The sequence below is a fragment of the Peromyscus eremicus genome, chromosome 2 (genome assembly GCF_949786415.1).
Source record: "Peromyscus eremicus chromosome 2, PerEre_H2_v1, whole genome shotgun sequence".
Classification (NCBI taxonomy): Eukaryota; Metazoa; Chordata; class Mammalia; order Rodentia; family Cricetidae; genus Peromyscus; species Peromyscus eremicus.
In genome coordinates, this window is record NC_081417.1 from 144,892,414 (window position 1) to 144,962,957 (window position 70,544).

The window sequence follows — 70,544 nt, forward strand, 5'->3', positions numbered from 1 at the left end:
GTATGTTTATTGACAGTATGTTTGGGCTAGGCGGTGGTGGCGCACGCCTTTAAACCCTGCACTCTGGGAGGTGGAGGCAGAGGCAGGCGGATCTTTATGAGTTCGAGGCCAGACTGGGCTACAGAATGAGATCCAGGAAAGGCGCAAAGCTACACAGAGAAACCCTGTCTCGAAAAATCCAAAAACAAAAACAAAAAACCCAGTATGTTTATAATCAGTATGGTAAATTTAAACTATGGTTTCTCATCTTAGTTTCTTCATTCAGAAAGTTCAACACACTTAGCACCCACTGCCTCAAAATACCCATCCCGAAGCTTCAAGAGCTAAACTGTCAACTTGATCTTTTGACAAGAGGAAGAGAATGAGGCAATTTCTGTAGTCTCCCAACTTATTTCCCTCAAATATAAGCCACATGAATTCTGTGAAACAAGTTCAAATCGAAGCCACAAATCCATCAGGTCTGTATTTCTATACCTTTCGACCAGCAAAAGTCTCTACTAACATTGTTGCAGGTCAGTAGTGGTAGACCATATTGATCTACATGGTCAAACACAGGAGCATTGCCCCAAGAGACAGTCAGCAGATTGTCTGTTAATGTTAATCAGCGGGGTGTCCCGCTGTTGGTAACCAAACCTTTGACTTGCCAACCTTTGCGCATACTGTAAGGATCGCCAAACACTTCAAGAACCATTTCCCTGCACCCACTCTCCTCAGTCTACTTCTGGGACACACACCCACCTCCACTCACAACTGTGTTTGGGAGACTGACTGGATCTAAGACCATTCAATCAAACCAAGAGAGCTGGAAACCAGGTTCCCCAATGCTGGAAAAAGATCAGAGGCAGCATTCCAAGCCAAACTGTATCCAGCTTTATTAAAGATACTTTCCATAAACAATCATGGTTTTTCAGGCAGGACATGGGCAGACAGTCATTAACAGTATACAAGAACTTCCAAACTCCCTTCTTGTATAGACTACCAAAATCAGAAAGCCACTATAAAACCCAATGAGTCTTCATTCGATGCTTTGAAAAGGGGGAGAGCTTAGAGTGAGGGCTGACAGTTCACATTGAGGATGTTGTTTAACAACTTTTCACAAGCCGACCCTGACTTTCAGGAAACCAAACGAACACGGCAGAATTATCAATCTGAAGATCCACAATCTTTTATAAAAGGAACTGCTGCTCTTTTGAGGACACAATGATACAACTGCAAAGTCCAGATTGCCTGATAGACCGGCAAAACCAATTTTGGGGGTCAGGTTCCAAAAGGTCTCTGGTTTGAAGGGAGTTAAGTCTATGTTGATGGTACAGGGGAGGAGGACACAGAAATGAATTTAGAGTTTCCCACACAAGGTATTTTGTGCCATGGTGGCCCATATGTCAACACCAGGACGTCTCTCCTGAGAGCCAAGAGGAGTCTTTCAAAATTAGCAGGGAAAGATGTTTTCCAACATCAACCATCACCAATCCACCTTGGAGACATTTTGTTAGTGACACATGTTCCTTCCCCCCTCAAAACAATGAAGTGTTCTGTGTGCTAACAACATAGCTTAAAAAAAAAAAGTAAAACAAAATTCTGCATTTTTATAAAACTTGATAAAAAATAGTATTTCAAACTGTACAGTCACCAGAAGTACACAGTTATCAAAAATGCACACATTTCACTTGGCATCTCCAGCACCTTCAGCTTTTTGTGCCTAAAAGAAAGAGAGATAAAGTCAACACATAAATTAAAATTTATCTTTGCTTATAGTCTATACATGGTATCACTGTTTCCATGATAAAATCTGGGTTTCTGGGTACTTAAAAACACCAAGACTGCACTTCAAGAATGGCACTCATCAACTTTACTCAATCACTCCCTCCACTGACCAACTAGGGAAGATCGGAAACCCCAAGGTCACTTCCAGTTTTAAAATTTCACACTGCAGCATGAGGGACACTTTGGGACAGGCCAACACAGCAGTGCCTTTGAGACTGTAATACAGTTTTAGAACTGAGGATTCAGACAGGAGGAAAGTCACACCCTACCGGAGTGATCCAGATATAAGGGGTAATAAACAATTTTGTAATCAGTGACTCATTCGACTGCATACCCAGTGGAGAGCAAGGCTGCAACTGTACCTGGTCTGTTTTGGCGTCTCCGTTTTCTGCAGGATTATTCGCATCCTTCCCGGCATCGGCCTTCCCCTTCTTCCCCTTGGGGACCTTCTCTCCCTTCTAAAACCAAGGGAGGGCGGAGAGAACAGTTCTTCATTTTGTACACCAGGATGTAACCTACCAAGTCCTGCAAAGCAGGCCTGCCTATGAAGATACACCCCTCCACTAGGCTAAATTACAACTTACGTTGCTCAGCATACAACGTTCTTTAAATGTAAGTTACAGAACACAATAGCTAAAAATACTCTAACAGTCAAGTGTAGTTTTCTGGAATTCGTGCCAAGGATGCCAACATGACAAATATCAGGAATAAGGCTATCAAAAGAACTTACAACATCCACTGATGGAGTCACCATTATGTTGAATTAGGTTAAGGTGGTGAAGGACAGTTCTCTTTCTGCGAAAATTACCAATCTAGTATTAGCACCACGGTCTCTGAGTCCCGCTTACCTTTGCTGGGGCCTTTTTAGGCTTGGGCTCTGGCTTTGGAGGAGCAGGTTTCTTATTTTGGTAGGCAGAGGGGAAGAGGAAACTGTTAGTACGATGGACCAGAAGAAACAACCCCCAAACCACAGCTGGGAAAGGCCCCCTCACTGGGACTGCCTTTCTTTTACAATCTAGAAGTGAGCTTCCGCTTCGGTCACAACCATCACAACTCAAGACAACGGTAAACTCCAGATGTGCAACACCACAATTTACTCAAAACCAGCCACAAACTATAATTCAGTGAAACCAAAGGGACCCCCAAAATGTTTCCCAACCTCAGGGTAAGCAGGGAGACTTCAAAGTATTCACTTACAGCAGACAACCTTGCAGATCTTCTCTGTGGCTATTAAAATAAAAACAAAGTCAGAAACATAAGCACGAGTTTCACACCGGTTTTTTACGCATTAAAGTGAACAAACAAAACAACTTCAGGGCAACTTCCAGACCAGGGGCTGCGGTCCAATACCAAATACTACCAAAGGAGCCCCGTGGCGTTAAGACTCACCTCGTCCTTCACCTTGGCTTTATCTCCTTTAGTATCCCCTTCAGCCTACAAAAAAAAAAAAAAGACCGAAATTTGTAACCTCGGAAGTAAATCTCAGTCATCGAGAACTTAACAGAAAGTGACACCACGTTTCGAAGACGTATCCATTCAGTTTCTCTTAAAAGCAGCTTCAGTGGGGATGGAGCCCAACTCCAGCCGGAGGCGCGCACGGAGGACTCCCGCAGGTCCGCCGTGCAGCGCGGGAGATGCTGGAGCGGGGCCGGGGAGCCGGCGGCCGGCGCCACCAGCCAGGCAGGAGCAACAGCTGCAGATTGTGCAAACAAACCCCTCCGGAGGCGGAGCCCGGCGCCGTTGCTATGGCAGCCGTCGAGGGCGGGAGCTCGGGGAACTCGTGGGCGGCGACGCGCGGCCCCTGCGCCGGGAACGTGGGCGGCCGGGGGCGGAGCCACGCCGCGGCCCCGCCCCTCGCGGCGTCAGTTTTTTGGCGGCAGAGCGCCTCCCCGCCCGCCCAGCCGAGCGCCGCCTTCCCGCCCTTTCGGGTTTGAATCGCCCGCTCGCTCGCCCGCCCGGAGGAGGGGAGGGGGCCGCCGGTGGGGGAGGGGGCGCGGGCGGCCGAGAGGAGCGGGATAAACAGCTGCCAACATGGCTCCTCCCGCCGCCGCCGCCGCCGCCGCCGCCGCCGCTCCTCCAATATGGCTTCTGGCGCCCGCGGGCAGCGCGCCGCGCAGGGTTCGCCCGCGGCCCGACTCGGGCTGGAACCCCGCGCCGCGCCTGCTCTCCCCGCCGAGTTGGGCGCTCGAGGCGAGCGGTGGCAGTGGCGGCGCCTGGGCGCCCGCGCGCCCGCGCCACGTACCTTTCTTTTGGGCATGGCGGCGGCGGGGGACGTCGGCGCTGGACGCGGGGATGCAGCGGTGCGCGGGTTTGGTCCGTCCGGGGGTCGTTCTCGCTGCTTCTTCACACTGCTCGGGCTCCGGGGGGTTTATAAAGTTTTTATAGCGCTGGGAGCCCCGGACCGGTTAGAACCGGATTTCACCTCCCGCCGCCGCTCATTGGCCCAGTTGGGGTCACGTGGGCGGGGTTTAAACTCACCTCCTCTGGAGTGAGGAGGGGGTGTAGGGGGAGGGGGAGCGAGACGGCGGCGCGCCTTGGGGGAGGGGGCGCGGTGAGGGAAGGCGCGCGTCGGAGGCGATCGATGAGGGCGGGCGAGGCGGCGGGCTCGGGGTTCCGCTCCCGCCCGAGCTGGCTTTTGCAAACTACCAAGTTCCTTCCACCTTATGCAACCCTGCTGCCCACTTCTCCCAGCCGTGCGACACTGGGCACATCTCGGCCGCTTCCCTTCCTGCTCCCGCTGGGGCCCCGAAGAGGGGTTTGCGAGGCCTGCCCGCGCCGCCCAGCTCCATCGGCGGCGGGAGGCGCGCCGCTTCGGGCGCGGGCGGCAGCCCCGGGGGCCCCGGGCTCCGGTGGGATGAGCGCGAGGAGGCTGGCTTGGCGCAGTCGGACGTGCATCCTTCCGAGCTGCCACCTTGGGGAACCCCTCCGTGCGCCTCACCTGGAAAGCAGTCCCCTGGAGGTGGGGGCACGGGCTTGAAGTGGAGACTCTCCTCCACACAGGGGAGCCTTTCGGGTACGGCGGGGCAGGTAGGAGCTGTCCTTTCAGCACCTACTGCTCAATCGCCTCCCCAAACGCTAAACAGCCCCCCAACATCGGTTGGGTGGCTTCCTTAAGTCCCTGCACGTCCGGCCCCCTGGACCCGTCACAGAATGGTGGAGAAAAGCCGCCAACACGGTCTGCGAGCACTCCCCTCCCCCTAAGCCCTCTGGGTCTCGGATAAAGCTAGCCCAGCTGCCCCCACTCGACAGAGGCCACCAAACCTGGGCTTTGCAGATGCCACAGCTGGCGAAATCCCTCCCAGTACACTATCATGCCGGCTTGCTTTCGCTTGCGTGAGGAAAAAGCCGTTGAAGGAAAGCGCCGGAAGATTAGGAAACAAGTAGACGAACAGGTGTGATGGCCAAGGGGCCCTTCCAGTGCACCCCAGCCCAAAGCCCAGCGTTCTGGAGCTAGCCAAGCGCCCCGGAGGGAGGCTGCTAATCGCAGAAGCAAAGCAAGGCGTTCTCTCGTTAGTTACTAAACAAATCTTACATCTAAGAATTAAAAAAAATTCTATTTGACACCCAGAACACAACCGGCTAAACATCTGCAACAGGGTGTTTGGCGCTTAAGTGCAAAACACACAAACAGGTCCCACCTTATTTTTTGAGGCAAGGGTTGAAGCTAATTTGCAAACCTCCAAATCAAGCATTCTGCAGCCTTTGCTTCTGGGCAGCAATGGATCTGCCTCTTCTTTCCACTCCCACAGTGCCTCCTGAGGCAGCCCCCACCCCCACCCACCCCACCCTGTGCACCTTTCCCAGAATACAGGTCCCCAGGCTGGAAGATACCTTCCCCATTAATCACCTGTACTGTACTCCAATCGCAAGAGAAAGTCAGCCAGGACTCAACAGCCATGCTTGCGGGGCAGATTCCGTTTGCTGCCTCCAGCCTCTCATTCCCGCCTTAATTGTAGGGCTCTGCATTATAGCCACATAATTCATGCCTCCCTAATTAAAGCTGTCAACAGCCTCATTGTAAAGCTGGAAAATGTACAGCACCTGCTCTGGGGAACTCTGTGCCAGGGACTGGTTTTGGGGAGTGCCAGGTGTATAGGGGGCCTTGCCAAAGGGTGCACTGATTGGCTTTTGGGTGCACTGTCAGGCTTTCATACTTGATTCTGGGAGGAACAATGACGGCCGAAAGGTCACCAATGACAGGTATCTAGGCACAAAACTGGGTGTGTGTGTGTGGGGGGGGCAAGGCAAAGAAAGTTAGAAATCTCAGAGTACATTTAATGTGCCTTCTAACAGCCCACCCCTTTCTGGGAGAGAGGTGCTGGGGACAAGGTTTGCAGACAGAATGAGAAACCCAGAGTGGCATTTGGTCAGAGTTCCTGGCTAGTATTTACTGCTCTGGAGGCATCTGAAGCAGAATAGCTCTGCAGACCTTTCTTCAAAGGTAGGTAGTTACCTCTCCTCAACCCTGTGGGGTGGCAGGGAATCTTGCCTCTTCCTGTAAGTAGGTGTGGGCCCTCACAGGCTGAGGGCCTGCAGTAAGCTCTGCCATGATGAGAGTAAATTGTCTCAGGACCCACTTGGGGAGTCAAGCCAGAGAGCTGTGAGGAGGAGCCTTGAAGCTTGGGAGCAGGAATCAGTTTGAGTTGGCAAGGGAAGGACAGTCAATCAGGAAATGCTAGGTTCTGTTCAGTCCTGATGTGTTACAAGTTGGCCTGTGTTGGATTAGACTTTCGGACCTCTACAGGCCCTTCTGCTACCCTGTAGCCATGGAGGGGGTTGGGTCTCACTGGGGAGTGGAGCCTGGCCCCATGCCCTGCAAGGGGGAGTAAAGCTTGTGTGGGCTGAGTCGACAATAGGTAATTGGATTGTAATCACCCGCCTGGCTTCCATGAGCCATTGGGGGCGCTGAGCCTTTCAGTGAGCAATCAGTACTGGTGGTGGGAGGGATGGAGATTCAATAGCAAATCCCAGGTGGAGAGCCAAGGGGAGGAGCAGCAGATGGGCAAATTTTCTTCCTGTCCTTCCCACCCCTTTCTTTCCTGCCCAGTGATGCTGGCTGCCTATCAGTTATTTACCAGTAGATTCAAATCTTTTGTAAAAGCTTAGGCAGGATGGGTAAAGGCCTAGGTTTTGGGAAGACCTCTTCTGCATGTTGGAAGGATATGCTAGTGGAAAAAGAACATGCATCCAAAGACGGGGACAGGAAACGCAGGTGATGAGTTAGGGTCCCCTGGTCTCCAGATTATCAGTGACTGGTCTATTAGTGTAAGCCTGGGAGACCCTCCCTCAAACTCTAGTGGGGGTCACTGTCACAGGTAACCCAAAGGTGTCTGTCTACAGGTAGTAGGCTTTGCTTTTGGGGCTCCCTGAAAAGCAAAGGGAGCACAATTCATCAAAAACAGAAAGGTGCCTTTCACAAAGAAAAGAAAAGGAAGTTGGGGCCCAAGAGGCACAGGGCAGGGCAAAGTGGCCAGTAGCCAGCCTCACTTAGGCAGATGCAGTGCCCAAAAGTGCCAGCCAGTCAGCCCGTTTAAGTTCCAAGGCCTTCAGGAAGCCTTGGACTCGCTCTTCCCGTTTGGCGGAGAGTTTGTGCAAGCGTGTCCGTCGGAGTTGGGCATCCCCACTGGCCTGGGGTCCCTCTTGAAGCAGCTGCTCGGTCACTGCAGCCTGGTCCCTCTCCAGCTGGTGTCTCTTCCGCTCCTCAGCATACATGTCTCGGGCCTTCTGCTAGAAAAAAGTCGGGTGTGGGGTAGGGAGATAATTTTAGGTGTGGGTAGAGATGGGATGGAGAAAGGGGGAAGAGGGTATGGAGTGGCCAAGTAGACAAGCTTCGGAGCGTTTCCACCAGTGTGGAAAGGCACCCCTGTTACACAGACAAGCCAGCAGAAGTCCATCTTGGCTTGTTTTATGTGGAAATATCTGTATTTCTTAAATTCTTTCAAGCTTACACTTGTTTGGAAACAGGTCAACAGTCTGACTTCTGATTCTTTGTAGCTGCAGGAAGATCCTCCCCAACAGTTTTTGTTTTTTTTTTATTCATCTGTAAAGTGGGGGCTGTGCCTACCTTGAAGAGAAGTTTAAGGGATTAGGGGTAATAAATGCAAAACCCACTCTAACATGCTAGCAGGCAGAGAAACGGTGATTTTATATGTTGTTGTTGTCTACTGTCTGAGACGATATTCTCTGGGTCTTCTTATGGTTCCTGGGTCAGTGTGAGGTGCTGTTCTCCAGCTCCCTAGTCTATTTCAGGGTCCAGCTCTAGACTTGCCTCCTATAATGAAGACAGGCTTGACTCTCTGAGCAAACAGCCCTCCTAAGAACACTGAGAAGCAAATTCAACTCTTAAGCCACTTACTGCTGCCTAGACTGGGTATTAGTCTCCTCATGTCTGCTTTCTGTTGGAGAAGAATCCCTCCACGGCTCCAGAAGCAGCAGGGCCCCAGGAATCAATTCTGACAGCTGGTGGTGATCAGAGTCTCTGCAGCACCTCTGAGACCATGCATATATATGCCTTCAGACAACAAACTCTTCAAGAGGGCAGAGATGACTTTCCTCTCTGGCACCTGGAGCACTCTGCATATGAAGTGTTCACTCACTTGACCATATGATCACAAGAGGACAGGAAGGGTGCTTGTGGCAAAAGTGGGAACTCCCTTTAGAACAGAAGAGGCCGGCTTGTCTCATGGACTGTCCCTGCCAATCTATCTGGCCTACAGAGTCTTGGCAGCAGAGCTCCTCACGCTGAACCTGTCCTGTCCTAATCAATCTGTAAGTCCTAACTGCTATGTCTCCACTCTTTTTTCTACATGTTATGCTCACAAACACTTCATCCATTGTCTCACTGACCTTCAAAATAGAGCTGTGAGCAGACCAGGTGGTGGCATACGCCTTTGATCCCAGCACCTAAGAGGCAGAGGCAGGTGGATCTCTGTGTTGTAGGCTACCCTAGTTTACACATAGCAACCAGGACAGCCAGAGCTACATAACTTGGAGACCCTGTCTCAAAACACCAAAAACAACCCCAAGAAACAAACAAACAAATTACTTGTGTATGTGGGAACAGCTCAAGTTGGATCCCCAGAAACCAAAGGTGGCAGATTGTGCCTGTAACCCAGGCACTGGTAGGGAGAGAGGACATTCCTGAAACTTACTGGCCTTCTAGCCTAGCAGAATAGATGAACTTCACCTTTACAGAGATCCTGTCTCAAAACATAAAGGTGGGGGGCTGGCAAAATGCATCGGTAAGGAAAGGTGCTATTTCATCCTGACAACGTGAATTCAATTCCTGGAACCCATGAAAAAGTAGAAGATCTGGTCATGGTAGTCCACACTTTTAATCCCAACATTCAGGAAGCAGAGGCAGGCAGATTGCTTAAGTTTAAGGCTAGCATGGTCTACAGAGGGAGTGGCAGGCTAGCCCAACCTACATTTTGAGTTCCAGGCTGGCCAGAGGTACATAGAGAGACCCTGTCTCAAAAACAATAAAGAAAGTGGAAAGTGAAAACCAACTCCACAAAGTTGTACTATGACCTCCACATACATACTGTGGGACACTGTGTTTCTACCCACATTACACTTAAACATATACACTAATAAAAAAAATAAGCCGGGCGGTGGTGGCTCACGCCTTTAATCCCAGCACTGGGGAGGCAGAGCCAGGCGGATCTCTGTGAGTTCGAGGCCAGCCTGGGCTACCAAGTGAGTTCCAGGAGAGGCGCAAAGCTACACAGAGAAACCCTGTCTCGAAAAACCAAAAAAAAAAATAAATAAATAAATAAATAAAAAATAAAATAAAATAAAAATAAATAAAATAAAAAAAAATAGGATGAGAAAGATCAAGGAAAGACACCTGATGTACGCTTACATATACACACACAAATAAGTACATGTATCATATACATACATTAACCACACTAAACATAAAAAAAGTAGCATGAATTTTCTCAGGTCAGAATGAATTTGCTTGAAGCCCTGAAATTTGAGAAATTCCTGTCCAAAAGATTCTCACTTTTCTAAGACTATATTTCTTCTTCTTCTAAAAAAAAAAAAAGATATTTATTTTTCTAATTAAGTGTGTGTATGTGTGTGTGTGTGTGAACAGGAGTCATGAATATAGGTGCCCACAGAGACTAGAAACATTGGCTTTCCCTCGGAGCAGGAGTTACAGGTGGTCATGAGCCCTTGAGTGCTGGAAACTGATCTTCCTTTGGAAGAGCAGAAAACCCACCTAACGGCTGAGTCATTTCTCCTGCCTTCCTTTCTTTTTCAAGTAAACTTTTTTATTTCTAGGAAAAACCATAAATCACTCATATCACATACAAGAAATTTTCTTTAAGAATAATCCTAGCCAGGTGGTGGTGGCACACGCTTTCAATCCCAGCATTCAGAAGCCAGAGGCAGGTGGATCTCTGTGAGTTCAAAGCCAGTGTGGTCTTGGTCTATAAAGTGAGTTTCAGCACAGTAAGGACTACACAGAGAAACCATGTCTCAAAAACCAAAAGCAATCCTGAGCAATTACACTTTTCATTTTATAGACCAGATATTGAGATTTGGTAATATAACAAAAATCTCTAGTCAAATATTTACATTAGCTATTGAATATCTTTTTTTTTTTTGAAAATTTGTTTATTATGTATAAAGTGTTCTGCCTGCATGTATCCCTGCAGGCCAGAAGAGGGCACCAGATCTCATTACAGATGGTTGTGAGCCACCATGTGGTAGCTGGGAATTGAACTCAGGACCTCTGGAAGAGCAGCCAGTGCTCTTAACTTCTGAGCCATCTCTCCAGCCTGCTATTGAATATCTTACACAAAACTTTTCAATCAGTTAAAATAAACCCGCTATAAAATTAGTATAATTTATTTTATTTTTGGTTTATAGCATAATTTTAAAAATTACATATTTATTTAAAGACAGGGTCTTGCTATGTGTCCTGGTTGGCCTGAACCTCCTAATAGAACCAGACTGGGCTCAGAGCTGTGACGAGCCTCCTACCTCTGGTGCCTGTGCTGGGGCCACAGTCATGTGTCGCTAGGCCAGCTCCAAGGCTCGCTCTCCTTCTTAATTTTGTACATTAATTAATTTTATGAGTACGAATGTTTTGCCTGCATATATATGTATATGCACCTGTATATGCCTGGAGAGGTCAGAAGCGGGCACTGAACTCCATCATATAGATGTCTAAAACTGAACCAGGATCTTCTACAAGAGAAATGAGTATTCCTAACCACTGAGCCATCTCTCTAGCCACCTAAGGCTTTTTCTTTTTTCTTTTTCCTTTTTTTTTTTTTTTTGGTTTTTGGAGACAGGGTTTCTCTGTGTAACAACTCTGGCTGTCCTGGAACTCACTTTGTAGACCAGGCTGGCCTTTAAACTCACAGAGATCCTCCTTTCTGTGTAGCCCTGGCTGTCCTGGAACTCTACAGACCAGGCTGGCCTCGAACTCAGATCCTCTGCCTTCCAGTGCTGGAATTAAAGGTGTGGACCACCATACCACACCCAGCTTAATTTTTTTTTATTTTTTAAAGAAACAAGTTCAGATAAGGAAGAAAGGTTTTTTGAAGACTTACTTATCCTATGTGTGTGAGTGTTTGCTTCCATGGATGTGTGTGCACCTTGTGCATGCCTGGTGCCCCCGGTGGTCTGAAGAGGGCACTGCATTCCCTGGAACTGGGGTTAAGGATGGTTGTGAGTCACTATGTGGGTATTCTGCAACAAGTGCCCTAAACTTCCAAAGCATTTCTCCAGTCCATAAATAAAATCTAAAAAAAAAAAAAAAAAGGAAAGGAAAGGAAAGGAGGGATGGCTCAGTGGTTAAGAGCACATGCTGCTCTTCTTGAGTGTGGTTCCCAGCACTCACATGGCCGGCAGCTCACAGTCACTGGTAACTCCAGCTCCCGAGGATGACACCTCTGGCCTCTGTGGGTAGCTGCACTCATGTGTATATAACACCCCCCATTACTAAAACTAACAATAAATGAAAACAACAAAAAGCAGGTTTAGGGCTGGAGAAGCAGCTCAGTTGGTCCAGTGCTTGCCTAGTTACATGAAGTCCTGGATTTACTCTCCAGCACCAAAAGGGTTTAGTCTCTCAGCTCTGCCTCTGGCCCCTTAAAGTCTACATGATTTTTCTCTTTATCAAATGCCCTATTAGATTCTGTCCATCCCTAAGTCCTCTGCTTGTGTTACTTCCACCTGCCAAGCTTTGCATGACTAAGAGGCTTGCCTATGTGCCTGTGGCCTACATGCCTGTGGCGTATTTCCCAGGCCTTCCCTTAGTATTCCCTCAGGTAGGTGCTGCCCTCTCTCACTGCGTTCTATTGTCACACTGGGTGTTCTACATTGCCTTACTACAGCTGAGAATTCCCTGCCCTGTTTGCTTGTTTACTGTCTATCCAACTGAAAATACAAGCCCCATGAGGGCAGAGGCCTTGTCTGGGGGTAACTGCTGGTCCTCCTGTGTCTGACAACATGCCTGATTCGGACTAGGGAGTCAGTAAACATTTATGAAGCGACAGAGCCTGTGACAACCCCTCTACAAACCATATACAAAGCCCGGAGAAACCTGAGCTAATAAAAGGCTTCTGGGCATTCCAATGAGAGGTCTACACACACAAGACTACCAATGCCCCAAAGCTTCACACACCAGGCTCTCTGGGCTTCCTGCAGAGCCAATTTACTCTCACTTTACATACACAACTACTGTGCTTAATTACCTGCTTTCTTTGCCTATAGTTGATTTAAAACAGTAAACAGGAAGGAAAGGGAAGAGGGGGAATGCTGTCAAAATCAGCCACCGACACAGCAGGAGACAAAAGAGGAAGGACTCAGAAAAGTGTACAAGAAGTCTCAAAGCCAGGTATTCCGGGCCACCTCGCTTCACATCAACAGTCCTGCTCTCCAAGGCATCACTGGACAATGAGGTGCTTGAGACTGTGGTTACCACTATCACCATCATTAGAAAGTGATTATTCTAATCATCATCACCATTAGCAACTGCTAGGTACATTGTAGGTGTCAATGAATTACAAGACCTACTTCAGAATGTTTTTCAGCAAGAATGTTTTCGTTTCAGAGGGAGCTTCAGTCAGGTGGGAAAATCCTTATTGGCAGCAGGTAACGGAAGCTTTGCTAGTTCTCTTTTCGCTTGATCTAAGCCGCCTTGTTCACATCACTCGTATTTTGAGACTCAATGATAAAACCCTCATAATTCAAGTGACTAATGCCAGGAGTTCAGAACGGGGGTTCCTGGACAGGTTTCAGGGATTCTGTGAACCCCAAAAGTATTCTATGTAGCTGAATATAAGTACAATCCTATGGAAAGTAGACCTGGTTTTCATTGGACATGTTCTATGGTTTTCATTAGTTTCCCAAAAAGGGCCCTAAGACCAACAAGCCTGCTGGCTTACATCATTCCTTCTTCCTGGCCATTATTTCTCCAGACTTAAGAAACAGCTGATTTCAAAATTCAAGTTCCTGGCTCTGTGGCCTTGGCACAGTTTGTCTCTCTGTCCCTGTTTTCCTATCGCAAAAATGAGGACACACAGTCTGTTATATTTAGGGAAGGTTAAATGGATAACTGTACGAGGACCAGCAGAGCCCCTCGATGTCAGCAGCCCTGCCCACATTAGCAGTGGTAATCCCCTACAGAGACTGCCCGCAGCAGGAAGACAGTGCTGCTCATGAGTTCTGCAGACTTCTACTGTCACACATTTATTAATGGCCTTGAGAAATCCTCCTGCCTCAGCATCCCACTAGTAGTACAGGTGGGTGTCAGCAGCTATGACTTTATCTAGGCTAACATCTTCAGGAAATAATGGACAATCTGAGAAGCTTTCTCCTGTCTCTTTAGGACACCTTATTCTTATATCACATTGGTTCCTAAACAATGTTTCGGTTTTTTTTCCCTTTTTTTTTGAGACCAGGCCCTGGCTGGCCTGAAATTTAATATGTAGACCAGGCTAGCCATGAACTCAGAGATCTACCTGTCCCTGCCTCCCAAATACTGGGGTTAAAAGCCTATAGTACCATGTCCCATCATTTTTCCTCTATTTACTCATTTGTATACTAGAGACTAAGAAGATCTACCTGACTGAGTTCTTGGGAGCAGTAAGAAGTGAGGTGCTGCATGTGAACTATTCAGCGTCTGCCACACAATAAATGATCAGTGGGTGGTAGGTATTATGATTATAATGATCATCATTAGGTTTGTCAAGAAATGTTTGGTGGGCTAGAAAGATGGCTCAGTGGGTAAAGGCACTTGTCACCAAGCCTGACAATCCGAGTTCAATCCTTGAGACCCACATGACGGAGAGAACAACTTCCAAAGGCTGTCCTCTACATATACACTATGACACATACATGCATTAATTATGGCATGTCTATGCACACAGACACATATACAAATAAATAAATGTAATAAAAGATTTTTTTAAAGTACACAGCAAGGTACAGCACAAGGTAGGTCTGTCAGTGCCAACCTCTTCCCATCCTCTCCTGCCCAGCTCGTACCTGAAGTGCACTATGGTTCATCTGAAACTGCAGGACTGCCTCACAGAGGTTCCAAAATGTATATTCTGGCCACAGAACAGGCTGGAACACCAGGCAGGAATGGGAGGTCTGGTAAAAATAAGGAAGAGAGAATGAGTTAGTCACACCCATGGAGCTTCACTGCTGGTCAGTCCTCCAATGGTGGGGGGGGGGCAAGCTGAGGGGAAAGGCCTAGAAACAAGACGGCACAGGTTCCCAGAGCTCGGGATGTTTCTGCAGCCAGCCCATTTCCCTCATTGTTAGAAGACAGAGCACGGGGCAATTAGATCACCTGCCTGCGGCAAAGCAGGGCTAGACTAGATAAATGTTTACACCAGTCTTTTCCCTGTTTTTCTTTTTTATTTGAGAGACAGTCTCACTGTTTAGCAATGGCTGGAAAGGAATTCATTATGTAGAATTCAGGCTGTCCTGAAATTCACATTTATCTGCCTGCCTCCTGAGATCTAAGATCAAAGGTGTGTGCCACCACACCCAGCTCCACCACACCTCTAAAGCCAATTTTAGGACTATGAAATAACATCTGGATTATGTTATTGGCTCTAGGAGGTCATCTGAGATGCACACAGTCTGATAAAGTCAGCCAGAACAAATGGTAGCTGCTCTTGTTATTTTAAGTAGCAACAGTGTGACATTAGGTTTCAGCCCATGGGTTCTGGAGTCAAGCTGCCTGGGTCTATCATTACCATTGAACTGGCTGAGTTACTTAACCTCTCTGGGCCTCAGCCTCCTCAAGTCTAAAGTAGAAAACACTGAGAGTCTGGTTTTATTAACAATGAAGATTGAATGTATGAAGGAAAGTACAGAACAGCGTGGACATGAACTATCATTACTACCACTGAGCTACCCCCGAGCCCCAAGTAGTCCTGAAAGCCAAGGCTTACCGTCTGCTGCATTAAACAACCAAATGCCTCACATGGGACAACTTGTTTGCTATTCTAGACCAATGTCACCTTCCCCACAGCTGTTACCAAGATACCAAGTATTTTCTCTGGGACAGGAGGAAGTACCCCCACAACAGGGTTTCTCTGTGTAGCCTTGGCTATCCTGGAACTCACTCTGTAGACCAGGCTAGACTCAAACTCATAGAGATCTGCCTGACTCTGCCTCCTGAGTGCTGGGATTGAAGGTGTCCGCTGCCACCACCTGACTGAGAAAGTGCTTTTTATTTTGCTTTGTTTTTAAATTGTGAGACAGTCTCACTCTGGAGCCTGGCTGGCCTGGAATTTGCTGTATAGAGCAGAATGGCCTCAAGCTTCTTCTTCCCAAGGCTGTATGACTTGCTGAGAGTCTGGACTCACCGAGCAGTTTCCCATTTACAGAGAGTAGGAGTCAGGTCTGAGTTGGTCACTGCAACACGTCCAGCACAAGGAGGAACTCAAGCGTTTTTTTCTGAGGAAACTGTGGTGACATACTGTGTACCCTAATAAACTTTGCCTGAAGATCAGAGACCAGAACAAGCCACTAGATTAAACATAGAGGCCAGGCAGTGGTGGCACACACCTTTAATCCTAGTACTCAGGAGGCAGAGATCCATCTGGATCTCGTGAGTTCAAAGCCACCCTGGACTACATGAGATTGACTCAGTCTAGGAGAGAAACAGAGCCAGGCAGTGGTGGCACACACCTTTACTCCCAGTACTTGGGAATCACACACACACCTTTAATCCCAGGAAGTGATGGCTGGGCGGAGAAAGGTGTATAAGGCTGAGGAGACAGGAACTGAAGGGGTGTTTTTTTGACAGAAGCATTCCATTCAGCTAGAGGCTTTTCGGCTGGAGGCTTTTGGGTGAGGACTCAGAGGATTTCAGTCAGAGGATTCATGGAGTTGGTGAGGTGAGACATGGCAGTGGCTTGTTCCTTTGTCTCTCTGATCTTTCAGCATTTACCCCAATATCCGGCTCTGACTTTTTTATTGAAGACCTTTTTAATATTCGTGTTAGAGCAAACAGTCAGCTTCTGTGGATGACTCTCCTCTGCTAAGACTCCTTTTTAAAGACATGGGATTCCTTCACCTGTACGGTGACCCTTTGGTCCTTTACCAGTATGTTTCTCTGTCTTTCTCTTTCTTCCCACCTTTCCTCTCTCCTCCCTTTCTGTCTTCCCCAAAAAGTTCCAGGGATCAAACCAGGGCATTGAGCATGCTCAGCAAGCAGGGTAACATTGAGCTACACATCCAGCCCCACAACTGTGGTTTCCTAAATCTCAGCTCAATGTAAACTTTAAAAATGTGATCTGAGCAGCAGAATAGCCACAGAATCATTAAATATATACTGTATTTCCTTGAAGATACACAAAGACTAAGGAAAAGCATTCTCAGTAGCTAGCTGTTAGTTCCCTGGGCTCTTTCTCTGGGACTGGGGCTTGCAGATCAGGCAAGCCTGGCTGGCCAGAGCTCCAGAGATCCTCCTGTTGGCACTTTGCGAGCATTGGGATTTGGGGTGTGCACCATCACAGCAGGCTTTTTATATGGGTGCCTAGGCTCAAATTCAGCTTGTCATGCTTATGCACCAAGCCTTACCAAATGCCCTATCTTCTTAGCCCCTCACTTTTAAGACCGATCCATTAAAATTCCTGGTCTTTGACACATGAGATATTTCCAATTGAGTCTCCCTTAACCTTTCCTTTTTTTTTTTGGTTTTTTGACTCTGTGTAGTCCTGGCTGTCCTGAAACTCCCTCTATAAACCAGGCCGGTCCCAAATTCAGAGATCCACCTGCCTCTGCCTTCCTAGTGGTGGGATTAAAGGTATGCACCATAATGCAGAGTTGTTTTTTGTTGTTGTTGTTGTTTCCGAGACAGGGTTTCTCTATGTAGCTTTGGTGCCTGTCCTGGAACTCACTCTGTAGCCCAGGCTGGCCTCGAACTCACAGAGAGTTCTCACCTACCTCTGTTTCCCGAGTGCTGGGATTAAAGGCGTGCGCCACCACCGCCCGTCTAATGCAGAGATTTTTCAACAATCAATAGTCCTAATTGAATGTGAACTTTTAGGGACTACCTATGCTGGGATAACTGAGCAAAAAGGCACCAGTAAGCCTGAGAGTTTGGATACAAGCTAAGTCTCTCATGAAATATGCCTGCAGAGATGTAGCCCATGTTCTAAAGAGGACACTACTAATAGAAGATAAGGTTCTTGGTGCTAGAGTGACTGCCAGGTTAACCAAGGTTTCAAGGGCCCATTCTCTGAAAAGGGGCATTTGGGCAGTTTTCATTAGGGTAGGATGCTTTGCTTTCCCTTAGGACGAAAGCCCTGTACTTCAGATCGCAAGAACCACATTATACGCGCAGGGTCAGGTGAGGAACGAAAAGTAAATGTTAGCAGGTACAGCCTACAGGTATTGCTCTGGATGTTAGCCCTCGCTCCTACTCATGCAATGGTGCAGAATGGGAATGAATCACTCTCATTCAGGGTTTAGGTACAGTTCTACGATTCAGCCCAACCCCAAAATAACATGCTCCAAAACGACCTACCTGCCAGAGCAAGAAGTCACTGAGCCGAACTTCTCCCGAGGTCCGTATCAAGATGTCAGGATGAGGAGAGTGGTTGCTATAGAGGCACTTATCCAGCAGGGACTCAGAGACATCACTAAGGCCATCGGGAAACAGAAGCACACATCTCTTTGTAGTACCCTCTTGGTGAACTTCCATGCGCAGCTTCCCAGTTCATAGGCCATTATCAAACACATTTGCCAGTGGATCACCAACCCCAAGAATGACTTTAAATCTGCACAACCACATACAATACTTTTTTGGGGGTGTGGGAACATTACTAGGGTTGAACCTAGGGCCTTGGTACATGCCAGGCAAGTACTCTAACACTATATCATCCTAAGCCCTACGAAGGGTATTCATAACTCAGTTTTATAGCTACAGAGATGAAGAGTTTGCCCAGACACATTTCCCTCTAGGCCTAAACCAGACGTGTCCACTGTGCTGTTGCTATTCATTTGAAGTGTTGCTTTTAAAAGGCACCCGATGACCTAGCAATGTGAAGAAACAGAAAATTTAGGGCCAGAAGGTGGTGGCACATGCCTTTACCAGCGCTCAGGGGGCAGAGGTAGGTGTATCTCTGTGAGTTCAAGGCCACCTGGACTACAGAGTGAGTTCCAAGAAAAGTGCCAAAACTACACAGAGAAAGCCTGTCTCGGATAACCAAAAAAAAAAAAAAAAAAAAAAAAAAAGAAAAAGAAAATTGAGGGATGGAGATGTGGTTCAGTGGTAGTGTACCTGCCTCAAATGCATAAAGCTCTGAGTTTAATCCCCAGTACTGCTAAAAGAAACCTGAAAACAACAAGGTAAGTCTGAATACACTGATTAGGAGACTTTCTAAGACCCAATGTTACATGAGAAAAGCAAATTCAGCAAACGTATTGTGAAAAACATACACAAGTCTATTGTTACACATTATAAATGTGAAAGGAATATGGGAATATGATAATCACTATACTATGGAAACCTATTATATATGTGTGTGGGGGCGCGTGCGCGCACATAAAGAATGACATCAGGAAAGCCTCACATCTTAGTAACAGTGAGTTGGTTAAGAAGGAAGAAAAGACTTTTCTCTACTTACTGATTTACGCTGGAGATTGAACTCCAGGCCCTACACATGCAAAGCACACACAACATACCACTGAGTATACCTCTTAACTCACAGGATTGAAAAAAGGAACAAGGGCTGGCAAGATGGCTCAGTGGGTAAAGGTGTTTGGTATACGAGAGTCAGGCAACCTGAATTTCATTCCTAAAACCCATGTAAAGGTGGAAAGAGAGCACCAATTCCAAAAGGTGTCATTTCACATCCACACGTGAATCATGACTTACCCGCTCCCCATCAGAACAAAACAAAAAAATGAAACAGGAAAATGATGACTTCTCCTACGCTGGATAAGAGATACACTCCCAAGGAGACAGACCCTCAGAAACAGAACTGATGGAGACTGGTGGTGGCAGTATGTTCTGAAGTCAAACTTTCCCACTGGCAGGAAGAGGATGCTGCCCCAGCTGCTGCTGGTTCCAGGGACTGTTTACCCACCCTAACAAGCACACAAGAGACTGTTTACCCATTCTAACAAGCACACATGGACAGGACTGGGACACTCCAATGTAAGATTTGTAGCTTGAGGGGCTGGAGAGATGGCTCAGAGGTTAAGAGCACTGACTGCTCTTCCAGAGGTCCTGAGTTCAATTCCCAGCAACCACATGGTGGCTCACAACCATCTGTAATGAGATCTCGTGCCCTCATCTGGCCTGCAGACATACATGCAGACAGAACACTGTATACTTAATAAATAAATAAATCTTTTAAAAAAAAATATTTGTAGCTTGAGAAGGGGAAAAAAGACAAATTTTCCTGGGAGAACATGCTTTCGGTAACAGGGTTAAGAAAGCAGAACAGGGGCTGGAGAGATGGGTCAGGGGTTAAGAGCACTGGCTGCTCTCGCAGAGGACCCAGGTTCAATTCCCAGCACCCACATGGTGGCTCAATGCATACGGCCTCTGCACATATATGGTGCACAAACACACACGTAGATAAAACATCCATACACGTAAGATAAAAATAAAGGAAAAAATATAAAAAAGAAAGAATGAAAGCAGAAATATCTGAGACGAGTATTCAAAACCAGAATCTAAGCTACATGAGGTAGCACATGGCTATAATTCTAGTTCGGAGGCTGAGGGAAGAGGATCAGGAGTTCCAGGCCTGGGGTACACAGGGAGGTTCTATCTCAAAAAAAAAAAAAAAAAACAATCACAAAATGAGGTTTAAAAACATACTCATTGCCGGGCGGCAGTGGTGCGTACCTTTAATCCCAGCACTTGAGAGGCAGAGTCAGGAGGATCTCTGTGAGTTCTCTGTGTGGTCTATAGAGTGAGATCCAGGACAGGCACCAAAACTACACAGAAACTCTATCTCAGAAAAAAAAAACACAAACAAAAACAAAAAACCTTATTAACTAGGTGCTTTGCACATGTTAATTTTTCAGCCACCTTTTTGAAAGCACAGAGGAAAATGTATTTTCTGTATGATCACTGAGCAAACAATATTTGCTTATGACTGGGCAATAAGAAGGGTCCGGACAGCCTGGTTTACAGAGTGAGATCCAGGACAGGCTCCAAAGCTACACAGAGAAACCCTGTCTGGAAAAAAAAAAAAAAAGAAGGGTCCTGGGCTGGGCGGTAGTGGCGCACACCTTTAATCCCAGCACTCAGGATGCAGAGGCAGGCTGATCTCTGTGAGTTCGAGGCCAGCCTGGTCTACAGAGCGAGATCCAGGACAGCCAGGACTGTTTCACAGGGCTAGGAAGACGGCTCAGTAATGAAAGTGCTTGCTGATGGCTGGAGGCTGGCTCTCCAGAAGCCTGTAAAAACTAGATGCAGAAAGTCAAGTGTCTGTATGGGGAGAGGCAGACACAGCAGCACCTCCACAAGTTTGAGGGCCAGCTAGAGAGGCTTACACTGCAGCAGAGACTGAGTCTCAAATAAGGCGGAAAGGTGAGGATCCACACCAGGAGGCTATCCTCTGACCTTTATGCATGCACTCTGCATGCTAAAACTGTACCTCCACACATAAATTAAACAAATAAACAAATGAATGTAAAAACAATATGTGCATTATAGAGTCTGGGGAGTAAAAGTGTCTGAGAGCTGAGTATGGTGGTAAACGCCTACAACTGCAGCATTCAGTAGGCTAAGTAGGAGGATCAAGAAATTGAGGTCAGTGCTCTCTTAAGAGGGCATATATAAAACTGGAACAATGCCAGGTGGTGTCGATTGCCTTTAGTCCCAGCACTTGGGAGGCAGAGACAAGTGGATCTCTGTGAGTTCGAGGCCAGCCTGGTCTATAGAGTGAATTTCAGGACAGCCAAGGCTACACAGAGAAACCCTGTCTTGAACAAAATAATAATAATAATAATAATAATAATAATAATAATAATAATTAATTAATTAATTTTAAAAACCTGGAATACAGAAAATTTGAATGGCCCTTATGCTTACTCAGTAAATGGTCATAATTATTATTTATCACACAGGATGGAGGACCCCAGGAGGCCAAGCAGCCTATTCAAAGTAACTCCTTGACAGTTTATTGATCACCCTTGAGAGCCAATCTTATTCCTTATTCCCTAATTCCAGGCCCACAAACAACCTGTTAATTTGTTTTTTGTTTTTTGTTTTTTTTTGAGACAGGGTTTCTCTGTGGAGCCCTGGCTGTCCTGGAACTCACTCTGTAGACTAAGCTGGTCTCTAATTCACAGAGCTTTGCCTCCCTCTGCCTGCTGGGATTAAAGGCGTGCACCACCACCAGCTACAACCTGTGAAGAGGTGCTGAGCTGAGACGTCAGCCTCTTGACCCTGGAGATTCTATCTACCCTGTCGACCGGAAAGCCCCCCAGAGGCAGATTACAAAGGACGGAGTCAGGAAGACAGTCAGGAAAGCCTCCCGGGAGTGAGCAAGGTGTAAGTCAGTGGGTTCTGAAGCATAGCGTGAGGGTAAAGCATGCGATACCAGGAGTCAGATCAGTTCCTAGGAGCAAATATATATTAAGTCTGCTTGCTAAATTAGAGTATTCTTTCTAGCATAAATATTTTCCACTATTACTTCAATTATTATTTTATATATAAGACTACTCAAAACAAGAATCATAAAGTATAATACAATGAACAACTATGAAATTACCCCAAAGCTAATTACCAATAACTTGCATCTACATCTACATGTTCTCATGTTTTCTCTGTCTCTCCCTTTCTCTCTCTGAGGAAGAGCTAGGCTACTAGGCTCGAACACATCCCCACTCCTGTGTGTTCCCCTTCTGCCTCCTATCCCCATCCACATAACCAGTGTCCTAATTTCCCTCAATAGCCAATTTATAATCTACAACTTAATTTACCCTTCTAGAGCATTAGCACCATCATGCCAACATGTGCCAACCTCCTTCTCAATCTGTACCAGCAAATCCCCTTTTGTGCTCTGTAACACAGACCGTAAGTGCCAATCAGCCCTACAGGCTCATAAAGAGTTTCTCAGAACTCCACCTTTGGCCTTCTACTCATGGGAGACTCTCTTTAGCTCCCTCTTGCCCCTCCTCAATCCATCACCCTACATGACCTTCCTGCTGGAGTGCCTGTGGTTGCTCCTGACCCCCTGGACCACTGATCCAACATCTCTGTTCTGTGACGAACCCAGAACCAAACTATTGGTTCTGTTCCTTAAATGAGATCCTGCCTAGGGTTCCCTAGCACAGTGGAGGGCACCAATGTCCACTGTTAAAATCCAGGGGTCAAACATCCTGGATAACATATCCTTTCTCCAGAATCAGTCCGTTGAGTTCTCCTAAATCTTCCTCTCTGCAGCTCAGTGCAAGGAGTTTTATCCATTCGAGCACCACTACAATCCAGGCTCCTTCCAATGGCACCCTACTATTCAGGAGTTGCTATAACCAAGGCTCACCTCACAGTCCTGCCTTGTCCCCTAGCTACTGCTGCTGCTTCTCTCTTAGGTCACTTTTCCAGGAGGAAGGCCTTCTCTGCCAAGTCTTTCCTTTTATCAAAATCCTCACAGAACCATGCACAATGCCTTTAGGACACATATCACCACTATGTTCGTTAATTTGTGTCTGGATTAATGTCTGTTTCCTTACCAGAGCTCCAAAAATAGAGAAAAAAGGTAGATCTTCACATTCTCACCACTGAATCTCCTGATATAGAGCAATGTGCTTACCTACAGCTGGTACTAGAAAATGAATAACTAAAAGGCTGAGCCAGGCATAATGGCACACATCCTTAATCCTGTCATATGGGAGACAGAAGGAGGCAGACCTGGTGAGTCCAAGGTCTAAATAGCAAGTTCCAACCAACCAGGGCTACACAGTGACACCCTGAATCAAAACATGAAGAAAGAAAACAGTACTTTCTGGGGCTGGAGAGACGACTCAGTGGTTAAGAATGACTGCTACTCTGCCAGAGGACTGAGTTCAGTTTCTAGCATCTACTGGCAGCTCCAGCTTCAGGGGATCTGATACCCTCTTCTGGCCTCTGAGGGCACCTGCATTCATGTGTACATTCCCCCTCCCACCCCCCCCCACCCCCCCCACACACGCATACATACATTAAAAAAAAATCTTAAAAAACAAAACAGTACTTTCTGGGTGAGCATTAGTCATTTTTTTAAAAAGGGGCAAACTGTCTTCTTCTTTGTTCATTTCCTCTTCTGTGGTGCCGGAGATCAAACCCTAGGTGGGACACCTACTAAGCAAGTGCCCCACAACTGAGCTACAGCCTCACTGTAACGTCTTGATAATTCTGTTGTTGTTTTGAGATAGGAGTCTCACTGTGTTGCCTAGGCTGATCCCAAACTTGCAAGCGCTCTAAGTAGTGGGATTACAGTTTTGGGCCACCATGACCAGCCCAATTTCATGATTTTTAGTTTCCAGCCAATCACATTACACCAGAAAATGAAATCAGAAAATTCCCTGCATCCCAAGAGCTCATATATAAAGATAAGAGTCAAGGATTCTGGAATTGGTGTCTGACTTTGGATATGCAACTCTCGGTTTCCACATCTATAAAATGAAAAGCCTTGACTGTCTCACATGAGGTCAACAGTAAACAGGGAATATAAAATATTGCCTCAATTATTTCTGCTACCATTATTTTGCTATTGCTATTATTAGTTTACTAACATTATTAAAGATTATATTAGTAAAAACATTAGCAGGGCAAATAGACAGATGGCTTCAAAAATTCCTCCATTCTTCCAAGCCTTAATAATTAGGATTCTACTGGTAATGGATTAAAATTTTCCCTTCCTTTCTTCCCTCCCTTCCCCCTCCACCCATTCCTCACAATACCTTCATCCTATGCTATGAAATTGTAATAGGAGAAATAACAGTCTCCTCCACAACAAAGCATAAAAAGAATGACTGGAGAAGTGTTAACAAGGGACAGGAGGGCATCTTACTGGACGGAATGGCCTTGGCAGCTGTCCTGCTGTTTCTCCGTGGTTTGCTGGTGTGCGGTATACTCAGATGCGTCTAACCTCTGTTTGGGGAACATCTCCTAAATCTTCCCATGTATGCCCCTGATGTGAGCTCTGGCCAAGTACATGGCTCAGAAAAGGTTTTAACATAGTGCACCCCATCTTTCCTATCAGCTACCAGGAAAGACACCCCCCGGATACCTGGGTTCCAGTAGTCCTTGCTCCACTCCCCAGGCCATCTCTCTCACGGCGTTGGTGATCTCATGACGGGATGTGTATGCAAAGCAGACATTGAGGAAACACCTGAGGATGGCAGAGCAGAATAACTGACCAAACAAGGTCAGAGTCTGATGGCGGAGCAGCCACTCCCTGGCAGGACACAGGCACTTTGAGTTTGCAGCACACTTTTGAAGGGTGAGACTGTGGGTTGTTTTATGATTTCTAAGAGTTCTTGGAATAAGCATGTTCTTCACTTAATTAGATCAAAACTAAATGATCTGATTGCCCTCCTGACCCTCCTCCTCTACTGACAACCAGCTCAGAGGACAGAACTCCACTGTGATATTAGCACAAGCATAGGAGACCGAATATAAAATAAACCACTGCCAAACAGCAGTATTTCAAAGCCACAAACAATGTTGTGTGGATTACTGTACTCTCTCCTCTAAATCTGTCCATGAGCCAAAGAGTAGGATAGAAAAGATTCTTGAGCCAGGTGGTGGTGGCACATGCCTTTAATCCCAGCACTTGGGAGGCAGAGGCAGGCAGACCTCTGAGTTCAAGGCCCGTCTTGTCTACAGCCAGGGCAACACAGAGAAACCTTGTCTTGAAAAACAAAACAAACAAGCAAGAATAGATTCTTAAAAGGCTTATAGACAAGGATTAGGACTGTTGGATTTCTTTTTTTTAGGCAGGGTCTCTCCATGTTGCCCAGGTTGGCCTCAAACTCACAGAGCTATGCCTGGTCCTACCTACTGAGTGGTGGGATTAAGGATATGTACAACCACACCTGGCCTAGGACTAATAGACATCTATCCCAACTCTTGTCAAGTTAAAGATGTGTGGTGTGTCTGTACGTGTGCACGTACGTTTATAGTTGCATAGACACATTGGGGTGGGGTGGACAAGTGAGGAGGAACTGGGTTTGTATGGCAGTAAATGGTAAGGCGGTTAGTGTCCTTTCCAGGTGCAAGAAGCATCACAAACTACCCTCTGGTTGTACTTCATCCCGAGCACAGACCAAGGAAGCTCTGGGCGCCTCCCTTAAGGGAAGCCCGAGAACTTACTTGTTGTAGTTCTTAGTAGCCTGGACAGCATGTGCAATCTTCTCCTGGAGGTCCAAGGGCAACAAATGCAGGTCGCCCAAGACACGGATACACACCCCGTGCTTCTGGAGCTTCTCCCTGACCAGGGAAAGAGGCAGCATGTGACACGGCACCCGTCGGGCAGCAGGCACCCAGGCAAGGAGCACCTGGGTGCTCTCGGTGCCAGGCACTGTGAATGTGCAGGACCTCAGAGCCTGTGTCAACACTTTGCAAGGCGATCAGTACAGCACTGAGGCTCAGACAGAAACTGGCCAACGTCATTTCCTGTGTCGTATCTGGCTTGAACCAGATCTGTCTGCCTTGAGAATACAAACTCTTGGCCATGTGACACTATCTCAGCTGACCTTTCAGAGACTTGCATTTTACACATTCTGTGACATCTGTCCCATTCTAGCAAGACAGTAAATTGCTCCAGAACAGGAACTGTTATTGGTGACATCTGTTATATTCTGATGAAATAAGGTAATAATGACAGCTGAGAGTACATAGTTTGTAGAGTTAGGTGGTGGTCGGAATACTCAATCACTGCGCCATACTCTGAGGTACATACTGTAAGTTCCCCTTTATAAACAAGGAGACTGAGGCACAGAAGACTCAAATGTTCAGAAATCCGGATGGATGAAAGGCCAGGTCTGAACCCGGGGGTCTAGTTACAGAGCCCGTATGTATAACATTCACAGTGCTCCCACAGGACCTCAAGCTGCACAGGGTGAGTACTCACGCTTCTACCCAGTCTCTCTTACTTGGGAATGCCACAAGGAAACTGGTGTTTTATGTTTGCAAAGCACGAGCTTATTACTGTGGGGTAGGAATCTTGGCAGGTCCTGAAGGACTTGACCCAGAATTAAAGGCCATATGCATGGACCATCCACCCTATATAACCTTCAATCACATTTTGTCAAAGTCTGTGAAACAAGAACTATTTACCTATTTTTGAGGATATACTAGATTATAAAAGATCAATATAGGGGGCTGGAGAGATGGTTTGGAGGTTAAGAGCATTGGCTGCTCTTCCACAGGTCCTGAGTTCAATTCCGAGCAACCATATGGTGGCTCACAACTGTCTATAATGAGATCTGGTGCCCTCTTCTGGCATGCAGGCATATATGCAGGCAGAACACTGTGTACATAATAAATAAATCTTTTTTAAAAAAAAATCAATGTATAGTCTAATCAAAGCAAAATTTGAGTAAGACCTAGATTTCAATTCAAGTACCCCCACTTTTGATGATCCTGCACATAAATCCTGGCATCTCTGAGCTCAGCCCCTATTTGTCTCTCAATCTCCCCCCACCTGTAAACTGAAGACAAGCAGCCCTGCCATAGTCCCCACAAGCTGGTAAAGTGCAAAAAGATGCCTGGGAACGCTCATTCTCAGGGAGCAGAGGCAAGAAGTTCTTGAGGTTTACAGAGGAACTGCAAAGACCCCGGAGGAGCCAGGGCTGGGTTCCCACCCCGGCTCTGTCACTTACTGTGGCCACCTACCAGGCCTTTTCTTCTCTCACAGGGATTTAATGTCCCAACCACTAAATACAGGTAGACTAGTAGTTTTCTTTTTCCTGTGTGTGCATGTGGAGGCCAGTGGAGAAGCTTGGATGTCATCCTCTTGAGTAAGTTTCAGAGAAAAGGGCTCGGGGCTGGGGTTAGGGAGGGTCAGTCTAGAGAGCATCTTACTGTTCTTCCATCAAGCAGCTGAACTTCTGTCGGGCTAGATCCAGTAGCCCGTCAACCTCACTCTTGGAGCGTTTGAAGTTTTCAATGCTGAACGCATAGACAGTCACTTCCAGGATGCCCAGGTTCAAACACCAGCGCAGAGTCTGAGGGGAGAAGGTGAAGAGCTAGGACATGGGAAGGATGGGTAAACAATGTTTCCGCCTGAGTCAGGGCTGGAGCAAGGGTGTTTCTCCTCCCTAGACGAGTAAAGCAAGGGCGACATCAGCGCTTACGTTAGAATAATGAACCAACCAGAAGAAGAAAATCACCATTCAAGAAACCGAAAAATCTGAGGCTGCCCATGGTGGCTCAGCTCTATTATCCCGGTATTTGAGAAGTTGGGACACACGGATCAAGGCTAGCCTAGACTACATAGTAAGATCCTGTCTCAAAAAAAAAAAAAAAAAAAAACACCCTACAAAAAATAAACAGAATAAATTGATGCAGGCATGTTGGTGAACTTATAATCTGAGCATCTGGGAGGTAGAGGGCAGGAAGATCATGAGTCTCAGGTCAGACTTGGGCTACACATTGAACTTGAGGCCACTCTGGGCTATAGGAAACAATATCTCAAAAAACAAAAAAAGAGAAAACCTAAAAACTGATCTGTACTTTATCCCAAAGAACTTTTCAGCAAGAACATAAAGTCCTAGGTATCTTCGCAGTGACCCCATTGTGGACATGTAATGAATGGAGGCAATCATTAGCCTCTCTAGCTGCAGAAAGGGACTGCTGCCCCATCCTGACAGGATGGCTAGACGGACTATACAGAGAGGCATTACGGCCTGGAACATAACATTGATGACTGCAGACCGAGGCTGGGAGGTCAGAGCAGAAGCTACACCTGGAACACCGGGCAACACTTCAGAGTTGGCAACAGGGTTTCCTGTGTGTCACTTTCCAGACAACCATTTACAAGTGGACTGTTGCGTTCATGCTACTTTAGACGTGACACATTAGTCAACGCTAAAACCTGAATCATGTCCAAAGTGACTTCTGGGAGCAGCGACACAGCACACTGAGCACTCTGAAGAGGCTGAGGTGAGAGAAGCCCGAGTTTACGTCCAGCTTGGATACACAGGAGGTGCTGTTTTTGTTGATTTGTTCGCTCTCCTCTCCCTCTCCCTCTCTCTCTCTCTCTGAGACATGGTTTCTGTGCGGCCCTGGCTGCCCTGGAACTCACTCTGTAGACCAGGCTGGTCTCGAACTCACAGAGATCTACCTGCCTCTGCCTCCCAGGTGCTGAGGTTAAAGGCATGCACCATCACTGCCAGGCCTGGCTAAATTTCTTAAAAGTCTAAATAAATAAATAAATCACTGTTCGGGAGGTAGGTCAGTTGTAAAGAATTTGCCTAGCATGAACAAAGCCCTGGGTTCAATGCCAGCACAATATTAAAATCATGTACAGTGGCACCATGCCTGTGATCCTAGCACTTCTGAAGTAGAGGCAAGAAGAGCAGGGGATCAATGTTATCTTTGGTTACATAGATTTTGAGGCCAACCTGGCTATATAAGACACTGTCTCGAAAGTAAATATAACCACTTATGATGTCCCATGCTTTAATCCCAGCACTAGGAGGCAGAGGCAGGCAGGTATCTGTGAGTTCGAGGTCAGTCTGGTCTACAAAGTGAGTTCCAGGACAGCCAGGATTATACAGAGAAACCCTCTCTCAAAAGTAAATAAACAAGTAAGCAAATTTCTGTCACTAGAGTATCGGTAGAAAGGAAAAAAAAAACCAAAAAACAAAAAGCCCAACAAATATAAAGTCATTAGAATGATATATGTAATTTCAAAAGTTGATTTTGACACGTGTGTATTCATGCCCAAAACAAAATGTGTATGGAGGTTGGAGAAAGAGTTGTTGGAGTCGGGTCTCTCCTTACACAACAGGTCTTCCAGGGACTGAACTCAGGGCATCAGACTTGGCGGCTAGCGCCCTTCCCTGTTGACCCAGCAATTTTATAAATGTTAAGACATTTAGTAGTAGCCTGGATGAGACATACAATAAAACAAAACAATAAACCCAAAGGTAGCAAGAGACCCAAAGTGTGTTATTGATTCTAATACTCTAATATTCTGTGATTCAGTTTTGTTAATGCCAGTATGAGACCCTTGGCTGGCAAACAAACAATACAACCGAATAAAATAAAAACCACTGCCGGGCGGTGGTGGCGCACGCCTTTAATCCCAGCACTCGGGAGGCAGAGCCAGGCGGATCTCTGTGAGTTCGAGGCCAGCCTGGTCTCCAAAGCGGAGTTCCAGGAAAGGCGCAAAGCTACACAGAGAAACCCTGTCTCGAAAAAACCAAAAAAAAAAAAAAAATAAAAAAAAAATAAAAAACCACTTAAACCACAGCAACTCCAGTTTCCCTTTCTACTATCTAGTCATGCCGTTCCCGTAGGCTCTGTCACCACACCCACCTCAGCGAGCTTGTTGAAGCCCTGTGAGTGGCCCTCCTGCCGCTCCACCTGGCATTTCTTGGCATAACGACGGTTTCCGTCCATTATGAATGCAATATGTTTGGGCACTGGGCCAGCCTAGAGAATAAGACAAATGACGAGCCAATTTCATTCTTTTGGGGATAAAAGGGGAACAGTAGATCCTTAACTCATAGGTTTGAACAATCAGATAAAATCCCTGGGCTGGCAAGATGACCCGGTGGGTAAAGGTGCTTCCTGCTAAGTCCAGTGACCTGAGTGTGAACCCGGGACCAGTGCACAAACCAGAAGAAAAACGACACCTACAAGTTTCCTCTGACCTCCACATGTGTGCTGTGGCATGTATGTGCCTCCATATAACACACATACATGCACACACACACACACAAACATGCACACACAATAAACAAATGTCAGTAACATACTCTACAACAAAACCTCTGAGAAAGAGAAGTCGGGATATTTTTGTTTTTCAATTGTACAGAATAAAGCAGTTCACGATACCTTTTCCATCCATGCATGTTATACTCTGGTCCTAGTCACCCCTCGGCTAACCTTTCTTAGCATCCTTTCCTCCCCTTCCCTCCCCCACATTGCTAATAGTCACCTCTGCTTTGATTTCATGACTCACCATTTCCACATATGAGAAAAAATACAAGTGGGACTAATGTTTGTAAGATGGGCTTATTTCATCTAACGTGATGACCTCCAGTTCCATTTTCCTATAAACTACACGATTTCATTCTTTATGGTTAAAAAAAAATTAGTGTTTATATATGCCACGTTTTCAAAAAAAAAATCCATCTCTTAACTGAGAAGCACTAGACTGATTTGGCAAGCTGGCTACTGTGAACAGTGAGCAATAAACCTGAGCTGGCTGGCATCTGTGAGGGCTGACTTTGATGCTTGTAAGCTACAGGAGTGACCTGGCTGAACCACCTGGAAATTCTACTTTTCATTTTCCGAGGAACCTTTCTAGTGATTTTCACAATGACCACACTACATTCCCATCAGCAGCATGGAAGGATTCTTTTGCCTGTTTATCTTTGCCAAAACCTGTTGTTTAAAATTTTCTTGACTGTCATCCTGTCTAGGGTAAAGCAAGATACCTTTTTTTTTTGGTTTTTCGAGACAGGGTTTCTCTGTGTAGCTTTGGTGCCTGTCCTAGATCTCGCTCTTTAGACCAAGCTGGCCTCGAACTCACAGAGATCTGCCTGGCTCTGTCTCCTGAGTGCTGGGATTAAAGACGTGCATTTCATTTTATAACTGTATGTGTGTGCATGGATGTTTTGCGTGCGTGTATGTCTGTGTACCACATGTGCACCTATGCTCCCACATGAGAGGGTAGCAGATTCCCTGAAACTGGACTTACAGTAAGCTAGCTGCCCTGTGGGTAGTACTGGGAACTGAACCTGAGTCCTCTGCAAGAGTAGCAACTGCCGTTAGCCACTGAACCATCTCTCCAGCCCTTTCTAATTTCATCTTAATGAGTTTTGATTTTTGTTTTGTTTTTCAAGACAGGGTTCTTGTATAGCCCTGGCTGTCCTGGAACTCACCCTGTAAACAGGCTGACCTTGAACTCAGATATTTGCCTGCCTCTGCTTCCGAAATGCTGGGATTCAGTGTGTGTGCACTACCACCCAGCGAGTTTTGAGTTTTGTTTACCTTGTAGCTACAGATACTAAGCATTTCTTTTTTTCAGGTACTAATTGACCATTTGTATTTATCTTAAATCTGTTCAATTGATTTAACCCTTTTATTAACTCACTATTTGCTCCTTTCGGTCTCTAACTTTTTCGAAATTACATTTATTTAGTGTGTGTGAGCGTGCTACAGTTCTGATGTGGAGGTCAGAGGACAGCTTCTAAGAGTCAGTTCTCTCCTTCTGCCCTGTAGGTAACGGGGGCTGACTTCAGGTTACTGCACTTGGTGGGAGGAACCTTTATCCACTGAGTCATCTCTCCAGCTCATCCCTCTGCTGTCTTCTCCTTTTGTCTTGCTACAGAAAGCCTTTAAAAATCTAACCTAGTCAAGCAGCTCATATTTGCCAACGCGAAGCTTTCATACAGTTTCCTGAGGAGAGAGTTTCCGTTTCTGACCTGCTTGTGATTATTTGGCATTCGTATGTGAGTACGTAAAGATACAAAGCTTACTGACAGAAATTCATTGTTACATGCTGCTTGACTGTCTGTAGCAAAAAAAAAAAAAAAAAAAAAAGGCAGGCTGACTGGCTTTCATCAAAAACATGTCTCATGCACACAATACGACATGGTTGTGATTCCTGAAGAGGCCTTTCGAAATGGCTCAGCTGGTAAAGGTGCTTGCCCCAAAGCCTGATAATCTGAGTTCAATTCCCAGACCCACTCCCTAAACTTGTTCAATGACCTCCACACTATGTATAGCATATACCCTGATACTAAGATAAATAAAAGAGTACCACTAGAAATTGTACTAAGTTCTTTGCGTACATATTTCATTTAATACTCACAAAGGCATGTTTGTTAAGCCACATAGCTGATAAATAACAGGAGTTTCCTTCATGGCTGGCTGCCTCTAGAGTTCGAAGTCTTAACCATCAAAGAAAGATTAACTCAGTAGACAGTATAAGGAAAAGTGGATGGAAGCTCTAAAGCAGTGGTTCTCAACCTTCCTAATGCTGCAACCCTTTAATACAGGTCCTCATGTGGCGGTGACTCCACCCATAAAATTATTTCCGTTGCTACTTCATAAATGCAATTTTGCTACTGTTATGAGTCATAATGCAAATATCTGATATGTAGGATATCATTTGACCCCCAGGGTCATGCATGACCCATAGGTTGAGCATACTGCTCTGGGGAGACAAATTTCAGTTCACGCTGATTCATGTTCACATTCTCTCTCTTTTTTGAAACTCAGGGTCTTGTACATACCAAGCAAACATCCTACCAGTGAGCTCTTTTGACATTCCCAACGCCAAAATTTCAATTTTCCAGAAGGAAAATCTAAGTCTATGTTGTCCAATGATATTAAGAGATCCTTGTTCGCCTTTAAAAAAAATAAGTCACTCGGCACAATAAACACTAGAAATGCAGCCCTGCAAGCTACATTATAAATTTAAGATTATCTCGTTTCTTTGCTAAACTCCACTTAACAACAGGGATACTAAAATTTAATAATGAATTTTAATAAGATTACTCAACTATCCCAAAGGTCAACTTGCCCTCTGGGCTACTGCTTACCTTTATGATATTGGCACAGAACCGTTCCCAAAGTGACAGCTCTCCTTCTTTGATCCATGACATATTTCTTGCTATGTGAGAAATCACCCCAGAACAAAATAACAACCAGATAACCTTGAATAAACGAAAAGAGAGATAAGTCGTCCACGCTTGTAAATAAATAAACAAGACTTAAAGGGACTCTGCTGGACTTTGGCAAGCGGCCAGCATCTGAATCCAGAGACACTGGTCTAACCTCTCACTACTCAGGCCTGTACTAGCCAACGGGAGACCTTAGGGACAAGGTGGTTCCCATTTTCTTTTCCTTCTTATGTGCACTGATTTCTTCCTATTATCCTGCCACATCATGGTGCCTACGTCTTGGTGGCTCCCCGCAACTACCTACTCGTTTCTTCCGCAAGCCATTTCTCACTCCGAGTTACCCAATCACTACCCCCCATCGGCTGCCGCACCTGTTACCTTGGTGGTCTTGGACTCACTCCTCCGGCCGGACCTTAATGCCTGTCGCGGCCGACTCCTCGCCCACCGTCCCCTCCTCTGGGTCGCTCTGTTCACTCTAGGACGCCGTGGGAAGCTTATTTCTTCCACTCCTGGCGGACTCACGACGTGGCGCTGGAAGAACACGTCACCGCTGCGCGCTAGGACCACCTCCTCCGTCCATGGTGGGCGGAGCCACGCCTTGCGCCTGCGGACTCGGCGTGGTGCGAACTCTTGCGAGTCGGCTATTGGTGAACGCTCCCGCGGGGGGCGTGGACAACAGCGGCCTGGGAGGCCGAGGTCACGTGGTCCGGCGAGTTTAATTAAAGTCCGGCCAGGTCCTGATTCCCGCACACCGCCACCAATCCTGAGCGGCTTAGGGTGCTGGGGCTTTTACCCTCAGGACGGCCGGGGGAAGTGGGGCGGGGCGGGGGGGCTGCTGCACCTCAGAAACCAGTTTCTCTTTGGATGACTGCTGTGCTTATACCTTGGGAGACACGGTAACATCGTACTGTCCGCAATCCTCCTGCCGCAGTCTCCAACTACTGGAATTATGATCGTAAACCGTGCAGGGCTGAACTGGATTCCTTTTAAAGCTCTGCTACAATTTAGTCTTAAAGTTGTACTTTTAGCGGAAAATAGTGGCTCGCTGTCACTGAACTCAGCACTCAGGAGGCTGAGGCCAGGATTAACTCAAGGTCTTCTCTGCTACATAGTAAATTTGAGGCCAGCTTGATCTATATAGGCTATTGCTTATTTTTTAAAAAATTAACCTATTTCTGCTTATCGCCTTTTAGTGCTATTAACTGATCAGAAGGAGGTTCCTTCCTCTGGTCACTGTTTGGGCTGATTTAAGACATCCAGAGTTTATAATTTGCAGATTCCCAAGAACCACATAAGTGACAGAAAGAGCTTTACTCTAACTGGCCGTTGCTGTGGAATAGAGCAGAGGTGGGGCTTGCCTAGCACACCAGAAATTCTGGGTTCACTTTCCAGCCCAGCATAAAACCGAGCATGGTGGCTGTGGGAGGCAGGAGAATCAGCACTTTAGGTAACTGGAGTTTGAAGTTAGCATGGGCTTCACTGGGAAACCCAGCCTCAAAACTAAAGAAAAATAGAAACAATTTAAAAAACAGAACAAAAAGACCATAGTGAAGTAAAATGAGAAATCAAAAGCGTTGGCTGTATACCAAATCTTGCAGGACTTCTGGATACCAAACAAAATTGGAGCTACCATGGTCTTCAGGGGACATAGTATTATCTATAGACTTTTCCTTAGTAATGCTGATTGGGAAGAGGTTGTTCTTTCTCAAAGCTTAAAACACAAAAAACAAATCCCTGAACTTTTTGTATTTGATGCAACTAGCATTGGTTTCAAATCATACTTGCATCTGCACTAGAATTTCACAATTCGGAACCTTTGTACCTCATTTGCCCTGCAGTCTCAAGGACACCGGCAAGGAAGAGATGCCGCCTGTCCCTGAGCTTTCCCAGATGAAAGTGCAATTTTAACAGAAATGTGATCAAACAAAGCTGTGGAGATGAATAACCCATTCACCAGGTCTTACACTTCCATTCTCTCTCTGCGAGCTGTGAAGTTTCTGCTAATAATACGATTTTTCAGGAAGCCCGTTAGTTCAATGAAGCCCAGTAGTTAGCGTTGCTAGGTTTAACTTTTGGTGCAATTAGTTAAAGGGTCACAACCCCCCTGTGCTCTGCTAACAGTGTGAGGATTTATTTAATCCACCTTCTATTAATACTTAGGTTTCCCTCTGGTCAAGTTCTCTCCCCCCTTCCCCTGTTAAAATCTTCCTCTCCTTTGGAAAACATTTAAGCATTCATTAGAAAGCTAGCAAACTGTATCTCAAAATACTGGTTTATAGTCAGTGAATCTCCTTTGGCCTCAATTTCCCCAGTTCTGTCTGGCATTTTTCTTTTTGGGGTGTTGCAAGGGGTTAATTAGGATTTGTAAAGGGCTTTGAGGAGTAAAGGACAAAGTATTATTGGGGTCTCATGCCCTAAGCCCTGGCCCCATCCTTTCATCCCAGCCAGTGGCACAGGCATCCCCATTCTTATGCACGCCAGGCCTCTAATCCCCTCTTGAATGTGGCAGCTTCCAAGTAAGGGACAAGAGGCCTTAACTAGAAACAAAAATCCAGTGTAATGAGGTGCTACAAGGGCTGAACTTTCAAGATTCATCCCTAACAAAGTGGGAAGGGGAAAACTTAATGCTTCTGTGACTTCCCAATCCAAGGTGGGGATTATGGGAAGTGAAAAGCAGCCTACATATCTGATGAGAGAACAGTTTGAGGACCAAGCTTTGAGTACCAATAAGTCTTTATTTTCCCAGGGAAGAAGGGAAGGGAAAGTCAGCATGTGTTACAAAATGATTATACGACAGGAATATAAGTACCCGGGTACAGGAAAAAAAAAAAAAAAATCAACCATGAAATAAACACCCCAGTGGTGGGGCCACAAGCCCGAGGGGCTCAGTCTCCTGCAGTTCAGGACAGAGAAGGGATCAGGGAAAGGACAGACAAGTACATACTTTCCCCACCCGCCCTCCCCATAAATTCAAGATTTCTCACAAAGCTTTGGTTTCTAGCAGTAAACATGGAGTTACATTCGTCCGTCTCCTAGTAACAATCTTGTGGCCACTTTGACATAAGTTTCTTGCACCGGCATTAAGTTCCTGAGTGACTTGACTTATACATTCATATTCCTTTTCTGGTCTTCAGATGGAAGGCCCCACAATTGCTTCTCTCTACCTAAGGGTTATAAACTAAGTTGGTTTGATCCATCCAAAGGTGAATCACACCACGAAATGGTCTTGCCAGGGAGAAGTGGCTCATCTGTGAGCCTGGCACTGAGGAGGCTAAGGCAGGAGGATAGCCAAGGATCTGGGGCTAACTTGTGTTACAGAGTGAGACCCTGTCTCAAAACCAACCAAAACTCTTGACTGAGTCTGGGAACAAGGGGTGAGTAAGGTTCATGGCTTCTTCAGAATTTTTACGTGGGTCATTCAAGAGTTGTAGAGACATTCCAAGAAGGAAATGTATGTAAGTTTTCTTACGAGGGAGAAGAGGATGGTATAGGAGCTGTTTTAAGGTCAAAGAATGTGGTCCAAAACGGGAGACGGGAAGGGAACAGAAGGGGGAACCATGGTTCCAGAGGCTCACTTTGAGAAGAGGACCCCACCCTTAGGTTTCATGCTGTCATCTGGTGCAGAACTTTCTGTCAAAGATGCTTTGGCTATTTTTCTCTCAATACAAAAAGTTTTGTAAACAATAAAACCCCAAAACAACATGAAGACCAACACATTATATTTACACAACGAGGCCACCTAGCAATCACCAACTCAGACAGTGAAGTCCTACAAAGGCCAGACGACTACAATAACTGGGGGGGGGGGGCAGCATTTGGGGGAGACAAGGAACCAGAATCAGACACACCCCACCCAATGTGCTCTATTGCATTTGTCCCGTTTCAACACAGTGAGGTAGGTTTGTGGTGATCTCACAGCATGTAAACGAAACCCCCTTTTTCCCTTTAGCTACCAACCATGACAGTGCAGCAGGAAAGGACACTTGCCACAGAGGCCCACACTCCTAGAGTCCCTCTGGAAGCCAAGGTGGTGAAAGGCTAAGGATTCGAGTCCTTGTTTCACGTCCCCATCCCTAGACAGCACAGTGTGGGACACAGGGTGTTGGTCTTAAGTCGCATCCTTACCAGAACTCAGTGGCAGGACACACCCTAGCACAAATGAGGCCCAAGGTTCAATCCCAGTATCTAAAAACAATCAAACAAAAAAGCCTCATCCTCATAAATTTGCATTTAAAAAAACCAACACACACACACACATACACTCACACCCTGCTGTGTATGGCAGACTTAGACTAATCTGGCGTAGGATGGATTTGGGATGGAAAATGACTCTTGTGCCTTTCACCTGGCCCAGCCTTTTGACATCTCTGTACCACCTTTTCCTGTGTAGACTAATTTCCTATCTTTTGCCAAAAAAAGTGAGATCAAGTCATGGGTAGCTTAATTAAAACCTAGCCTCCTGTGAGACATTTTAAGGTGGAGGGAGGTTTTAAGGACTATATGGCAGAAAAGCCATCTGTAATTGGCAAAAATGAGGTAGTTCAATAGGCTGTGCATTCCAATGGTTGGTCTCCATGGTGATCTAAACAAAAAGTATTCCTGCTGCGCAGACCTGGAGCTGCTTGGACTTATCCCTGAGATTGCTTGTGTACCTGAGAGCACAGTGCAGGAATGAGGGCCTTAAGCTTAAAATATACAAAAATACAAACCCATTATTTATATTAAGGAAAAAAACTAAAACGCACAAGATACGTCATTCGCACACAGATAGTGCAGTAGGCATCCTGGAGAAAGTGGACCCAAGGTGCAGTTACCCAAGGGCGCAAATAAATTAAAATCACATTGGCCCAGGAAGGGCTGGGAGGGAGGGAGCACAGCAGGTCTGCGACTGTCCCCCCCGCCCAACTACCCTCTGCCTGTCATCACAACCCACTGCTGGACACTGTTCCCAGCACCGCACCCCAGGACTGGGTTATGAGTAAGCAAGATGTGGAAAGAAAACCCTTGCCTGGCTCCTGCGAGTCCCTCCCACAGAATGTAGTAGCTGGAGGGTTAGGTTCATTGATGTGGTTTTACACTTGTTTCACACCCTGTCTGGCAAGGGAAATATCACACAGCCTTCTACAGAAGGACTTTCCTATCCCAGCCACTTTCAAAAGCATGTTGTGTTGGGTTCAAGCCTCAGCTAAGGCATGCAGGTTCCTTCCCTTGCATGTAGATAAAGCATGGTTGGAGTTTCCATTGACTCTCCCTTTCCCCCCACCAAGGGAAGACAGGGTGATACTGGGAACCCCGGCCTGAGAACCACGGCAATGCCAGCTACCCGCAACCCACCCCATCCCACTTTCTCCATCCTGCTGATTGATGCCTCCTCCTTGAAACTCCCCAATAACAAAAGAATAGCCCCCACTCCTGGGCCTCAATTCTGGGCTTCTGGGAGCAGGGCAGGGCTGTGGATCTCTTCCTCTTCCTCCCGGAAGTAGGCAGGCTTCCCCTGAGAAGTGGGGGCCTGCTGGGCCTTCAGTGGACATGAGGCCACCATATGGTTGATGCTTTGGCAAAAGTGGCACTTCTTGGGCTGGGGCGGCAGCTTGCATTCCTTGGCATGGTGGTCTAGACCACCACAGTTATAGCACCTGGTACAAGACAGAACAGTAAAGGTGAGAGACACATACGGGAGAAGTTGGAAGCCTCCAAAGGGATGGCACCCTCATCTAGGCTTATCACTATAAGCATCTCCCTCCCCTTAGGCCTTTTCTAGATCTATTAGATGACCTTCAGATTCACATCAACTTCAAAAGACCAAGAGAACAAACGTAGATCCCAACTGTGAAGGACAGTCTGAAGGATGAATGAGGCTTCCTCTGGGTCCTCTGCAGAAGCAGTAAGTACTTTTAACCACTGAGCCATCTTTTCAGCCCTATTTATTTTCATTTGAGACAAGGTTTCACTATATATTCCTGCCCAGCCTTCAACTGGTGGCAGTCCTTTTTTGTCCCTGCCTCCCAAGTCCTGCATTACAAGCATGTACCACCAGACCTGACTAAAGAAAGAACCCCCACCCCACCCCCTTTTTGTGTGACAGAGTTTCTCTGCGTAGCCCTGGCTGTCCTGGAACTCGCTCTGTAGACCAGGCTGGCCTCCAACTCAGAGATCCACCTGCCTCTGCCTCTGCTGGGATTAAAGGCATGTGCCACCACCACCCAGCTAGGAGAGAATTTTTAAAGCCAAATTATATTACCTCTTTAGAGCTAAGAGGTTTTAAGCCCCATAGTAAAAATACTAACACTAACCATTCGGCAAGCCGGCAAAGGAACAGTAGGTAACAGCTATGTACCATCATACCCCGGTAGCCTTTGCTTCTAAAGTCAGTGGACCAGCCAGTGTCACTCTTACCGATAGAGTCTCAGGGCAGAGTGAGTTTCAAGCCACCCATGGCTGCATTGCCAAAGCTTACGTTATCTTTGGTAACCTGATTCCAGTGGCCCTTGAGTGAACATCAGTCTCAGCAACTGACACAAGCTGCCTGTGGCTCTTACCTGTCGCCTTTAGATCTTCGTTTCTGTGTGTTCTTCCCCTTTGGCCGCCGCTCACTCCCAATACAGAACACTCCACCAGGGCCAGTGACGCGGATGGATTCCAGACCCTTGGCAGATTTCTTGAAAGTGAACTCTACCGCCTCACCCTCCTTGAGACTCCGGAAACCTTCCATGTGCAGCTTACTCTAGCAAAGGGAAACACAAGATTTTACTGTCTGCTTTCATTACTATACCATAGAACAAAACTGCAAACCTAACCTGTTCCTGTAAGGCAGGAAGAAAAGAGACAGCACTCCCATTTCACAGTGAGAAAACTCAGCTCTGAGCATGGCGGCACATGCCTGTCATCCAATTGTAGGATCACCCTAAAAACAGCAAGAAATCACCTCCATTCTTAGGAAATACACAGGGAAATACTTCAACAGAAACAAAACATACTTAATGCTATATTTACGGTTACTAAGGTGGTATCACTGAGCCACGTGTGGTGGTACAAGACTTTAATCCCAGCTGTTGGGAGACAGAGGCAGATGGATCTCTGAGGTGGAGGCCAGCCTGACCTATATATACATAGGGATGAGTTCCAGGCCAGCTAGGACTATGTAGTCTACCTACCCTGTCTCTCTCCAACTCCCTCCCCCACCAACAAACAAACAAACAAAATCCAAACAACAAAAACTGTACAGAGATAAGGATACAGTAAAAAGGGTGAAATGTTGAATCTGGGGAAAAATTAAAAGAGAATTTGTCTATTCCTGTAATCCTTAAATTTGAAATCATGAAAGAACGCCAGGCAGTGGTGGTGCACGTCTTTAATCCTAGCACTCGGGAGGCAGAGGCAGGCGGATCTGTGTGAGTTCGAGGACAACCTGGTCTACAGAGCAAGATCCAGGACAGGCACCAAAACTACACAGAGAAACCCTGTCTCGAAAAAAAAAAAAAAAAACAAACCAAAAAAACTGAAAATTGAAGTCAGTTTCAGGGCAAAGGACTAAAATGGAATGTCACAAAGAGATTCCAGGAATGTGTGGAGAAGCCAATACTATAGGTGACTATCTCTGGCTGTCCTGGAACTCGCTCTGTAGACCAGGCTGGCCCCAAACTCAGATCCCCCTGCCTCTGCCCCCCAAGTGCTGGGATTAAAGGCTTGCGCCACCACACCACCACTAGCCAGCTCAACATACATCCGAAGGAGTGAAATCCCTAACTGCTAAGAAAATGACAAGCCAGCACTATGACACAACACTAGTCACAATGTTCAGGGAGAGGCGGAGACAGGAGGAAGGCAAGTTCAAGGCCAGCATGGTCTCAAAACAGAACAACAAAAATGTAAACAGTCAGACACAATCAGACAAATCTACAGAAAGCTAATACGTCCTTAGGGGGAAACTGCACAAACACCCCTCTGCCCACCCCACAACCCCAGCACCCAGGAGGCCTCCACAGAGAGCTCCAGCTCAAGACCTGCCTGAGCTACAAACTTTCTTCAAGGCCAGAACACCTAGAAAGACACATATTTTAAAAGGTTTATTAGGGGGCTGGCAGGATGGTTCAGTGGGTAAAGTCAGTTGCTGCCAAGCCTGAAAACTTAAGTTTAGTCTCTAGAGCCCACAAGATGGAGGGACAGACATGGTCTTCTGACCGCAAGTGTACACTGTGGTACATGTGCTATATATACACACAAGCACACACAAATTAAAAAAGTACAAAAGCCAAGTTTTTGTTGTTCACGCCTCATTTTGGTAGCCCATTTGGGTACATTTTTGGATGAATTAATGAAGAAGTATGGGTTTCTGGTTTTTGTCTCACTATGCCACTCAGACTGGCCTCAAATTCATGATTCTCCTGCCTTAGCCTCCAAAGTGCCGTAACTACACCTGTATTCCATGGCAATGAGTTAGGTTTTTGTTTATTTTTTGACAACCGTGTGGCCCAAACTGCTGCTGCCACAGCCTCTTCAGCAGCTGGGACCACGTGCGCGTGTGCAGCGACAAGGAAAGAGATCACAAATTGTTTGATTTGGAATGAGGATAGTGAACAGAAGTAAATATTTACGTAATAATTTCTCGAAAATACTGCATACCTTACCTGAAACTTGAAAAACACCGATAGGTATAAGCAGTTTGCAAATAGTCCGGCTCCTTTAAAAAGGAGGGGACCCTAGTCATCCAAGGAACCCAGAAGCCCTATGCACACAGCCGCCGCCTTACCACAGACCAGCTCTGTTGTTTATCAGTGCAGAAGACAGCGCTTCCCAGCCCTTCTCAGGAACAGAACAGTCTTTACCACAGCGTAAACCAGAATGAGAGATTCAGTGTGTAATTACATCACCAAGAAAATCACCGTGGGACTCAGGACTCAACGGTCATGCTTCTGCTTGTGTAGCAGTCAATGGATCTCACTTCCCCAAAGAGAGAGTAAATGACCCGGGCTTTGTGGTGCAGGAAAGGCCGTGTATCTGAGGCCAGCCTGGTCTACCTAGAGTTCCAGACAGGGTTATCTAGAGACAGACAGACAGACAGACAGACACACACACACACACACACGGGGTGGGGGTAGAGGGACAAAGATAAAGTAAATGAGTTCAGTTCAGAGAAACAAAAGGGACCACTGTGCATCTAGCCAGGACTGTCAGAGAGTGTTAACAAGTTCTGCTAGTTGGTAGAATACTTCACACTAGGACTCTAGAAAAACAAAAAACAAAAAACTATTTATTAGCCATGAGACACAAATTCCTCAATCATTCTAACTTTTGGGGTTCTTTTTTTGGTTTTGGGGAGGGTTGTTTTTCAAGACAAGTTTTCTCTTGTAACCCTGGCTGTCCTTGAACTCACAAAGATCCGCTTGCCTCTGCTAAAGGTGTGTGCCACCACCCCCCAACCTAACTTTTGTTTTAATTTAGGTGATATTAAACAAAACCAAACCTCCATCAAGGGTGTTGGTGAAGAGCACAGGCTTGGGCGCCATATCCATCCTCCATGCTCATAAATGTGAGCTCATCAACTAGGCCTTAAGATTCTTCAGAAATATAGATAAGCACTGGTTTTCTCCTTCCTTCTTTTTCTTTCTTTCCTTTCCTTTTTTTTTTTTCTTTTGAGACAGGGTCCTACTGTGTAGCCTTGGCTGGCCTAGAACTCACTATGTAAACCAGACTACTTTGAACTCAGAGATCTGCTTTTTTTTAAGCAGTGTTTATCCTGCTATGTAGTCCAGGCTGGCCTTGAACTGGAGATCTTTCACCTCAGTCTCCTGAATGATAGAATAACAGATAAAGGCCCACAGAACGCATCTTAAAGCAAGCAAAACGTTTCGACCTAAACAGACCGTGAAGTCCAGATTCTGATGGGCATGGATTTACTAAGCTTGAAACAAATACTTTAAGATTATTTGTAATTGTTACATCACAGAAGTATTCCAGATACATTCTTTCACTTTTTATAAAGGGAGCTTGGGATTTAAACCAAGGCCCTACACATGCTAAGCATACTCTACCCAGGTCCTCCCTAGTGTTTCACATCCACAGGAACATCCAGGGTGTGGTGCCTTCCTAACCCACTGCCTCAATTTGATGTGAGCAGAGGGGATAACCTTAAAAGGAAATAAAAGTAATACAGTGTTCAAAAGGACCCACCTCTCTGCCCCAACTGCACAGAAACCACCCTAAAACCAAGAGGAGCTAGCTAGTGAGGTCCTGGAGGAGCCAGACCAGCTGCCTTCTCCCCAGGCAATTCCTGCCTAGGCTGGGTCCCGCTGTGATCCAGCAGATAACTGGTTAAGAACTGAGTCTAGGAACCTGTTCCCTCCTTGCTCATTTGTAAAATGGAGTATATACTGATTTTATGGTGATGATGTGAGGTTTTACACATGAAAAGTAGTTAACACTTCACCGGCCATGTAAAATCCTGAGGGAGGACCAATTATCTTCCTTCCAGGCTAGATGGAGACAGGGTACCAGTAAGAGCCAAGTGCTGGGATGCTCAGATTAACTCTGCTTTTATCACTAACCATTCTCGGGAACTCAAAAAAAACAGCCCCTCTCTGAGGTCCAGTTTCCCGAGAGCAACACCATCCCTCTTCCAGGACTTGTGAGACCAAGGGGGGGCAGTATAAATGGGTAAGGCAATGAGATTGACTAACCCCCAGCCCTTCCACCGCCAGCGATCTGCTGAAGACCGCCCCGGCAAGCACCTCAACATAAAGGCTAGGCAGGATTTAAAGTGGTGGTCTCCAGGGGTGGCTGCCCCTCCCCTCCCCCACTCCTTTCTAAAACATAGTTTGAATTCTTCTCTTATCAGATAGGTAATCAGTGTGCAGCCCCACCAAGCCAGACTCCCAGGGCCAGCATCTAAAAGGAGCCTGAAAATTCTTCTACCACCCCCAACCACACACAAAGCAGGGCCCCGCCCCTCTCCCCATCCCCTCCAAAAAGAAAAGGCCCTGGGGGGGGAGGGGCATGGCCTGAGCTCCCCCAATAGAGCCCAGCCCCAGGGAACAAAGGGTTGACACTGGTTGGTTCTGGTGGTCGGATTCCTGGAGTTCCAAGGCACAGATGCCCCTAGGATGGCTCTCTCCCACCCTCCCCCACATTCAAAGCAGACCAGTTCCTTCCTTCCTTCCTCTACAATATGGTCAGGGTGCGAGGAATGGCTGAAGAACCTCTTCCCCAGTCAGACTCCAGGAAGGGGAAGTTTGCTAGTCAACTAACAGCCATCTTCTCTGCCCGCTACCCTCCCTGTACCTTCAGGATGCACTAATAAAGAGGATGCCTCCCCTAGGAGGCCTTCTGTCAAGTCCTCCCCGCAGCAGATAAATATTTCAACGGGAAGGCGGCGGCGGGGCAGGAATCCCATTTTCCTTTTCCAACCTGTTGAAGTGAGTCAGGTGGACAGCCTGCTTGGGCCACTGCAGGGGGGGGTAAGGGGGGAGCGTGACACAAACAGTTACCACATTTCCTCCCTGGTGCCGCTCCTGTGAGTTACAGCACTTCCTGGCTTCTGCTTCTTTGGACGAATCCCCACCTGCCCCCACATCAAATACCCCACCCCAGCATCGACACTTGACTAAACCCACATATACTGTGTCATCTAAGAAACGTGGACCGAAAATAAGCGAAGGCTGGGATTCCGTTACGACTGTCCCGCCTCTTCCAGCCCGCACACAGCATTTCACTGTTTCTTTCTTTGTGGGAGAATTTCATCGTACTTCATCCAGATGCCCAGGACCAAAACTAGGACTTCTCTCTTCTCCAGCACCCTGGGGACATTCCAATTTTGAGTGACCAATTCTGGGTTTAGTAGCCAAAATGCCTATCAATGTTTACTTTAGACCGCAGGGTGCCCAATACTCCTATCAAACCCACGTGGCACTACAACCAGAAGGTTCATAAATGCCTTGAAGATTAGGAATGTCCTTTAGAGGAGAAATCTGAGCAGAAACCCTAATGAAGTGAGGAGACTAGCCAAGTATATATTTGGGAGAGCCAGGCAGAGGGGACAGGAGCTCCAATAGGAGCTTCAGATAAAAATAAGCACCTTGATCACAGTATCAAGAAGGGACAAATAAATGTTGAGCTGACTGCCACGAGCCTGGTTTTTCTAGCCAGCAAGACCCAATTCCTAGATATACTTTTAAACTCCTAAATAACACCTTTTAATTTTAGAGATTCGACACAGTGGTGACACTCTGGTGTCAAAGCTTTACCCAAGCCTCACTGCTAGAGGCCCAGAGCTTGGTATCACAAAAGTCCCCAGGCTAAGGTTGACTGCCATTCCCCCTCCGCTCAGTGGCCCAGGCCAGATGCTCCTCCGCAGCTCTCCACCAGAGGGTGCATCAGCCTATGTGAGGCTCTGAGCCGAGGGGACTTGTGGCAGCCCTGACACCTCAGCTCCTCAGGGTGGTTTTCTTGGTCCTTTTCATCCTCCAAGAAGCTGGAGTTGCAAGGACATGGGGCTTTCTTCCCATCCAACCCTGATCCTAAGCCATGAACAAGGAGTGCAGGGTGGGAAGGGGAATGAAGAGCTCCCTGGAGTTTGTGCCAAAACCATAGAAATAGCCACCGTACTGGTTTCTAACAGCAACAAGAAATCATGCTTAAAGGGTATGTACAATTATGAACGTTTCCTGCTTCAACTTCCAACCTCCCAGACTTGGACTACACAGGCTTGCTTGCTGCTTGCTCTTCATGAAGGTGGTGATTTCTCCAGAGAAAAAAAAAAAAATTCATATATGAAGGGTTTTTTTTTGTTTTGTTTTGTTCTTTTGAGACAGGGTTTCTCTATGTAGTTTTGGTGTCCTGGATCTCACTCTGTAGACCAGGCTAGGCTCTGTAGACCAGGCTAGCCTCGAACTCACAGAGATCCGCCTGGGTCTGCCTCCCGAGTGCTGAGATTAGAGGCGTGCACCACTGCCGCCCGGCCATATATGAAGTTTAAAACTGTCTGATTAGGAATGTCTGAGCAATGGTTGTGCATTATACCCTGGACCAAGTCACTGAAAACCACTGATATAGTACAGGTTCACAAGGCAAAGTTTACCATATTGGAAGCATTGCTTGGGATGGTGGCAAAGCATTACCCAGGACGTTCTCTGGAAGCATGCCTCATCAGAAAGAGGCCAAATATTTCAAAAATGCCAAAATAACACGTGGACTTCTTTATACCAACTTTACAAAAAAAAATGTATTTTTAAGCCACCTTTTCATACTGACATGGAAATAACAGGTAGTGTCCTGGTTTTGATTCCAAGATGAACTTAATGAAGCCAAAGTTTGGGGTTCAGGGTTGTGAGCTGTCAACATGTACCCCACAAATACTCACAGCACACTCTAAGGTGCCAGGCCATATCCTAATCAACCCAGAAAGAAAGCAGCTTCACCTACAGCCTTTCCTGTCTCCTCTGGAAGACAGAGCCTCCACTCCTGATCCTCCAAGGTCCTCAAGACACTGACACCTCCATCTCATTGTTTTCCTTTCCATATTCATTCATTAAGATCAAGAATGTACTATAAAAATCACCCAGACCGTCAAGTTCTTCTCTTGAAAGGGCATTCTCATTGGGCATGCAGTGTAATAAACCACGAAGCCAAGAGCCTATACACATCCCGCAACCCAGCTGTCTGAACCTAGACCCTCAGGTTATTCTCTGCCATCCCTCAGGTATGTTCTGAAGTCCCAGCCATTGTGGCTCAACCAGTTTTAGCTTCAATTTTTGTCCAAACCCAACTTAGTTCTTTATAGTCTTTGCCTGTAAGCCAAAAAGCCAATAAAAACTCATCGGGGCTAGATGGTGGTCGTGCACACCTATAATTCTAACACTGGAGATATAGAGGTAGGAGGATCAGGCCAGCCTGGGCTACAAAAGAGCCTACCTTAAAAACATAAAAGTATGTTCTGAGGAGCTGCTGAAAACCAATACATTTGTACTTCACACTTTCTACAAATCTTGGTGGCCTCCATTTTGAGCCACAGGAAACCAGAGTTAAACCCAAACTTCAAGTGCTCAGCAGCGCCTAACAACTTTGATGACTATCTTGCTGTTTCTCAGTTAGAAGTGATTCTGATCGCTTCTTGGCCTTTTGGCTAAGATCAAGTGTAGAAGTGATTCTGCCTCCCAAGCACACTGGACAAGATATGGCGACGTTTGGTTTTTATAACTCATCAATTCCAGACATAGATTTCAAGATTTAAAAAGACCTATGCCTGATCACAATGGGCATTAGAGAAAGCTGTGTCGTAGCCCCTCACCCTCAGCCTTCTCTTGTACTGGGAACAGAATGAAGGGTATGCAAATCAGACACTAGAGAGGCCAAAGCAAAGGAATGTCACCCAACTGTAGGTCAACTCGGCTAAGGTGACTTCCTGACAGTCCTAGATGTGGACTGGCACAAGGACGTCTTTAACAGGGTGTTGGGAACCTTATCAACCCATTCTTGGATCCCCTCCCTTACCATGGGTGACAAATGTTGTCTTGAGACAATTCTTCCCTTCCACACCATCCTACCCCATCGCCAGAACAAAAAGTTCCATTAAAGATTTCTTACCCTCTCTACCTCGTGAACGCTCTCCTTCTGAGTAAACAAGTTTTAGAGATTAACCCCTATTTACAACATTCCTTCGGCAAGAGATAACTGGGGTCACCAGCCTAAACGATGCTGGAGTGGGGACCAGCTCGAGCACCAGCAGCAGGCTGTGGTAAACCACCAATTACAGAGTAGGGAGTGCCAGCCAGGAGCCTTGGCTTTTAATCCCAATATCCAGGAGGCAGAGGCAGCCTGGTCTACAGAGCAAATTCCAAGCCAGCCAGTTAGACAGTGAGATCATATGTCAAAAAAAGAAAGAAAATAGAAAACCAAACACAGAAAAACTGCAAATTTGGGGCGGTGGACAGAGATCTCCAGGCTGGTCTGTATTGACAATCAATGCTTTCCTCCAGTGACACCCTAGCTTTCCAGCTGCTATGAATCCTGACTAAGTCTGAGGCACAGCTCTACCAATGTGAACCTCAGCTCAGAGGGTACATTCTCCTTAGTGTCTCCCTACTTAGCCTTTGGAAGGAGTCAAGAAAGCTTTGTACCTACTTTATATCCCAGCCTCCCAAAATTGGGAAAGCTGTCCAGCCCATCTCCAGACCAGGAAAGATTTTAATCTCTGTGATCAGATAAATGGAGGAGTAGGGGAGGCTTGCCACCCACTGAGGAGGGCCATTCAGAGTTGGTTCCTGTAATAAAGTGATTTAATAGATCTAAAGAGGCCAATTCCCTTCTCTCTCACAATTACTTCCTGTGGGTTATCATTCACATATGTAAATGAGATGGGGGGTACAAAGCCACCATCCAGAAACCAGCAGTCTGGTGGTAGTGATGGGGGGGGGGGAGTTCAAGTAAGTAGCTAAGGGTACTGCTGCAGGTCCCTTAAACTCATGTTCCAGAAGCCCAGTGACCCTAGTACACCAACAGCAAAGAGCTGGTCCCCAAATTCCTTCAACCCCAATCTACCTAGTTTCACCTCCTCAACCTCCTGACTGGAGGGCAGTGTTCAGTCTTCACAGCAGCCACCAGCCTCCAACCAGTCGATCCAGCATCTCCTTCCTCACCCCTCCCCCTCAAGAACGCCATCCCTCAGGCTCCAACTCTTAATCCCCACATCCTCCTTTCCCCTCCCCCACAGCTCCTAAAGCTAACCTCCCTGGAGTAACCCCTCCCTGCCCGGACCGGGTGTCAAGCGCCAGGGCCAGGGATTAGCAATTTCTTCTTTCCTGGTCCAGCCTTAACCACCAAATGAAGAGGGAACCTCCTTCCCACCCGAGGCCGGGGGACCGCTTGAATGCCCGTAGGATGTTGAGAGGGAAAGGCATGTTAAGAGGGAAACCTGAGGTCTCTACTCCCTTCCTTGTTTAGGGTTAGGAATGTTAGGGACAGCAATCAATGACTGTCTGGGGCCATAAATGCCAAGCTGAGGAGAATAGGGCCAGAGGCCAGCCTCCTTCCACCGCCTGGCCCCTCGACACTGAATTTCACTCCCACAGCGTTGCCCTTCTTTAACTGAGAACTTGGGATTGCTCGGACCCAAGTCTCCTAGATTGGCCCAGCCAGGAATGAAGGCCTGGGCTCTTACGGTTTTTTCCTTCCTGGCAAGACCTGGTGGACAGCAGAGGAGCCTGCCGGTCCTGAATTGTAACCAGCCCTCTAGGGGAGCTTTTCAGCCCACACATTGATCCTTCCGGGATCTGCCAAACTTACACTGGCCACAGGACCTGGCTTTTTGGGTGGTCACCTGGCTGCGGTCTGCACTTAAAACAGGAGAAGAACCTGACTCCACAGGTTCATGCCCGTAGGTAGGGTGGCAAATTCCCCACACCCTCCTGCCCTGGAAAACTCCATTCAGACCTTCAGGACTCAAGGCGCTAGCGCCCGGCTCAGGCCCTGCATGTGCTTCCCTGGTCGGCCTGCTCGCCCTCCCCCACCGGCAAGCACAATACAACCTTAGTTTCTGCCACATGGGGTCACCTCCCTGGCCCCTGCTCCCTTCCCAGGGGAAAGAGGTAATAGACACGTGGTAAGCCGGAGGGGTTCCCGGAAGGGGGCGGGGAGGGGTGCTGGTAATCAGTGATGCCTCCTCCTTGCTCCACCGTAGTTACTCGAAACTCAAAATTGGGGTGTCCCGGCAGAGGTAGGGACGCACAATGAGGGTCCTTTATCTCCTCCAATCCAACAGGGGCGGCCATCAGCCAAGCCCTTACATACAACTCCCAGGTTTCCTTTTTTTTTTCTAGCAAAGTTACCAGAATCAGTCTCACCTGGTGCACAAAGACGTCCACCGGGGGGTCGAGCGCGACCCCGGCGCGGGCGGTCATGGACAGGAAGCCGAACCCCATGCGCACGTTGAACCACTTACAGATGCCGGCCCCGTGCAGCAGCTGCGGCTCGTCTGCCGCCCGGGCCGCGTCAGCCGGCGCCTCCTCGGGCGCCTTCTCCGCTGCCTTGGCGCAGCCACCTGGAGACAGGGAGGGCCAGGTGATCAGCTGGGGGCAAAGCAAGCGCAGGGCCCTCTTGGGGACCCGTCTGGGAGATGTCGGTGTCGAGCCCGCAGATAGACACCCAGGAGGAAGCAGCTACCCAACAGCTGGGAAGAAGGAACCTGTCCTGGCTGCCTTCCCAAGGTTACACCGAGGATGCTGATGCCCCGAAAGTTTTGCTTGTCTTCCCACAACATGTTGCCCGTGCACACGCGGCGGGACAGGCCCCTCCTCTTCTCTCCCTCCGCCCCCATAGGCTCGGCGCACAAGCCACTGGAACACCAGGGTTCCCTGCTCCAGAGATGGCCCCAAGAAGGAGGAGGCCGCAGGGACTTGGGGGTCCCGCGGGCAAGTCCGTGGGACACTTTCCCACCTCCCTTCTATTTAGCTCTTGGGCGCCCTGCACCCCCGAAGGTGTGCCCGCTGAATCGCAAGCTCGAACCTGCAAACTGCTGGTTGGACACCGAGCCCATGGTCGTCGGCTGAGCCCGTGGCCCTGGGCCCCAGGTCGGGCGGCTGCTGGCCCCAGAGAAGTCCGGAGGCAAAGGGGTGGTTCGGAGAAGAGGCTGCTACATCTTCCCCCGCACAATAGCGGTGGGAGGGCCCACGGCTTTTCAAAGGCTCCCAAATTCTAAAAGACAATGACCCAACCCCCCGCGGGCAGCCCCCTCCCCTCCCCTCTCTCCTTACCCCTCCCTTTCCCTCCGGCCCTGGCTCCCGCCCTCCCCCACTGCTCTGGTCTCTGACACCTCTGGGGTGTCCCTTCCCAGAACCTTGAGACTTGACACCCCCTCCACATACACATATCTGGAGATGGGGAGTCTTTTGCCCTAGAAGTCTTGAGTACCCCAGAATTTGGGATCCTGCACTTTGAGGACTCAATGCGGGTACCCAAAGCAGACACAGGTGGGGGAACTGGGGGGGGGGTAGTTTTATAACCACGTGACTACACACACACACACTTACACACACACCCCACCCCCACCCCCCGGGCAGATAATTATACATTCCAGAGAGTTGGGGGAGGGAGGTGTGAGCCTGGTGGCGCTGTCCAATCAGAAACACAAACCACCTGTCAAGGGAGAAATGGATGAGCCCTCCCCCTCCCCCAGCCCCCTCAACGCCCCTCCCCCCCCTTCCCCCTCAGGCCTCCGAGCTGACCCGGCTGCTTGGCGCTGACCTGCTCTCACCCCCCACCCCCGTGTGCTTAGATAGACCTGGAGTTCTGGACACTAGGAAGCCAGGACAGGGGTGCAGGGAAACGGCTGGAGACCCCCACAGAGCTGATCTGGCTTAACCTAGGGGCTGCCTCTCAAACTCGGCCTGCCTCTAACTACAACTAGATGTCTCCATCTCCAAGTCTCAACATCAGTTTGTCCCAATCAGAGACAAGCTCCTAATTGGTTCTGTGCCAAGAATCCTTTGCTTCCTTCCAAGCCTGCATCTAAAGGTGGTCCCAGGTAGAGAGCTTCCTGGGAGAGCATGGGGAACCCTGAAGGGTGCCCTCTATGGTAGCTGCCTTCTCATCCTGTCCGCCGCGTCCCGTCCTGTCCCATTGCTGGCAGAGGGTAACAGATTGTGGGTGGAGGCACTTCCTCCAGTACCCGGGACACTCTGATTCCCAGACCCTCCTGTTCTCAGTCACCATCCTAAATGGTGCTACCCTCCAGGTAGTGTGGCCGGTGGAAGGACTGGATAGGGAGGTTTCTCATTTGAAGAGGTAAACTCCCTACTAGAAGATAAAGAGGGTGGACCGGGGGGTGGCCACTGCCCTGGTCAGAGATGGACAATGGCCCGGGGCTCAGTGCACGGCCCTGGCCCTGCCCCTTCACTTCCGGTGCTCAGTTCAAACTGGACAATGCCAGCTCCGGTCAGTTCCCCTCCCCCACGGCTACAACCCATTTAAAGGGACAGAGCCTGCTTTCAGGGGCATCTGCTTACCCTGAATTCAGTCTTCTCCACAAATGTGTAGCATATCTTGTGGTTCACACGCTGCAGCTGTGTGTGTGTCGGTGCGCGCTCATGGGCACGTGTGCATCTGAGAACGAGAAAAAAAATGATGGGGTAGGGAAATGGAAGATGGGTAGGAGAATCAGTGGCTATGAAGAATAATATTTTCCTCTTTCCTACGAAGTGCTTTGCACGAGACTAAAGTTTTGAGCGTAAGATATATGAGATGGGACTTTGGGGTATAAAAAAGACTATGGTGAGCCTTCTGCTACTTAGCTGAAAAAAATATAAGTATCATTAACAGTGCCCTATTCTCAACTGGGGACTAGTAAATCTTTTTGGAGTTCTCCGAGTGTAACCTCCAAAGCCATTTTTTGCATAACCCGCTCCCGTTAAGTAGCGCCTTTACAATATCTGTTCCCTGTACCTTTGCTCCTGAGGTTCAGAAGAAGGTGGCTGAGGTCTTCTGAAGGGAAGTGAAAAACCGAGATGAGCGCTCAGGCTTCTGTTGGTCAGAGTCCAACGTAGTTGGGTTTCCCCAGCTGGCTGGATCAACTGCTCTGTCCAGGGTCCTGAGGGAGCCTGTGGCTCTGTCCCTGGTGCTGAAAACGCCAAGCTCTCCTTCCCGGTTTCCTGCCTTGAGACCTTTCTGCATTCTTACCTCCAAGTCCTTCACAGAAAGCCTGATTTTCACCCAAGGTCCCCTGACTTACATGAGACAAATAGAGTCTTTATTTTTGCTTTTTTTTTTGAAGACAGAATTTCTCTGGTTGTCCTGTAACTCACTCTGTAGAACAGACTGGCCCCAAACTCAGAGATCCGCCTGCCGCTGCCTCCCAAATGCTGAGATTAAAGGTGTCCACCACAACTGCCCGGCTTTATTTTTGCTTTTTATTAGCACAACGCCTTGCTACATGGCACACGCTGACTTCAATCACATTGTAATCCTCCTGCCTCTGCCTCCTTAGAACTGGGATTACAGATGTATGTCACCTTGCCTAGCTGAATCTTTCTTTTTCATTTTATTTTATTATATTTTTATTCATGTGTATTTGTATGCCATGTATGTACAACTGCCCTCAGAAGCCAGAAGACGATGTTGGATTCCCAGGAGCTGAAGTTACAGATAGTTGTGAGTCATCAAATGTGCCTTCTGGGAACCAAATTTATGTCCTCTGGAAGAATAATCCATGCTCTTCACCACTGAGCCTTCTCTCCAGCACTGAATATTCCTTGAACACTGAAGAGGACATTTCTAGAAGTAAATGATTCTGTCAGAGCATTACAGGTATTGCAAGCTCACCTTCAGGAAAAAAATGTTCAGGCCTACCCATGTGATCATAAAGAAAGATAATATCTTTGAATATCATAGTTTATTTACTAATAATTTTAAATTAGTTCCATTATTGAAAAGCACTTTCTATTTTTTTTGTTTTGGGTTTTTAATGTTTTGTTTTGTGTTTGTTTGTTTGTTTGTTTGTTTGTTTTGAGACAAGGTTTCACTGTGCAACCGCTCTGGTTGTCCTGGAACTCTCTGTAGACCAGGCTGTCCTTGAACTCACAGAGATCTGCTTGCCTCTGCCTCCTGAGTGTTCGGACTAAAGGTGTGTGCCACCACCACTGTGGTGGTATTGTATTCCCCAAAATATTGTGTACCCTAATAAACTTATCTGGGGTCAGAGAACAGAAAAGCCACTAGATACTTAGGACAGGCAGTGGTAGCACACGCCTTTAATCCTAGCATTCCAGAGGCAGAAATCCATGTGTTCAAGGATACAGCCAAGCATGGTGACTCACGCCTTTAATCCCAGAAAGTGAGCCTTTAATCCCAGGGAGTGGTGGTAGAAAGCAGAAAGGTATATAAGGTGTGAGGACCAGAAACTAGAAGCATTTAGCTGGTTAAGCTTTCAGGCTTTCGAGCAGCACAGTTCAGCTAAGATCCATTTGGATGAGGACTCAGAAGCTTCCAGTCTGAGGAAACAGGATCAGCTGAGAAGTTGGCCAGGTGAGGTTAGCTGTGGCTTCTTCTGTCTCTCTGATCTTCCAGTGTTCACCCCAAATACTGGCCTCAGGTTTGATTTTATTAATAAGAACTTTTTAGATTCATGCTACACACCACCCAGCTGAAAAGCACTTTTGTATTGTAGTTTTGAAGCAGGGTCCCTGTAGCCAAGAATAACTTGGAAGTCCTAATTCTCGGCCTCCGTCTTCCAAATGCTGAGATTACAGGTATGCACTACCACACCCACCTTTCCACTTTCCTAAGAGCACAGGTGCATTCACATTGCCCATGTTTGTTACAACTCTGTGGTTTGGAGCAACTTTCTTAAGCTCTGTGTGCCTCAGTTTCCTCCTCTGTCCAGTGGAGATAATGAGAATACCTTAGTGCTCAGAGATGTTGTGAGAATGAAGAATAGGGACTAGGTATTCCAGGGAAATGTTTTCAAAATAGTACCTGACATGTAGTTTTTAATCACATAAGTCATTACTATTCTAATGGGGATGCAGCTCAGTTGGTAGAGTGTCTACCTAGTATGCACAAGGCCCTGAGTTTGATCCCTAGAGCCAAGGCCTGAGCTTGATACACAGGACCTCATAAAACTGGATGTGGGAGTTGAAGAGATGGCTGCTCTTCCAGAGGACTGGAGTTCAATTCCCGCACCCACAAGGTGATTCACAGCCATCTGTAACTTCAGTCCCAGGGGATCCAACACTCTCTTCTGGTATCTGCTAGCACTGGGTACACATGGGGTACACAAATGTACATGCAGGCAAAACACCCATACATAAAATACATAAAATTTAAAATCCTAACTCTGATAAAACATGCTCACCCCTATGTTTTATAAAGCAGTTACAATATTATTTTACATCCACAGGAATGTGATATAGCACTGGCCTAAATCTATAATGCTAGAAGATACAATTTAAAATTCATGGGTTTTTTTTTTTTTTTAACCCCAAACATCCTGCTACCTAAGGCAGTAGTTGGGCTGTGGAAATCACCCAGGAAGAGTTTCCTAAACAAGCTATTATTTTTTGTTGTTGTTAGTAGGTTGATTGGCTTTTTGAAATGGGGTCACTCTCTTTAGCCCATGCTGACCTCACATTTATGTCAATCCTCCTGCCTCAGCATCCTGGGTGCTAGGCTTACAGGTATGAGCCACTACACCCAGCCTGAATAGGTTTTAACTGGAAGAAGGTGCATTATCAAAATACTAGTTCTCATTTTCCTCTGCTGTCTTTTTAAATTCTATACCCAGAACAGCTCTGAGTGTAAAGCCCTGGCCATCTGATAACATGAATGGTAGTGTGCCCTCGAGAAAACTGTTCCCCAATGTGTCCCTCAAGATACCCGTCCCACCAGCTGTGTGTGCACACACACAAGTCAGTGCACTTGCACATATCTGTAATCCCAGTACCTGAGACAGGGAGGCAGAAGAATTTGAGGTTCAAGGCCAGCCTGGGCTACATGAGAATAGTGTCTCAAAAGGACAAAACAAAACAGGAAAAGATGCCAGCTCCTTAGGACCTTTGATACATCGCACCGTGCTTTAAAGTAAAAGTGAAGGCTGGAGATGTAAGTCAGTGCCTGGGGAGCATGCGCAGAGCCCTAAGTTAGGTCCCTAGCACCACATAAGCCTGGTTTGGTGGTGCCTGGGTTGTGTAACAGTTTCGTCCAAGGTCAAAACATTCCCTTCTGCTGGGGAGCTCCTGAAACAGGAAGGTAAACAACTAAAAGAAATGCTTCAAGACCTCCCTGAAACTGACCAGATTTTCTAAGCCCCTCCCTGCCCCAGTGAACAATTCCACTGGGCTACAAAGAAGACTCTGAGGCCAGACCAGATGCTCGGAAGAAGTAGGAACCAGCCAGCTGTCTAGAAAAGGTTCAGACCAACTGAGGCACCTGGAAAGGATACTCTCCAGCCTCTTGAGCTGCCTGAAGGCTGAGTGTGCTCCAGGTTCCCAGCTTTGTGAGCTGTCAGCCACGCTATGATGGGCCTTGGTGACTCAGTTGACTTTGAGTCATGTCTGCTCCTGTAAGTAACCCCTCCCCCATGCTCCTGTAAGTAACCCCTCCCCCATGCTCCTGTAAGTAACCCCTCCCCCACGCTCCTGTAAGTAACCCCTCCCCCACGCTCCTGTAAGTAGTCCCAGTAAAACTCACTGGGTCAGCAAGTTGGACTTTGGTGGTGTCTAGACTTTGGTCTGTCGTGGGGTCCCTATCTAGGGTGAGTAGACGATGTGTTGTGTCTCCCCAGGAAAAGTTTTGTCACACCAGAGCATTCTGTAAACCCAGTGCTGTGGATGTGGAGGCAGGAGGAACAGAAGTTCAAGGCCATCATTTGCTGTACTGGACGACTTGAAATTTGAAAAAAATAAAAAATAAAAGGATCCAAAAAGCAGTGTATTTATTATGTTTCCTATGCAGTATGTCAATGCGCTGAGCTTCATCAAGAAAGGTCTATAGGAGGGCTCAGCGAGGACCCTGCCACCTGATTGCTGGGACCCACATGGGGGAAAGAGGGAACCAAGTTCCAAAAGTTAGCTTCTGATCTCCACATGTGTACTGCGGCACACATGCAGCCATGTACATACACACATGTGTGTACACTGAAAAGAAACATTCTAATTGTTACTTTAAAATGGAGAAGTCAGATGTGACGGTACTCACCTTTAATCCCAGCACTTGGGAGGCAGAGACAGGTCTCCGTGAGTCTGAGGCCAGCCTGGGTAAGTTTCAGGACAGACAGGACTACAGAGAGAAACCTTGTCTCAAAAAACCAAAAAAAATTTTAAAAAAATTTACAAATGGAGGCACTGAGCCAGGCATGGTGGCACATGTCTTTAATCCCAGCACTCGGGAGGCAGAGGCAGGCACATCTCTGTGAGTTTGAGGTCAGCCTGGTCTACAGAGTGAATTCCCTGACAGCCAGGGCCATATAATGAGACCCTTTCTCAAAAGTAAAAAAATGGAGGGGCCCTCAAGAATGTTTAGTAGGTAAATCACCTGCTGTCAAACCTGATGACCTGATTTCAGTCCTCGAGACCCACATGGCAGACAGAGAGAGTTAACAGCCGCAAGTTGTCCTGTGACCTTCACATGGGTGCCACAGCATGGCTAAACACACAGACACTCGCACATGCATGCACATGCAAGCACTCTAAAATGTCATTTAAAAGAGGACATGATGTGTGCAGGTCATCAACTCATTGATGATACATACATATATATGTATATATGTATATATATATAATATATATACTAACAGATACTTACTGAGCATCTGCTTTGTATCGATGGCACTGTGTGAAATGCTGGGGACACAACAGGAAGCAGAAGATGTCAAATTCCTGTCCTCGTTGATCTAGACAAAGACAGACAACAAGTATGGGTTGATACACAGGGCGTGTACTGCTAGCCTGTTAGTCTCTGTGATCACAAGAGAAGATCACAGGTGTTCGTTTATTTTTGAATCAGGATCTCACTATGTAAACCAAGTTGGCCTTGAACTCACAGAGGTCCGCCTGCCTCTGCCTCCTGTGCTGGGATCAAAGTCATGTGCCACCATGCTCACTCAGCCAAAGAGCCATCATGCTAACCCTTCACATGGGTGCCACAGCACGGCTGAACATACACTCACAGGCATGCATGCACGCACACACGCACACGCACATGCACATCCACAGCTTTATTCTTTAAGGTCAAAATGAGAGTTGGAGGCATTGGTGACAAATGTGTCATCCAGAGCTGAAATTTTGAAGCAGGGTATGTGTGTGTGCGTGTGTGTGTGTGTGTGCGCGCGCGCGCGCGCGTGGCCCCATTCCTAACCACAATGAGAAACAATCTGTTGTCACCCCATGCTGTCATCCTCATCCCGCTGCAGGGACCAGCGCTTCCTACATCCATCAGGGCTGTGCACCTCTCACCTCGCAGGCCTGTTGAATTGGCAGGAGCACTAGTCAGGGGACCCCCCCTTCCTTCTTTCATCTGCTCCCCATGCTGGCCCTGCTTCACAGAGCAAGACGCCAGGCACTTGCTTTCACCAATAATGGCTTCATTAGATTGAAAGGAGACGAAAGTGACCTCAATGAAATAGACTTCCTGACCCCAGCTGACCTCTGACCCTCACCCTGACAGCCTCTAAATCTTTTCTTTCTGACACGTCCCCCACAAGAGAAAATGATGAGCACGTGATAGCCCTCTGTCCAGGGTCAGTCCTTCTCCAGCTATCCTCTGCAGCAGAACTTCTGAGACCCAGCTGGGTTTTGCCAGCTGGTTGCTGCTGCATTCATGAATCCTCACCACAACTCTAGTCCAGACTGGAGGGGGGGTGGGGGTGGGGGTGTCACAGCCCACCCGGCTGTCATTCACGTGCTGTCCATTTGTCTGTATCCAATGGTTGTCATGTACCGCAGAGGCAGGAGGCAGGGTGATGACCAAAGGGTGTCATTTCCTAAAAGGAAATTTTGAGCCACTCTCCTGAATCGGCAGTGACTGTTTACATGTGAGACTATGTCATACGCTCAGTGCTCACTGTCTGTTCCAGTCCTCAGCCATCCAAACGTGACCCCGGTGGTACTGGACACGACACAGCCTCAACTTACAGATCACAAAAGAAGATATTCCTCTCTATCGAAACAGATAAAGTAGTTAATGCACAGCATTCACGATCAGTTTGTGTGGGAAGAATTACAGTAAGAGAGTACCCTGGCCAAGCCACTCTCCGTTCCTTTAGGCTGCCTCTCTTTGAGCCATTTCTTTGGAGGATACGTCTGTATCTCTAAATAATATACATGGATGTCTATTCCTTGATTTATTGGTTTTAGCTTTTCTCTATTGATTTCCTGTTATGATGGATGAGATCTTACCCCCTACAGGGCCCTTTCCCTTTCCTCCCAAGTACAGATAAATCACCATTTTCAGCTAAATTGGTAACCGATGTTTACTTTTCATGACTATGGAAAAGTCCCACAGTGTGTTGCCAAGACAATCCTCTCCTTATTTGGCTCCTTCCTCTCCTTGGACTCTGTAGACGCCTTTTCCACTGATGTACCCTTCCTTACTCTCAAATCTCCAAATCTCTCATTTTCTTTTGCTGAGCCCTTTCTGGAGCCCATTCCTGCTCCTCTCCCTGCCTGCTCTCCAGGCTTGCGTCCTGGTGCTCATCTTGGGCATTCCTCACTGCTTTTCAAGTTAGAACTAATGTTTTTGGATCTTTTCATTTTTCTTGGACAGGGATTCTCTATGTAGCCTTGGCTGACCTAGAACTTGCCATGTAGGCCAGGCTGGCCTTAAACTCACAGAGATCTGCCTCCTGAGTACTGGGATCAAAGCCACGTATCACCATACTCAGCTTTCTGACTCATACATGAATGGGTTTTGGGTTCAGCATCAAAGAGAATATCCTCTAGTAAGTGCCCAAGAAAAGGTTTATACTGGAGTAGGCTGGGATGACAACCTGGTGGGAAAAGTGTTTGCTATGAAAGAATAAGATCCCGAGTGGCTTCCCAACACCCACATAAGAAGCCAGGCATCACAGTATCTGTCTGGAAACCCAGTGCTGAGGGTGGAGGAGACAGGCAGATCCCCTGTGTTCCCTAGCCAGGCAGTAAGCTTCAGGTTCAGTGAAAGATACCTGGAAGCCGGATATAGTGGTACACTCAGGAGCAAAGGCAAATGGAATCTCTGTGAGTTCAAGGCCAGCCTGATCTATATAACAAGTTCCAGACCAGCCAGGACTGCATACTGAAACTGTCCCATTTCCCCCTCCCCACCAAAAAAGGAAAAGCTATTGAGAAAGAACCTGAGTGTTATCCTCTGCCCTCTATACACAGACAGACAGACAGACAGACACACACACACACACACACACACATACACACACACACACACACATACACACACACACACAAAGAAAGAAAAAGAGAGAAAAGATTCCTGGCAGATTTTGCATGTCCAAGCTTGCTCTGCTATCCTTTGTTCCTGTGTTTTGTTTTCCCAGAGCCTTGGACATCCTTCGAGGAGGCCAGTGTTCAGCTGCTGAGCTGCACCCCAGCCTCTTCCCTTAGCTTATGATTTTGGAGTGTGTTCTTTTTTTTTTTTTTTAAAGGATTTATTTATTATGTATACAGTGTTCTGCCTGCACATATGCCTGCAAGCCAGAAGAGGGCACCAGACCTCATTACAGATGGTTGTGAGCCACCATGTGGTTGCTGGGAATTGAACTCAGGACCTCTGGAAGAGCAGTCAGTGCTCTTCACCGCTGAGCCATCTCTCCAGCCCGGGAGTGTGTTCTTTAATACCGTGCTCGGCACACTGTAGCTACTGAAGGACACTCTGTGGCTCGCTTTGAGGACACTGAAGTTGCAGATGTCTTTTTCAGATTCTGAGTTGTCAATGGAACAAAACATATGACTGCTAGCCTTCTTTGAAGGCTCACCATGGGCCAGGCAATGTGCCAAATGCTGTACATAAGTTATCTCATCCCTCCCAACAAGCTGGGCAAAGTGGCACAGCCCTTGCATCCCAGCACTCAGGAGGCAGAGGCAGGCAGATCTCTGTGAGTTCCATGCCAAACTGGTCTACAGAGAGAGTTCTAGAACCGCCAGGACTACACCGAGAAACAATGTCTCAAACAAAACAAAACAAAACCAATCAACCAAACAAACAACAACAGAAGTTAACCCTACCAACAAGTTTCTGAGCTGGGCATGGCTAATATTGTCATATTACTAATGAAGCAGGGAGATGCACAGTTTAATTGGCTTACTCAGAGTCGTGGAGGAGGCTAATTGGTTGGTTCTGGAATTGTCATTTTGCGTCAACACTCCCTGCCTCTTCCATTAGAAGAGAGTTAAAGAGCCCAGAGAGAAGGCTCAGCAGTTAAGAGCACTTGCTGCTCTTAGAAAGGACCCAGCCGGGCGGTGGTGGCGCACGCCTTTAATCCCAGCACTCAGGAGGCAGAGCCAGGCGGATCTCTGTGAGTTCGAGGCCAGCCTGGGCTACCAAGTGAGTTCCAGGAAAGGCACAAAGCTACACAGAGAAACCCTGTCTCGAAAAACAAACAAACAAAAAAAACAAAAAAAAAAAAAAAAAGAAAGAAAGGACCCATGTTAGGTTGGGTCCCAGCCCTCAGGTCAGGTGGCTCACAACTGCCTGTAACTCTAGCTCCAGGGCACCTGACAACCTATCCTGGCCTCCATGGGTCCCCTACACACATGGCATAGACTAACACAGACACATATACACATAAACACAAGTAAAAAGAATTCTCTTCAAAGAAGAGGAGGATTGTTAGAGTCGTGTATAGTGTACACAGCTGAATGAGCTCCAAATTCAGTAATCCCAGCACTCGGGAAGTGGCGACAGGAGGATCAAAGGTCAGGATCAGCCTGGGCTATGTGAAACCCCATGTCAAAACCAAAAAAAAAAAAAAAGGCTTGGGTCTCAATGTTGTTACACTGTCTCCCCCATTTAGTAAATGTGGAGATGGCCTGCTCTCTCCAAGTCACTTGATTGAGGTCTCAGCCAGTAGACAACTAGAAGTAGACATCAGGTGTTTCCCGTGGGGTACCCTCATCTTAGAGGGATATTGTCCTAGTCACTGTTCTATTGCTCTGAAGAGACACCATGACCAAGGCAACTTGAAAAAAGAAACATCTAATTGGGGGCTTGCTTATAGTTGAGAGGGCTAGCCATGGTCGTCATGTGGGAAGCATGGTGGCAGGCACATATGGAGGTGGACAGTAGCTGAAACCTTACATCCGATCTGCAAGATGGAAGCAGAGGGAGACTGGGCCTAGCATGGGCTTTTGAAATCTCAAAGCCCACCTCCCATGACACACCTCCTCCAACAAGGCCACACCTTCTAATCCTTCCTAAACAGTTCCACCAACTGGGAATCAAGCATCCAAGTATATGAACAATATATGGTTACAATTCTCATTCAAATCTTCACAATGTAATATTATATTCACATTCTCCCCTCTGTGTTTAGTAGGGTTAAAACTGGTAGAACAGACAGAAGGATAAACACACAAGCTCACCAAGTTGTGATGGGGACACAGTAGAAACTCCTATGTGTTATATGTGATAGCAAGCTTCAAAGAGGGGTAGCATTGAGTGAGACCTTGTATAGAATTGGTTAGGTTTTGCTTTTTTTTCTAGATAGGGTTTCTCTATGTAGCCCTGACTGTCCTGGAACTCCCTCTGTAGACCAGGCTCATCTCAAAACTCATGGAGATCCACCTGCCTCTGCCTCCTGAGTGCTGAGATTAAAGGCATGCACCACTGGTATTGTTTTTTCTTTCTTTCTTTCTTTCTTTTTTTCAAGACAGGGTTTCTCTGTGTAGTTTTGGTGCCTGTCCTGGATCTTGCTCTGCAGACCAGGCTGGCCTCGAACTCACAGAGATCTGCCTGGTTCTGCCTCCCAAGTGCTGGGATTAAAGGCGTGCACCACCACTGCCCAGCCACCACTGGTATAGTTTTGAAAGCTAAGGAGGATAGAACCTTCCAGGAACCATCACAGCAAAGAGGCTTAGAATAGAATGGCTTATTTGAGGAGCAGCCACAACATTTGGCCTCACCTGGTATGGTGTGACAAGACATTTCCTGGGGAGACGCAACACATACAAGTCATCCAAGTTAAGGCTGCCAAATTTCAGGTGTGTTAGGGTTTCTATGGCTGTGATAACACACTGGGGTGGTTTGAAATAGTGCCCCCCAGAGGGAATGGCACTATTAGGAAGTGTGGCCTTATTGGAGGAAGTGTATCACTGTGGAGGTGGGCTTTGAGATCTTTTCCTCAAACTTCACTCAATGGGACAGTCAGTTGACTTCCTGTTGCCTCTGAGTCAAGATACAGGACTCTCAGCTCCAGCACCACCTCTGCCTGCTTGGCAGCATGCTCCCTTGCCGTGACAATAACTGACTGAACCTCTGAAACTGTAAGCGAGCCCCTCAATTAAATGTTCTCTTTATAAATGTTGCTGTGGTCATGGTGTCTCTTTATAACAATAAAAACCCTAAGACACACGCCATGACCAAAAACAACTGGGGAGGAAAGGGTTTGTTTCCTCTTAAGACCCTGCCCAGAGGTGGCACTGAACCTAGCGGGCTGGGCCCTCTCAAACCAGTCATTATTCAAGAAGCAGTCTTGCAGGTTGCCTGCAGGCCAGTCTGGTGGAGGCATTTTCTCGATTGAGGTTCTCCCCCTCCCCCCCCATGACTCTAGCTTGTGACAAGTTGACAAAAAAAAAAAAAAAAAAGAAAGAAAGAAAGAAAAAAGAAACTGGGAACTCTCTTGTTCTTCTTTTCTTTTAACCTTGGGGCATCTGTGGTTTGAGAAGGATCACAGAGAAGAGGCATAATGCTGCCCACTCGCCCCTCCAGCCTCTACTGAGTGTTAACGGTGCTGTGACGTTCTGTACACTGACGTTCCGCTCTTGTCCTGTCAGGAGGAAGAGGGTGGACAGGAGATGGTCACACTCCACGGTCCTTGCAGACAAGACTTTTAGACGTCCTGCAGAACATCTGTCCTGCCCCCATGGGCTCAGCTTGATGTCCACCATTCTCTAACAGACTTCTAGCTACAAGGAGCTAGCGCACTGCTGCTGAGACCTAGTCCACCCAGGGGTAGTGATCGGTAAAGTTGCTTCTTCCATGGATGGAATCTGATCTCTGGAGACTACCCACAGGCATCCTTAGGATGAGTCCTCTGCAAAGACTTGGGGTTGAGGAGCATGCTTTGTGTTCAAACCCTGGTCCTACCCTTCCTTAGTTGTGTGGCCTCAGACAAGTTTTGTTTCATTTTGTTTTGAATAGTCTCCAAGCCAGACTGAGGCAGTTCCGGTCTCGGTGACCCCCTAGCCTCTTGCTATTGGCTACATACTATTTTGTGCAATGCTTTTCCAACAACAAGGTGGTTTCTCGTGTCCTTGGATCCTAGAAACTTGGGCTGCTAGAACAGGAGGGGTGTGCATAGTTGTGTAAGGTAAGGCAGGTCTCTATCCCAGTTCCAAGCCTTATTTCTAACCCTCAACTCCTTGGTCTCCCATTCTGTTCTACCATAAAATGATACGCTCAAACTTTAACACCCTTGGCTCTCTCTTCCTGGTGTTTCCTTGTGATCTTGTCTCTGCATGAAGAGACATTTCTAGGCTTTCAGTTTGTGGATTACTATTGTTGTTATTATTTTATTTTATTTTATAATTTATTCTTATTTATTTATTATGTATACAGTGTTCTGTCTGCATGTATGCCTGCAGGCCAGAAGAGGGCACCAGATCTCATTACAGATGGTTGTGAGCCACCATGTGGTGGCTGGGAATTGAACTCGGGACTTCTGGAAGAGCAGTCAGTGCTCTTAACCGCTGAGCCATCTCTCCAACCCCTATTTTACTTTTTTAGAGGGTGTCATTAAGCCCAGGCTGGCTTTTAACTTTCAATGTAGCCAAAGATGGCCTTGGATTTCTGATCCTCCTGCCTCAGCCATCCAGCAGGGACACCATGCTCAGCATCACTATGCTTTTGTTGTATTTTCTCTCCCTCCCTCCTTTCCTCTCTCCTTCCCTCCCCCTCTCCTCTTGCTAGCCTCCTCTTGCTAGCCTATAACCCAGTATCTAGAACAAGCTGCCCCTAAAAGCACAGATACTCACCTGCCTCTGCCTCCCAAGTGCTGGGATTAAGTGCAAGTTTCGCTGCTTCCAGCCTCTTTGTAAAACACTGATTTATTATGTTTTATGTGCATGAGTATTGCCTGCATGCATGTCTGTGCACCATGTGCATGCCTGGTATCTGTAGAGGTCAGAAGAGGGCGCCAGACCTGGGAACTGGGGGGAGGTTGTGAGCCACCATGTGAGTGCCGGGAACTGAACCCAGAGGTGGTCCTCTGCCAGAGCACCGAATGCTCTTAATGGCTAAGCCACCTCTCTAGCCCACCTCCTCGGTTTATTTTTGAGACAGAATTTCACTCTATAACCCAGATCGTCCTGGACATTTGTGGCAATCCTCCTGCCTCAGACTTTTTTTTTTTTAAATTCATTGTATTAACATATCATAATTATGTGTGTGTGTGTGTATGTGTGTGTGTATGTGTGTGTGTGTGTGTGTGTGTGTAGGGACATGCATGTAGAAGTCAGAGGACAACTTTTTGAAGACAGTTCTGGGGACTGAACTCAGGTCCTGAGGCTTTGCGCAGTAAGTGCTTTTACCAAGCGGAGCTGCCTCAGGGCTCTGCTTCGTCCTCCTAAGTGCTGGCATTGCAGGCATGGGCCGCCACATCTGGCCACTGTTCAGTTCTTAGTCTTCAACACAGCTGTCACTCTGTCTGCCACATCTGGCCACTGTTCAGTTCTTTTTTTTTTTTTTTTTTTTTTTTTTGGTTTTTCGAGACAGGGTTTCTCTGTGTAGCTTTGCGCCTTTCCTGGAACTCACTTGGTAGTCCAGGCTGGCCTCGAACTCACAGAGATCCGCCTGCCTCTGCCTCCCGAGTGCTGGGATTAAAGGCGTGCGCCACCACCGCCCGGCTCACTGTTCAGTTCTTAGTCTTCAACACAGCTGTCACTCCGACCGTTCGGGGATCTCTTTGCCCCGCCCCTCACCTATGCCCCACCCTTATCCAGTGTTTCTTCAGTACTGCAGACTTCTGTGACAGGACACTTGTCCCACTCTGTTTTCTTCCCCATCAGCTATTCCAATATAGACTCAAGAAGCTAGGGTCTGTATCTGTATTGAGTACGCAGACCCAGCCGACGACGACTTGGCATAATTCCTTGTTAAATGTTTGCTAAGTGAATTTGCCTACATTTCCATAGTTAATAATGGCCAAAATTCGGATCTACATTTTTATTTCCAGTAAAATCTTTTTTGCCATCTCCTAACCTAACCTGTTTTATTATCTCAACTCCTGCCTTCCTTAGAGTCAGATGTGGGCTGAGGGGATGGCCCAGCAGGTAAAGGTGCTTGCTACTAAGCTTAATGACTGGAGTTCAATCCCTAGGACCATTTGGTGGAGAGAATTTACTCCTTCAAGTTGTCCTCTGATCTCCATGTACATTCTAGGAAGTGATTACCCACACACATACACATATAAACAAGAAATAAACAATAAATATAATTTTAAAAAGAATCAGATCTTTTATTCGTGAGGGACCTTAAAATTCCGGGATTCAATCCCTTGTTTTATGGATGAGAACACTGAGACCCTAAGGTTCGGTAGCTTGCCAGAAGCCACGGAGCAGATGCAGCTGTCCCCCCTGAATATGAGTTCGCAGCTTTCCCTGTCGTCATCTGCTTTCGTAACCACAAAGTGTGTTCGAGCGAGCTCATTATCTCACCGGATTCTAGGGAACAGGAAATCATGGATTTCCAGGCCTTTGTCTTTCGGGTGAGGGAGCAGTAAATTAATCCCTGCAAGTCCAGCTTTTTGTTCCCTGGACACCCCAAGTCCAGATATCCAAAGTCTACTGAGGCATTGCATCAGGATGGGATTGAGGAGGGCCGGGCCGTGTGGGTAAGAACTTGGGGAGTTGAGGATTCAGAAAACCAGGTGCTGCCGGTCCTCACCGTCCTGGGGTCCCTCCAGCTCCCGTAGTGGCAACACACTCCCGCCCCCGGCCCTGACCTGCGGGGCCAGAGGTCAATAACCTGGGCTTTGGTATCAGCCCCCTTTAGCGGTCAGTGACCGCGGGGTGCTCAAAAAGAACTAACGGGACTCCGGGTCATTAAGTAACTGTCACTCTCCCCAGTTCCACTCGGAGGCATAGCTGGGGGAGGGGCTAGGGATGGGGAACCGGAACCGTATGGAGAGACACAAGTGTGGTCCCTTCTATGTGTCCCTACTGCCGGCCGGGAAGGCGACCTCTATCTCCCCTTGACCCTGCCCCCGTCCGTCCGTCCATGTTTTGTCCTCGACCCTTCTCACTCTCCCCTACATGGCTCTCAGCTGCACCTCCTCTTTTGAGCCCCTCCCTCTATTCGCACAAACTCAGAGTGTATAAACTGGGGGTGTTAGAATAAGCTGACTCCTCAGGCAAAAACAGTATGTGGCAGCTCCTCATTCACCTTTGTCTAAGTAGCTCATCACTTGATTCTTTATCCACTGTGCCCCTCAACACCAATGAGCCGTTCGTTCCTATGATTCGGCCGGACTTTCAGTATTTCAGACTTCCGTTGTTCTTTCAGTAGGTTCTTGTCTCAAAATAATAAATAAATAAAAATTAATTAAAACAACCCACTACACCTCCAACCCCAACCAACTTCACATACTGCAGCCCCTGGGTCTCCCCCACCCCCATCCCAGTGCCTCAGCCAATCACTCTGATTGATTGATTAGGGAAGAGGGAGAGCAAGGATCGATGGAGGAATCTGCTCCTATTCTTATTCAAAGCTGAAGGCCCAGGAGAGAGGGAGGGATATTAATTGTAGGTAGGATTGGATGGAGGTCACTGGAGCTTGGGCGGATGGAGTCTGCAGTGTGGGGGAGGGTGGGGATAAAAGCCAAACTATTGGGGGTCAGGACTAGACAGACACCAAGAAGGTTGGGAGGACAGTGATCGTGGAGTTGATGAAGGAGAACAGGCCTAAGTCAGGAATCTGGGCGTGAGATGAGGGTTCCCAAGACTGCGCCTCCCAGGTTACTGAGGCCGTTCTGGGCTCCTGGCACTCTGTGTCCAGCAGGGGGCGCTCTTTCCCCACGTGGCTCCTTTCTTAGCAGTTCCTTTGTTCATTCATTCATTTGAAAATGTTTGCGGGCCACTGTGTGCCAGGCACGGTGCGCCAGATCCAGTGCGCGGACTGGAAAAATACAAGCACAAAGGACACACAAAGTTCCAGACCTCATGGCACGTGCAGGGTAGGGTGACAGCGAATGGATAAGTATAGCGATTTAATGTCAGGGGTAGGGAACCACACAAAGCTCCTGAGAAATGGAGACTTAACAGATGCCTATCTCTTGACCAGGTGGAAAGTGGGGAGAAGGTGATGGTGATGATGATGAGGATGCGCTTGGGTGTTGGGGGTCAAGCAGAAGGAACAGTTTGCAGAGACCGGAGGCAGGGAAGATTTGGGCCCCCTGTGTGTGGGGCCAGGTGGGCAAGCCTGGCAAGGCTGAATTAAATTCGGCTGTGGCCAGAGACTTAACCCTTTCTGTGGCTGGGACTCCCCAACCTCCCACCATTCCATTTTCCTGGCAGGTGCTCCCCACTCAGCAGATCCTGGGGCCTTTTCTAGAGTAACTGAGTACCACAGACCTCGTCCTCCGGGTGAGTGGATCAGAGGTGTTCTCAACGCCAGCTTTGGCCCTCCTTCCTGGGAGGGATGGGGGGCTAGGCCTGGGTGACATTTTAATTACTACTGGAAATTTAATATCTAGGTAGATAGCCAGCAGTGAATGACTCGGAAAACAACGTAGCGATGTGCCAATCAACAGTATTATTACTGTTGTAATATTTGATAGTGCTATATATTTATGTTATTTTTTAAATATTTATGGTATTTTCAGCTTTTAATGTTTGTCCCTTAAGACTTCTACATAAACGTTCACTCTGGACACATGTGTCTATGATCTTGAATTCTTTTCCTTATCTTTCTCAAAGGAAAAATAGTTTATCAAATGCACTGCAAGAGGCCAGGAGGCTGAGTAGGAACCAGAATACCACCCCTGACATACACCCTGTGTGTGTGTGTGTCAGTGTGTCCGCGTGTGTGCGTGTGTGTGTGTGTGTGTGTGTGTGTGTGTGTGTGTATGGTGTCTCTGTGTGTATGTGTGTGGTGTTCATGTATGTGTATGTGTGGTGTCCGTGTGAGTGTGTATGTGTATGGTGTCTATGTCTGTGTGTGTCTCTGTGTGTGTGTATGGGGTCCGTGTGTCCGTGTGTGTGTGTGTGTGTGTGTGTGTGTGTGTGTGTGTGTGTGTATGGTATCTGTGTGTGTGTGGGTGTCCATGTATGTGTATGTGTGGTGTCCGTGTGTGTCTGTGTGTGTGTCCGTGTGTGTATGGTGTCCATGTCTGTGTGTGTGTGTGTGTGTGTGTGTGTGGTCCATGTCTGTGTGGTGTCTGCATGTGTGTGTGTCTATGGTAGAGCAGAGAAAAACATGGGTGCCTTCCTCTATTACATCCTGCTTCACTCCTGAGAGTCTGTTTCTGAGCCTGAAGTTTGCCAGGCTGGCTGGTCAGGGAGTTCCAGAAATCCACCTCTTTCTGCTTCCCAACACTGGGGTGACAGGCACGCATGCCCAGCTCGTATGTGGGTGCTTGGGATTGAAACTCAAGTCCTCCTGTGTGCACTGCGAGTGCTCTCACCGCCGGGCCGTCTCCCCGGGCTGTCTCCCCGGGCCCTCTCCCCGGGCCCTCTCCCCGGGCCCTCTTCCCTTGTGGAAAATAGCAACTTCCGAGTCAATGAGGATGGACACAGCCTCACAGTGGAGCCCAGACTGACTTTGAACTTCCTCTACCTCTGTGAAACATCTTTCCCACTGAGCTACACCCCAGCCTGGGTTCCCTGGGGGGCAGTAAGTCTGTGGGACTCAAGATGCTGTCCATCTGTCCTAGTTAGCTTCAGCTGTCAGTTTGACACAGCCAAGAGGGCTTGTCCAGATCAGATTGGCCAGTGGACATGTCTACAGGGAATTGTCTTGTGTGGCCTCTTAACCGCCGGGCCGTCCCTCTAGACTTCTGTTTCAATGAGTTCTCTTTCTTTTGTTCTCTTTCTTTCTTTCTTTCTTTCTTTCTTTCTTTCTTTCTTTCTTTCTTTCTTTCTTTTCTTCCTTCCTTCCTTCTTCCTTTCCTTTCCTTCCCTTCCCTTTCCTTTCCTTTCCTTTCCTTTCTTTCTTTTTTGTTCTGTAGACCAGGCTGGCTTTGCACTCATGGAGATCCACCTGCCTCTGCCTCCAGAGTGCTGGGATTAAAGAGGTGCGCCACCACTGCCTAGCTAATTGAGTGATGAGGTTTTTTGTTTTCTTTTTTCTTTTTTTTAAGATTTAATTGTTTTTATGTGCATTGATGTTTTGCCTGCATATGTGTCTATGTGAGGGTGTCAGATCCCCTGGAACTGGAGTTAGAGTTTTGAGCTGCCGTGTGGGTGCTGGGACTTGAACCTGGGACCTCTGGAAGAGCACCCTGTACTCTTAACCACTGAGCCGTCTCTCCAGCCCTCAGTTAGCTTCCTGTTGCTGTGATAAAACACTATGACTAGAACAATTTGGGAAGGACCTGAAGCGGAGGTCATGCAGGAACGCTGCTGCCCACCAGCTGCCCACCAGCTGCCCACTAGCTGCCCACCAGCTGCCCACCAGCTTGCTCCCCAGACTTGCTCAGCCTGCCTTTTTTCATGTAACTCAGGACCACCTGCCCAGGGGCACTGCCCTCCTACATCAATTATCCGTCAAGAAAATGTCCCCATAAACCTGCCTACAGGCAATCTGATGGAGGCATTTTCTCAATTAGAGTTCCCTGTCCCCAGATGACCCTAGCT

General features: G+C 47.3%; 3 protein-coding genes across 5 annotated transcripts; all 3 read right to left on the reverse strand.

Moving 5' to 3' along the window:
• Positions 1-855: 855 nt before the first annotated feature.
• Positions 856-4,230, reverse strand: Hmgn2 (high mobility group nucleosomal binding domain 2). Its single transcript, XM_059256168.1, has 6 exons — positions 4,007-4,230; positions 3,154-3,198; positions 2,962-2,991; positions 2,613-2,663; positions 2,127-2,222; positions 856-1,699 (listed from the first exon to the last, which is right to left on the reverse strand). The coding sequence occupies exons 1-6, from the start codon at positions 4,019-4,021 to the stop codon at positions 1,664-1,666; spliced, it is 273 nt and encodes a 90-aa protein (XP_059112151.1). The 5' UTR covers positions 4,022-4,230; the 3' UTR covers positions 856-1,663.
• A 2,922-nt stretch (positions 4,231-7,152) lies between these two features.
• Positions 7,153-33,656, reverse strand: Dhdds (dehydrodolichyl diphosphate synthase subunit). Of its 3 annotated transcripts, none has more exons than XM_059255141.1 (9): positions 33,445-33,656; positions 32,986-33,099; positions 29,747-29,863; positions 27,287-27,429; positions 25,574-25,690; positions 24,489-24,590; positions 17,780-17,894; positions 14,275-14,382; positions 7,153-7,491 (listed from the first exon to the last, which is right to left on the reverse strand). In XM_059255141.1, exons 2-9 carry the CDS (start codon positions 33,046-33,048, stop codon positions 7,252-7,254), a joined length of 1,005 nt encoding a protein of 334 aa, XP_059111124.1. In that variant the 5' UTR covers positions 33,049-33,099; positions 33,445-33,656; the 3' UTR covers positions 7,153-7,251. The 3 variants fall into 3 exon arrangements, with proteins under 3 accessions (XP_059111124.1, XP_059111125.1, XP_059111123.1); XM_059255142.1 differs by having other exon boundaries at positions 7,153-7,488; positions 33,438-33,656; XM_059255140.1 differs by having other exon boundaries at positions 33,438-33,656.
• A 4,286-nt stretch (positions 33,657-37,942) lies between these two features.
• Positions 37,943-50,774, reverse strand: Lin28a (lin-28 homolog A). The gene is made up of 4 exons (XM_059256169.1): positions 50,560-50,774; positions 49,899-50,095; positions 39,606-39,790; positions 37,943-38,702 (listed from the first exon to the last, which is right to left on the reverse strand). The coding sequence occupies exons 1-4, from the start codon at positions 50,588-50,590 to the stop codon at positions 38,486-38,488; spliced, it is 630 nt and encodes a 209-aa protein (XP_059112152.1). The 5' UTR covers positions 50,591-50,774; the 3' UTR covers positions 37,943-38,485.
• Between the last annotated feature and the right edge of the window lie 19,770 nt (positions 50,775-70,544).

Coding starts and splice junctions, on each gene's coding strand:
- Hmgn2 (XM_059256168.1), bottom strand. Junction 2,992..3,153: donor AAGCCAAGGTGAAGGACGAG/GTGAGTCTTAAC, acceptor TTATTTTAATAG/CCACAGAGAAGATCTGCAAG. Junction 2,223..2,612: donor CTAAAAAGGCCCCAGCAAAG/GTAAGCGGGACT, acceptor CCTTGGTTTTAG/AAGGGAGAGAAGGTCCCCAA.
- Dhdds (XM_059255141.1), bottom strand. CDS start 33,048: ATGTCATGGATCAAAGAAGGAGAGCTGTCACTTTGGGAACGGTTCTGT. Junction 29,864..32,985: donor TCTGTGCCAATATCATAAAG/GTAAGCAGTAGC, acceptor CTTATTCTCTAG/GCTGGCCCAGTGCCCAAACA. Junction 25,691..27,286: donor AGCTGCTTGATGGAAGAACA/GTAAGATGCTCT, acceptor TTCCCTGGTCAG/GGAGAAGCTCCAGAAGCACG.
- Lin28a (XM_059256169.1), bottom strand. CDS start 50,590: ATGGGCTCGGTGTCCAACCAGCAGTTTGCAG. Junction 50,096..50,559: donor GTCCAACCAGCAGTTTGCAG/GTTCGAGCTTGC, acceptor CCCTGTCTCCAG/GTGGCTGCGCCAAGGCAGCG. Junction 39,791..49,898: donor TGGACGTCTTTGTGCACCAG/GTGAGACTGATT, acceptor TCCCTTTGCTAG/AGTAAGCTGCACATGGAAGG.